This window comes from Benincasa hispida, chromosome 3 (genome assembly GCF_009727055.1).
Source record: "Benincasa hispida cultivar B227 chromosome 3, ASM972705v1, whole genome shotgun sequence".
Lineage (NCBI taxonomy): Eukaryota > Viridiplantae > Streptophyta > Magnoliopsida > Cucurbitales > Cucurbitaceae > Benincasa > Benincasa hispida.
In genome coordinates, this window is record NC_052351.1 from 29,988,825 (window position 1) to 30,060,913 (window position 72,089).

General features: G+C 33.8%; 1 protein-coding gene across 1 annotated transcript; it reads left to right on the top strand.

Moving 5' to 3' along the window:
- Positions 1–8,130: 8,130 nt before the first annotated feature.
- LOC120072742 lies at positions 8,131–34,948 on the top strand. Its single transcript, XM_039025220.1, has 26 exons — positions 8,131–8,320; positions 9,052–9,227; positions 9,619–11,850; positions 13,279–13,354; positions 13,972–14,094; positions 16,360–16,615; positions 16,690–17,163; positions 17,237–17,422; positions 17,546–17,842; positions 18,723–19,373; positions 20,332–20,731; positions 20,879–21,006; positions 21,892–22,062; positions 26,600–26,797; positions 27,426–27,986; positions 28,081–28,140; positions 28,227–28,555; positions 28,782–29,217; positions 29,354–29,821; positions 30,207–30,323; positions 30,439–30,560; positions 30,648–31,380; positions 31,540–31,794; positions 32,029–32,211; positions 32,744–33,085; positions 33,712–34,948. The coding sequence occupies exons 2-26, from the start codon at positions 9,053–9,055 to the stop codon at positions 34,459–34,461; spliced, it is 9,723 nt and encodes a 3,240-aa protein (XP_038881148.1). The 5' UTR covers positions 8,131–8,320; position 9,052; the 3' UTR covers positions 34,462–34,948.
- Positions 34,949–72,089: the final 37,141 nt, after the last annotated feature.

Below are 72,089 nucleotides of genomic sequence, written 5' to 3' on the forward strand. Positions count from 1 at the left end.
TGACCATATCTATTTCTGGAGTTCACCTTGATATATACTGACTGCACAAAACCCATCCGAAGGGGGATGCTTCCAGAGCGCCACGAGGGAGTGCAAAAATGATCTCACGGTGCAAATCAATGAAGGAGACCGTAAGACGGTTGACACACACTCTTCACTCACTTACTATCAATACTCTCTTCGTCCACCTTGATATTGACTAATGGAAACACCATTCGAAGGGGGATGCTTACAGGGCACCACGAGGCCAAGCATGAATCTCACGGCGTGAACATTCAGGGAGAAACGTGAGTGAAATCATTGACATATCATATACATCTCTTCCTCCCACTGAGTATTTTATAACCTAGGGTTTAGTTTACTTAGAAAAAACACGGCTAAGAATTTTAACTAAGTGACTTTTTAGGTTTGTCCAGGAGTAACTTTTACCTTGGATAGTTGAACAACTTATGATCATCATCCATTCAACTCTTTAACGGAGTCTTTCACCAACTGTTCGCATGCTTGCAGAAAATCTATCTATTTCACCTTTCCAAGTAGGTTCCCAGATAGGGGTATCCGTTTCCGTCAGCTTAAGTACCCCAACCTAGATGAACCCGCCTTAGACAAAAGGTCCCTTATAGATAGATTTAATACAATTTTAATCTTTTATGCCAATCAATTTAATCATATTAAACCGATTTAAAAATATTAAACTAGGTTGCCAATCCCATTAGACCTTGAACTTAGGTCTATCTCAATCCAATTTTTTTTTTTTTTTTATCGATTTTAGTTCTAATTTCTATTATAACGCTTATAACATAAACAACCAAAACCATCCACAAAGCAAGGCAAACACATACAAGACATTCATAACGCTTACAAACAGCCTAAGTATCATGTTCTATGCATTGTTCATTCATTGCTACTTTTATATAACACTTATACAATTAAGCAACGAACGAAGCAAACATGTTTCCATTCACCCTTATACTATAATGCTTATAATATAAAGATGATGCATGAATATGCTTATTGCATGTATAAATATAACTCTTATATTTCACGATACATGTATTGGGGTTGATGCCCTAAAGTCTCGTGTCCTGTAGTTTGTAAACAGTTTGTACGAACACTTATGTTGTTAATATATGATATTTACTTCACATATTGTATTTTTGCTTAGTTGCTTGTTTTATTAGCTTTCACATACCAATAAACATAAAATCCTTGGTTATCTGTATGTGACTCAAGTATGTATGTGGTGACATACAATGGATCATGTCTTGAGTGATAACTAAAATGGTTTGTAGTATATGGATATAGGAAGGAAACCTTATCCTGGTAATGCTACAGATGCGGCCCGCTTTGTGGAATGGTCACAAGTGTCGTGACTTGTCACAGATGGTCTGATCCTGATCATTCGTGTTAGGGACATGCGAGCGGGGGCGTCCTATACAAAGAGTTTGTATAAGACCTGACCACGAAGTGTTAACGTCTCGTTATATAATACCGTTCATGACAAACTTCACTTCACTAAGATGACTATAGGTAACATGACCTAAATCCTGAGTGAGTTGGGAACTCCTACCATTGAGGACAGTCCTTTGATTTGTATGAGTGCGAGTGGCCAGGTCGCCGATTCAAACCTACCATTTTGGGATTTATCTGATTTGGGAGCTGGGAACTTAGCTACACAAGATGGAATTCACTCTTTCCCCGAGGCAGGGGTAAGTAGATAAATAGCTCTCTTAAGGGCTGATTCCGGGGCTTGAACGATATGGCGCCACACATCTTCTCTTGGCCCGAGAGGTGTTCACACATAGTTGGACTATGTTGTATTGTTCATTAGAGGAATCAGTGGTACTTAAGGAGCGAGAGGTAACTATAGGGACAAAATGGTAATTTGGTCCAGTTGTACTTTGTACTTATGAGCATTTGTGAAGGGTCATCGTACTCATTATTAGTTATATCCGATGGACACAGAAATATATTTGTGGTAAGAAGAGTTCAGCTGTTGGTCTTTAGTGGAATGCCTGACAGTTAACGGATGGTGGATCTCGTGGCTAAAGAGTTTAGTCAGTTATTCACGGACCATTAGAGCTTCGAGCCACAGGTCCATCAGGTCTCTTGGGTAGCTTGGATAAAGTCGATAACCATTATTTGCGGTTAATTTGAAATGTTTCAAATTGACAAGAGGAAGTTTCGATTATATATGATAATATTGGACTGGTTAATTATATATGATATAATTGGCTAAATGTATGAGATACATTATTTTGGAGGAAATTAGATATAAATATGATTTATATCAAGTAGAGGAGAAAATACTGTAGTAAATATGCGATATCAGGCTATAGGATACAAAAATAATATGATTATATTAATTTAATTAATTAATTGATTAATATATTGATAATTAAGCCAAAATATCACGTTTGGACGTGGGTTAGTGGGAATGAGTCGGTTATTGTAACTGATGAATTAAAAATGAAATTGTTTCATTTTGATCGCCCGGTCTGGAAAAGAAAAGAGAGCGCGCGTTGGTAGAATTCTAAACGATCACTTAAAAGAATCGAGAGCCTATACGATAGTCACTCTTCGTATAGACGATCATCCACCTCGCACCTAAACGATCGCACACTATTTCTTACACCGATCGCATAGCTTTCTTCTAAACAATCATAGTGTGTGCTGATTTTGCTAAACGATCGTATACCTTTTTCTAAATGATCGTTCAGTAAACCTACACGATCGTGTAGTGTCTCCCAAATGATAAGCAGCGTGCTATGCGATAGCGCATTTTTCCCTCCCACTTGCTTATCGCCTACACGATTCGTACATCCTCCTTCCTCTACCAAATTCACCAAAGACCACGCTTTGGGTTCTCACTCCGAGAATACCCGGGGCTCTTTACTGGTGGTGTCGTCCCCATGGCGTTCGTGCTACTTATTGTTGACGCCGTTGCTGGGCGTTGGTAGATCGCTTGGAGGGTTCCGCTGCGTTGAGTTCCAAAGGTGCGAAGATTGTCTTCGACTGGTATGACACTCATTCTCTTGTTATTTTGTTGTTCATAGCATGCCGGTAATTAGTGTTTATTTGCATAACTGTATGTTTTGAATGTATAATGTGTATTTCGGTCACGGTGAGATCGAAGCGATCCGAACGCGCTCATGGAACTCTTCGGTAAGAGATCCTTCAGCATGTGCATGCTTTTTTGTAATTTCATCATGCCATATTATAAAACTTATAATACATGATGCATGAATAATTGCACAACCTAAGGTGGGTTTCAAATCTATATGTCATACATTATGCCATATAAACCATATACATCTCATGTATATAAAACAAAAATTCGATAAACCAAGATAGTTAGCCTCATAAATCCTCAAAACTAAAAGTTAACTATTACAAAAGCAAATAGTCACAGGTTCAAACAGGCAAACCGGGTCTTGAATCATCCAGTCGAAGTCCACGTCTCCACCAATTGGATTTTCTCCATATCTATTGTGCTCCATTGTGCTCCTCAATTTCACAACTTAAGTTATTTTATTATTTGGATTTTTAGCATCCTATTAATACCAATTGGACTCTTAATTATGATTAAAAGTACCTTAATTAACTTAATTTGATATTTTTAAGTTTTAATGACGGACAAAAGATGACAGATAGAAGTCAAACCTTATATGTCAACTCTTTCTTCAACCTACAACCAGAAATTTTCCAGATTTCGACCAACTTTTCTGGCGATCCTCCGACGACCAAATTTTCTTAATTCAGTCATACCCACTCTAATTAATCAATACAATTCCCTTACCCATCATCTAAACTATCTTACCTTAAAGTTTGAACGTCTAATTTGCCCCAAAACGCCTGAAATCGACCAAACTTCCCACAGGTACTTATTTTTCAGTGAGAAATTTTCGAATTTAATTTCTTCAATTATAGCTTAAAATAATCGAACTAAAAGCCACAGAATTCTCAAGGAACACTATAAGTATCTTACCTTTGAATTTGAAGCCTCAAATCACTCTTTAAGTCCACAAATTTACTCAAAAGTTGCACAACACCTTGAACTTCGTGTGACCTCTGACCAGTAGCATTTTCCTCCATTTTCTTGCTCGTTCTGCCACAATTTCTTAACGAAACTCTCCCAATTTATTTCCTACTAACTCCTTAGAGGTTTAACTTACTTTTCCCTTAAGGAATTGCTCCAATTGAGCCTGTTTAAACTAATTTCCCCTTTTCCCCTTTTATAGGCTGAGAACCTCAACTCTTACCATTCCACCTTCAATTTCTAGCTGACAACTCTTAATTTTGATCCGTCCCAACACCTTGCCGATGCATCTCCCACATTTTTCCCCTCAAATCACAATTAACTACCCAATTTCTTGGATTTCTCAAGTTTTATAAAAAACTTAATTTTATTTTATCCTTCTTGAATTTCCGCATTTCCCCCTAATTTCATTTAAATCCCTCAATTTCTAATTTTTTTTTAAAAATAACCGAGTGCTTCCTCGCTCGTGCCTAGCCCTTACTCTATGCACGATGGCCTTTACTCGATGCACGATGGCTTTTACTCAATGTACGATGGCTTTTACTCTTTACTCGATGAATGATGGTAAACTTGACACCTGATCCCTTCCTTGCTTAAGCATACTCAATGCACGATCCTTTCCTCGATCAAGCATACTCGATGCACGATCCTTTCATCAATCATGCATGGCTTTTACTCGATGCTTACCTAGTGTTTACTCGATGTATGNTCCTTTCCTCGATCAAGCATACTCGATGCACGATCCTTTCATCAATCATGCATGGCTTTTACTCGATGCTTACCTAGTGTTTACTCGATGTATGCCTAGTGTTTTCTCGATGTTTAGCCACCCTTTTTACGGCCAATACTTAGCCAAAATTTCTTCTTGCTAGGCTAACTTATAAACATTCGAGAGTCAAGTTTCCAATACTTAAGCCTTTTCCTTCTTCATTTCGTTATCCTTTACCCATTTCCATACAATTGTGCTTTACTTAAATATTAAATCCCTCGTTTTAGTAATCTCAACAATTAAATAGGGCAAGTAGGGTTCGGGTTTCACACCCCTGGTGTGTGTAAGATCTTATGGGCTGACTCTTGACTGGAGCATAATTTCGAACAATAAGAGTTCGAGAATGGTGATTGATGGGTAGATGCTTCCTTAGGTCTGAATTGTTCGCTCACCTGTTATTCCTTCCCAATATCAGCTTTTCCAATGTCTTTGGTCTAGGAACTGCAGATTCACCTACCCCTTCAATAGCAGAACCTTTAACCTTGGTTGGGTCTCGGACAATTGAAGTGGTGCTCTGATTCAATGGAATGTGCTTGGGCTTTCCATCACGCTTATTTTCCTCAGGTGGATCCACCACATTCTATCTGATGGCCTTAATAATTGGGTTTGGGCGTCTGAGCATCTCCATGATCTGGTTCAAGTTTTGATCTAAGTCATCAACTTTGGCAGCTAAAGCCACATACACATCAACGGGCTCATTCACAAGTTGATGGTTCTTACTCACTTGAGTTTCTAGAACATGAGTGGGTTATCGCCTTGGGTGACGTTCACGGTCCAAAACATCCCTATCAGTTGGGTGATTCTTTCTATTCACGTTGTTGCTCGTGGTTCAAATACAAGATATAGTGATAGGGTTAAAAGAGTTTGTTTTTTCTCTCCTCACAGACGGCGCCAACTGTTGATGCCGAAAATCACATCAACGGTGAATTTGTATTTCTCAAGGAAGAGTAACCCGATATCCTGCAAATGAGCAAAGTTAAACACCGGTATGGTGTTGAGCTAATTTCACTCCAATGCTCGAGTTAGAATCAAGTTTGAATATGACTCAGTTGGTAGAAAATTAGTATGAGTTTGAAAGCATACCTTTTTTTGGCTGCAACTTAAAGATTATATAGGTTGACCTTTTGGCAATTGAAGTTGGCATGACCTTTCCGCTTCCAAGCCATTACTGATTTTAGTTCATCCATTACCCATCCGAGGCATCTTATGAGCCGTTACACACCCCGACCTTCAATATGCTCGGCTCTTGGGTAGGACTTTGATGCTTGGTTAACTAATTACTCTTTGCAACACAATTATTGTTGTTATAATTTTGGAGAAGATGAAGAGTTTAAATAGATAAGAAAATTTGTTGAAAACCACATTTAATTTAGACCACTGGATGTTGGTAAAAGAAAAATGAATGGTGGTGATTTAAACTCAACTAGTCGTTAGACACAAATAAAAAATAATATGATAATTTATATCTTTTTAAATCATTTTTTAAATCCCAATAAAAAGTAATTTCCACCGTGTGTCCAAAAATAGCCGTAGACACAAATATAAAATAATATAATTTTTTTTTTTTTGTTTAACAAAATCATTTTTTTACAAAATCAATTTATTTTAATTCTCTTTTCTTTCAATAAAAACTAAAATCCACCAATCGCAAATTTAAAGCCCCATGTGTCACTCACCCTATACCTCTAAGTAGCAATCTATAGTTGGTCTAATTTGATGAGAAAACTTATGCCACGTCATCAGCTCGGGATTTTTTCGTTAAGCTTGTTTCGGTCATATCTTTTTCAATTAAACTCCGATTTGAGTAATTCAATTTTCATTGGAATTATTGTTTCGAGCTCTACGCAATAGATACTTCAAAATACTAAAAAATGTTAATAAATAAAAGTAAGTTTGTTATCATCAAAATATTAATTAATTAATTAATTTTAGATTAAAGACCGAAAATGCAACAATATATATATTCTAGTATGTTATCTAATTAGAGGTTGTTACATTTTGTTATTAAATCATGTATCTTTCTTTCCTCAAAATGTTTATTTTTCTAGATATTTGATTTAATATGCTAGAAACTATAAAATAAAGGTAGTTACGAACGTTTTTGCCTGCATTTAATTATAGAAATGTATTAAAAGGAAAAAAAGAAAAAAAAAAAAAGATTTAGCTGTTTCAACGAAAAAACTAATAGATTTAATTATTTTTTTATCCATCAATATCTAGTATTTTTATTGTTGCGTTTTCTTTTTTCTCACTCTTACCTTTGTTCGCAACTCGCTTTCAACTTATGAAAAATACATTCAATAAGTTAGAAACTCGAAACATGTCTTCATTTACCTATCATACAAATATAAATGCAGCACCCATCTTAGTGCAGACCAATACGCTAAACAAAACTCTCCCATGTGATAAACTTAAAAAAATTGATTTGATTTGATTTTATTTGTTTTACCTTGCATTTGAATGAGCTGCATGTGATTAAATATAGCTTAACCTAGGTTACACCTAATCATTTTCTTATATAATATATACAGATATCATTTTTCCTTGGTTATATATTTGAACACTTACCATAATAATGCTGTACTAAAAGGTTAGAGATTCGAAGGTTCCACCTGCATGTTATGGACTAAAAAACATGATTAAATTAAACTAAAAACATGTCTACCTACTTTCAACCTTTTATCACAAAGGTGATTGGACTTTAGAAACGCATGTCATTTTAACTTACAATTTTGTGCATAATATACCTCAACTTTTAGAAATGTCCAATATCTTCTTCTACTTTCAATTTATGTTAATAGCTAGCTCGACATATTCGAAACATTTAAAGACTCATTGATATATTAGATTTAAAATTGAACTTCATCATCATGTCTAATAGACTTAGAACCATACGTTTCAAATTTTAGGTATATAGTTTTATGAAATTTTAAAAAAAATATAGAATTAGATCAATATCCATATAAAATTCAAAATTCAATAACATAACAAGACAAACTTGAAAATTAAAAATTAAAAATCTATCAGTCATTTTTTAAATTTAGAGAAAAAATAAACATAAATACAAAATTTTAAGTATTTAAATTTGAAATTCAACAGTTGAATATTTTTTCTTAGTTCAAGAATTACATGGATTTCAAAGATAATAATTAATGCTTTATTGTTACGCTTGGCTATCCTTGTTAAAAAGAATGATGTTGAATAGAATTTGATAAAATTACCTCGTATGAGTATTTAAGTGAAAATAACCAAAGAAATTCTTGCATAGGAGTTGCACGGGTCCGGACAACGACGGGAAGAATATGAATGTAAATTGACCAAAAAGCCCATACTATCTGCAATTTTGGTCGGTAAGACAAAGACTGTAACGATTCCCTTGTGAAATCCTGTTGTCTTCTCCGTTGCCATCGATTGCATAATTCCGATAACTCAGCTCAACAGATTGAGAGGCAGAGAATCATGATTGTGAAAATGGCTTCCTCCGTCGATTAGGTTACCCCTTCGAGCTCCAGGTTTCACTTCTGGACAGCTTTTTTTCGATTTTCTTTAATCCTGATTTTGCTGGTTATTGATTGTCTCCCTTCTCTAATCCTTTTGGAATACAATTGTTATGGCTATAGTTTTATTTAATCTACCATGTTGTATAATGATGCCGTTTGATAGGACTTGATTGGTAGCTATTAGAGTGGTGAGTGCTTGCGTTTTTTCTTTTGTTTGGCATGTTTTTATTCAACTTCGTTATGCTAATTTGAAAATAAGGTTTTCTTTAGCTTGAATTTGTGTTAATTCTGTTATGAAACTCGTGTATTCCTTCTAGGAACCGAATGATTCAATTATTTGGTTTGAGCTGGACTTTCTAACCATTGTTTCTGAATATATGAGATTTAACTTTTTGAAAGTATCCTAATCACGATGTCAATTATTTGTGATAGTGAAAATTTCGTGAAATGGAGTTGTTCTAAAACTATAATTGTTCATGCAAATTATGTTTGGAGATTCCACTATTGATGTGAGTTTGTGTGTCGGCCTTTAATTGTCAGTTATTGTTTACCAAGCGTTTGTTGTATAGGGAGAGGTTCAATCTCGTCCGACGGTCTTATAATCATTGTACTGTTGCTCTCTTCCTGTTACTCTCACCATCACCGTGCTGTTTTTCTCTGTCCTCTCTTTATCTCATAGTCAGCATTTGGTTTGTTCACTTTCTAACATTTGGCTGTGCCCTGTTCTCTGTATTGGGAAACAGGATGGACTCGGTTTCAGGTTGTGAAGGTCCTGTCATTCTGCAGCTGCAGAAGTGGAGTCCTTCACAGTCTCAACTTAACCTCTCAGAGTATCGCGAAGCTTTTATTTCTCCTACAAGGCAAAATTTGTTATTACATTCATACAAATATGAAGCTTTGCTTCTTCCTCTAAATACAGGTAAGTCACCTATCCCTTTCTCCTTGCCTCACTCGTTTTGATGTTTAATTCTACACGCACAATTAAAAAGGCATCTTAAAAGTATCATTGAAAGCGTCAATTTTTGTGTTTACTTATGGTATTATCTTATGTGTCTTGACCCCAAATATAACTGTGTTAAACAACCATCTGGTAGGATTGGGGAATGTACAATGGCCTAGACACCTGATATTACTAAATTTCAAACATTATGTCACTGTACAAAGAATCAGGAGGCTTAGTATCCTTCAATGTAATTCTTTCACAGATGCTAGAATTTTAATTCTTCACATATTTAGCTTTCCAACCACATTGTTCTTGTCTTGCTTCTCCACAAGTTTAATATTAAGTTGTTTTCGTTTTGTTTATGCAGGGGACATTCGGTGTAGTAATAACTTCCCAAATGAATATGATATCAACTTAAAAGATTTGGGATCATTAGCTTTCTCAGAAGAAGTGTCAACTGCATCTAGGTCGGAAGATGCAGAAGGTGATGTACAATGCTCTAACAGATCAGTTATTGATATTGATAAGGAGTCTCCTACTGGAAACAAATCTTCTAGGGCTAATTGTAACAACTTCCTTGGTGATGTAAGTTCACTTGCTTGGGGGCTTTGTGGAGATAACTATAAGAAGCACGAAAATTCTTATTTTATGGAAATTTTATTTGTATCGGGAAATCATGGTGTCACTGCTCATGCTTTTTGCCAACCAAAAAACATTGTTGCTGAGGCTAAAAATATGGTCCAGTCTGAGTTCTGGAAAGGAAGGTGGGTGGAATGGGGAGCTGATCCAACATTGCCTCAAATTTTGGAGGTCCAAGAACGTTCTGGTTCTTGTGAAACCTTTGGACATGTCGATGAAAATGGGAGGAATCAGAATGGGGAAATGTTGCGTAGTTCATACTCTGAGTGTGAGAATGATGCATTGTTGTCAGGAAATAGTGCATCTAAGAGATATTTACAATCATTTCTTGCTAAAGTTAAGACTATTGAATATGAAGATGACATTTGGACTATGTACCCGGAAAAAACCTCAGTGCCTTGCTTTACAAAGGTGGTTTCATTTAATATATTTAATTATAACCTGCCGCCACCAATTTCTGTTGATGATTCTTCTGTTAATGAACAGAGCTGGCATGAAATAATCCTTGGAACACCCAGTATTATAAGGTCTACTTCATCTGACACACGTTTTCTATCTGACATTTTATCCAATGTATTTGACATTGGCACGAATAAATCATACAAATGTTCCAGAATATTTGCTAGCAACTCACATATTTTAATTGGATTTGTCTTAAAGATAGTGGAATCAGTGTCTGCTGATAAAGGCGATGAAATTGCAAGCAGAAATGATACTTTAATTCTTGTTGCTAGAGTTGGAAATTTGGGAATTAAGTGGGTTTCTTCTGTTGAATTTGAGAAAAGCCAATATGTTTCACCGACGATGGAGTGGGCAGATTTCTGCTTTTCAAATGACTTTATCGTTTGTTTAAGCGACTCCGGTTTTATTTTCATACACTCTGCCTTGTCTGGCAAGCATGTTACATGTATAGATGTTTTACAGGCTTGTGGACTCGATCCTAAGTACTTACAAGAGAAACAGGATTTGCAAATGAAACAAGTAGATCAAGTCCAGGAAGTTGTATCGTGTAGACGTGGTAGTCTCTACCACACAAGAAAGTTTAGAAGGTTGTTATTGGATTCTCTTTCCTCACGTTTTGCTGTGATCGATACATTTGGTGTAATGTATGTTGTTTCTTCTGTTGACCGTATGTTAGAGCACTGTCATGGATCTGAAAATCTGCTTCCACCTTATCACAATTTTGAACTTGGGAAGGCTCCAGTTAGTTGGGAGGGTGGTGGTTATGACATAGGTTGCCAGAGAAACTATTCAGAATCATTGGGGCCTCATTCATGTGGGAATTGTTCTATGAAAAATGAAGGTGCTTCACTTTGGGGTAATACTAAATCAAATGTGCTTCAGAATATCCAGGACTCAAAGGTTTATACGGGGAAAAGATATAAGTGCTCTTGTTTAACTGCTTCTTCTCCGATTTTACAAGATCAGAAGTCCCAGGGTGGTGAATTACAGTCTTGCATGATGCGGAAGATATTTCTTTCTGGTTGGAAAACTAATGAAAATGATTGCTTCTGCTTCTCTCCTATGGGACTTACTCAATACATTAGAAGATGTAATATAAATGGCCCAAATTGCTATCAAGTTGTCCATTTTGATTTGCATCTGAAGTCTGAAGTCCATGATGATAGCTGCTTGAAATCCCAAATGATTTTTATTGATGGAAGGAAAAAAGATCTTGTTGGAGAGGCAATTGGTTGCACTTCACAGGGATCTCTTTATTTGGTGACCAACAATGGTCTTTCTGTGGTTTTGCCTTCTGTCACTGTTTCATCAAATTCTCTGCCTTATGAGTCTGTTGCCAGGTTGCAACCTGACAGTCTTCTTGGCACTGCTAACCAAGTAAAAGATTTGGACCTCAAAGAATCTGTGTGTCCATGGTCACCCTGGCAAGTTGAAGTTTTGGATAGGATTCTTCTATATGAAAGCATAGATGAGGCAGACCGCCTATGTTCTGAGAATGGTGAGATTAATGAACTATTATGTAGCTTATAGCAATATTTCAGTTCGTTTAATGAGAACCTTGTAGTTGTGAATCTTATGATATTTGAGGAAACAATTTTAAGATATTCTCAAGTTATTTGGGTTTTGTGTCAAATTGCCCTTATGAAAAGTGAGTTTATTTTTTCATTTTTTAGGAATCCAAATAAAAAGACTATGAAACAACGCTCATTGAATGAGTTGACGCTAATCCTACATTTGCTAGTTCTTCATTCTCTTCGTGGTTTAGCAGCCAGCTGGAAACACGGGCAAGGCCTTGTAATTAAATACCATAGCTTAGAATTTAAGTCAAACTGATATCCTGTTATCGATGGAGTGTCTGTCTGAAATATACCACCAATACTGAAGTTAATTATCTTAGTTTTAGCATTTTGATGCATGATTGTGAATAGGATGAATGAGATGTAGATGTGGTTGAGTAGGTGTGTTATTCTATGAAAAAATTTTCTTTTTCCCTCCCCACTTTATCGTTATGTGGTGATGGTCAGAAAGGGGAAGCAAGGTGCAAACACATATATTTTGATTATGACTAGTGATCTTGTCATCTAAGTTTTACAGATACTTACATAGTATGTATAAGGAAATAAATTTTTTCATTGAAATTATAAAACCTCACAAAGAAACTTGCACAACTTCCTTGATGAGCGGGTTCTTGGTGTGCTTTCTCCGAAGACTTCTGCAATTGTTATTCTTGTGATATTTTGTTAATGTCAAGAGTTATTTTTATTTTAGATCGTCAGTTGGTTTTGTCCTTCTACTTAGTGTAGCCTCCATATTGGGCTTTTGTTCTTCATTATCCTTAAGAGAGTCCTTTAAAGTCTTCTGTGTAACTTAAATATCAACGAAAAATTATATTTTTCTTTCTTTTTTTAGAAATATATATATATATTATATAATATATATATATATATATTATAATATATATAGGAGGCTGACGCCCTATTACTTCAGAGTGTGTTGTAGGTCCCTCTCGGTTATATTCCAAGGTTTAGGAAGTTAAATTAGATTTAGAGAAGTATAACTTAGCGATACTATTCAAGTGAGAACTTAAATCTTTGTAGTACTCAGTTTCTTTAGTCGCTTTTGCTGCTGTTATGAAGTTTTAGTCCTTCCGTACAAACCAAAATGGTAGAACCTTCCGGTTTTTTTGGTCTTTCCATTTTCAAACTGTACTCAGAATTTAACTCCCTGTCTATGGATTCCGTTGTCAGGACCATGTATTACAAACAGTTATATAGAGAATACAATTACAATTTAGAAATATAACAACAGTCGTCTTTTGTACTTTCTTTTATAAATTTAAGGCATAATGAATTCCTTATGTAGTTATTAGTGGCAGTGTTAAGACATGGCAAATATTTGTATCAATGTTTATATATTTTTATTTCAGGGTGGGACTTGAAAGTTGTGCGGATGCGTCGGTTTCAAATGACGTTGCATTATTTGAGATTTGATGAACTAGAGCGGTAAGATCCAAAATTTCATGTTTCAATGCCTTTGTTGAATTAGGAAGTGTTTTGAGACAAGAAGTTCGAGTTTTTTAGTTGTGGGATCTATAGCGTAAAGAGCCCATAAGTCATGAAATTGATGTTAGTAAGTTGTAGACCCCATATTGGGTTCAAGAACTCCTTGGGCCAAAGAAGGAGTGAAGTTAGTAGCTCCACTCCAACCTACCTAACTCCTTCCCCAAACACCCATTTAATGATTGTTAAGAATGCTTGTGCAATATCATTTCGTCTGGTAGATTCAGGGGTACTTGATTGGATTATAAAATTAATTTTGAAAATCCCCAATTTATATTGTCAAAGAAGGAAATGTAATCAGGAGTCAGGACCAGGGTCTGTGATGTAATTGAAAAGCATTGAAGATCAAAGATACAAGATATTGCAATCTGTACTACGTTCATTGTTTTACATGTTGATTTAACTTTGTCTGGCTGCACAATTACTTATGGGTTGGGTTTTGAAGTTTGAACCCCAACCAGGAGAGATATTCTGTATAGATATCTGACACATTTATATGATTTGCTTAAGTTTTGTCGTACAAGTTTGATATAATTTTACTTTAATTTTGTGATGAACAGATCTCTAGAAATGCTTGTGGATGTTGATTTGGAAGAAGAAGGAATTCTGAGATTACTCTTTGCTGCCGTACATCTCATGTTCCAAAAAGCTCGTAATGATAATGATATTTCAGCCGCATCAAGGTAGAAATCTGTATACATTTTGTTCCTCTACCTTCCTCCTAAGCACTGTGGCTAATCTATTATTTTCCATGCAATTTTTACGTTAAATAAGAACATTTAAAGAGAAAGTCCTAATCTGAAATCGGCATATCTTCTGCTTGAAATGTGAAACTTATATATTCTGCAGAAGGGAAAGATGGGGTGGGGGTTCGGTTGAAAGTTGGAACAAAAAATGATCAACTGTCTTGAATGCAGCCTCTTTTTTCAAAAAGAACCAGAAATGTGCTGAAGCTTGTTGGGATGGAAGATATTACATAAATGGCCAAACAGGGCGGCGATTAAAAGTTGAAACCAAAATAAGATGCTGAAGCTTGTCCAGATGGAAGACATTATGGAAGTGGCCTAACTTATAGATAAAGGAAATTAGGTGGTGCAAGCAGTGTTTCTTAAAGGGGAAGGGTATTAAAGCGCTAAAAAAGGCCAGACAACTTTTCTATATATGAAAGAATATAGTATCATAAATAGTAATACCACGAAAGAGAATTAATGATGATTCTTTTTAGTCTTGAAATGGAGGAGGCTCCACCCCTTGAGGTATTATTTTCTAGTTTGTATCAACTTGAAAAGCCTAAACTCTCTCTTTGGACAAAAGTTGGTTAGCCTGGAGCATGAGAGGGGACTGACTAAGTTGTTTGGATATGACGTTGGTAGTCTTCCCTCTTCTTGCCTTAGTCTCCCTCTTGGATTGAGTACTCCAAGTTTGTTTCTTAGTGGGATCCCGTGGTGGATAGGTTCGAAGTAGGTTAACTTCCTGGAAAAAAGGCGTTTCTAAAGCTAGATGGCTTACATTGATCAAATTGGTCTTGAGTGGCATTCATGTTTATTTTTTTTTCCCTTTTCAGAGGCCCGTGCGAGGTGTCTAAGAGTTTGGAGGGGTTGATGCGCGATTTTCTCGGGAAAGGTTTGAAGAAGGGAAAGGCAAGGGGTTGTTTTGGATTAGATGGGAGGTTATCGAGAGACTGGTTTCTTAGGGCGCAAAACAAAGCTCGGTTAGCCAAATGGCTGTGCATTTTTCCTCTGAGCCCAATCTTCTTTGGTGTAGGATCATTGCTAGTAAACATTGCACCCATCCTTTTGAGTGGTTGTCTAAGGGGGTTAAAGGTACACATCGGAATTTATGAAGAAAACATTGATTAGGAATCTTCCTTCGCAAAATTTCAGCTGAATTTAGGTTGCAATTGAGCATAAATTACGAGGTCCTTATTTAGCGGGATGGTTAGAAAGTTGGGAGTTATTTGGTCGGATAAATTGACAGTTCCCTATGTTCCACTTGAAGGCACGATGAAAGTTTGGGTTGGAGCTAGTGATAGAAATGCTCAGCCTCTAATATGTTTCACTTATAATCTTTCAGTTTGAGTTACAGTTGTGTACATGGGCAGTGTATTGAGTGGAGGGTATGGAGGTCAGTTGTATTAAAGTCAAGAATATAGTCTGTCCGGGAGACAGAAGTAATTAGGAAAATTGTAGGAGGGGGATTAGATTGTTAGTTGGAAATGAATTCTTGCATGGTCTCTTGGTGGAGAGGGAGAGCACCAAACCTCTTTATATTCCAGGAACATGAAACTATTCTTTTTTTCTTGCAACAGGACTCCAAGTATGCATTTGAAGTTATTTTTGCTTTGTTGCTTGCAAATTAGCTTCTAAATTGGAAGATTCATGTCTATTTTATGCCTGTACATACTTGACATATTCTCATGGAATTTCTACTTTTTGAGTTGCATATTTATTGTGTATTATTTTCTTTGTTTTTAAATGGTGTAAACCATAGTTTCTATTTTGTACAAGCTAATAATAGATGGTCTACTCTACTCAATGAAATGTTTGATTTGATTTTATTTTTTAAAATAAGAAACTAGAGACTATAGTTTGAAAAAGCTAGAGAAAATAACATCCTGATGGCCACAGACTACAAAAGCCTTCTAATCGTTAATAATCGTTCAAAGACTATAATTTTGAAAGAAATTCCTGTGGTAAATGATTGATAATTTATGGCGGTTTTGTTTTCCTATCAAATAGGGATGCTAAAGATTGATTGCCTGCATGGTTGTGAGTTGTAGCTTAGTTTAGTAACCCAATTTGGGTGTAAAATAGCATATTCTCAAATATTTCCTTTATGCTTTCTACGACCATTTAATTTAGAAGGATTCTTGTCTGCTCAAAATTTTATTTTGTTTAAAGAGAAATGTCTTACTTCTGAACTGAACTTGAAATGAATTTCATTTGTAGGCTTCTTGCACTTGGCACACACTTTGCGACAAGAATGATCCATCAATATGGGTTGGCTGAGTTCAAGAGAAATGCTACTACATTCAATGACTTCAGTAGCAGCCAAGAAATTTCCATTCTCCCGCATTTTCCTTTTCGAATGCAAAATGAATTGGAGTATTCAAGAAAACTTCATGAGATGTCTCACTTTTTGGAGATAATAAGAAATCTGCATTGCCATCTTAGTTCAAAATTTAAGAGGCCATGTCAGGAATTGGTATGTTTATATTGGCATTATGTAAATTGATTCATTGAAGTAGTAATAATTTATTTGAACATTGAATTTTATAGGTAGCTGGGGAGGCATCAATATCGGACCAAACCAGTCAGGTGCTGGATGAACCTCAGTTTGTTTCTACAGATATAATTCCATCAGGGAGTACAAGTCAATATGAACTTTCACTTCCTTCAAATGATTTGAACTCTAATGTCATGGATGGTCTTGTCATGATGCCGATGATTTCTGAATCCCAAATGGATTCAGAAGATGTAGATGGAGACTCAGCTGTTGTACCACAAGGAGTCTTTGAAAAGAAAGTCGTCCCGTTGGAGAATCCTAACCAGATGATTGCACGTTGGAAGTCAGATAAGTTACCACTTAAAACTGTTGTTAAAGACGCTCTTCTCTCTGGCCGTCTTCCTTTGGCTGTTCTTCAACTACACATTAATCATGTGAGAGAATTAATTGGAGACGATGAACCTCATGATACGTTTTCTGAAATTCGTGACATTGGAAGAGCTATTGCTTATGATCTCTTCCTAAAGGTAACAGGTCAGTAATTTTTTCTGCTGATCACGTATCCATGTCTTCTGAACAGCATGTCTGTGTGTTGTACAGGGTGAGACTGGGGTTGCCATTGCTACACTGCAGAGACTTGGAGATGACATTGAAGTTAGCCTCAAACAGTTGTTGTATGGTACAATTAACAGAACTTTTCGAGTGGAAATTGCTACGGAGATGAAAAAATATGGTTATCTGGGGCCATTTGACCAAAGGATGATGGATATAATATTACATATTGAGGTATTAGTCACTTTAGTTGCATTCATTTTGAGTCTACTGAAGTTAAAATCTTATTCTTTTTATCCATTTGGAACTAAAATATGTTCTTTTCTGCACTTCTTTAAAAATGGGGAAATGGATTAGAGGCTCTACCCAAGCAGTAATTTCTGGAAAACATTTCTGAGCAGGCAGAAAGCAAATATGGGATTCCCATCACGTTCTAACAGCCCAGGAGAAAATGATTTGAAGACATTACGTTTCCATTTAATCAACAATACTATCATTGATTGTGGTGAGGTTGATGGTGTTATTTTAGGTTCGTGGCCCAATGCAAATGAGAGCTCTCCTGTCCTGGAGATCAATGAAGATAATGTTCATATGGGATATTGGGCTGCAGCTGCGATTTGGACAAACACGTGGGATCAACGAACAACCGATCGTGTAAGTCACCTTTAACTTCTCTGTTCTAAGCACCTGTTTAATGTGAACCTGTTCCTTTGAAACTATGAATCTGCAATAATATTTCCTTTCTTGAAAGCTGGTTGCTAGAATGAATGGAGACACTGATCGGGTACATTGGTGCCTGTCTTTTCTGCGGCTACTGCCCTAATATAAAATTTTCCACATGATTCAGCTCTCAGTTATCGGTCTGGTGTATTAGATGATATGCTGATCATCGGGTACATTGATGCCTATCGTTTTGCTACTTGTACTACCTCTGTCCAGAGGAACCTAGTCCTTCCTGTTTAGTTACAATTCTGAATAACTAGCTTCTGCAAGTTAAATGAGTTGCATTCCGCTTTTTAGCCTCCTAGATTTTGATTTTTTTTTTTAAATAATAATAATAATAATAATAATAATAATAATAATTATAATAATAATGAACCAACATCTTTCATTGAGAACTAATGAAAGGATAAAAAGGCATAGAAAAGAAATCAAGCCCATGAAAGAAGGGAACCCCACCAAAGAAAGGTGCTCAAGCTATTCAAAATTGTTCCTATAGAATAATTACAAAAAATTCTTCGAAATCGAAGCCTAGAGGGAAACATAGAATGTGACAAAGGACCAAACGTCACTAGAATAAACTTTGGCAAGAAACAAGCCTAAATTTACCATTTTCTCCAACCAGTTATTCCAAAGTAAAGCTTAGGTAGTGTTAATTCATGAGATCTAATTTTGGCATGAGAAGGCTGTGCAATATAGTTTAAACTGTTATCCTGCACGCCATTTGCTCCCCCCCCCCCCCAAAAAAAAAAAAAAAAAAAAAATTGATCCACTTTGATAATATTTGGTCAATCTGACATCCTTCTTTGTGCAGATATTACTGGATCAATCTTTGGATATTGGTACCCACGTGACATGGGAATCCCAACTCGATTACCATATATGCCATGATAACTGGGATGGAGTATCGAGACTTCTCGACGTGATTCCTGTTGCTAATTTGTTGGATGGGAGTCTCCAAATAAGCTTAGATGGTCTACAGACAGCTACAGCAGTTGGGTGCAACAGAGAGTCTTCTTTTTACAGCAATTACTTGTACTCTCTTGAAGAGTTGGATGCTATTTGCTTGTATATTCCCAACGCCAAAATTTTCAGATTCTCAACCAATATTATGTGCTCCAAATGGTTGGGTATGCTCTTGGAGGAGAAGCTTGCAACGCATTTTATATTTCTGAAGGAATATTGGGAAGGCACAATGGAGCTGGTACCTCTTCTTGCTCGTTCTGGCTTCATTACACACAGACTTGATGAGATTGCTTCTGTGGATGATCACATCAGCAGTTTAGTTGACCAAAGTTTCTCAAACAAGGGTGGAGCATTTTCTGTTGATTCTGTGCAAGCATTGTATAAAGTTTTCATACATCACTGTTCACAGTATAACTTGCCCTTTCTTCTGGACCTTTATCTGGACCATCATAAACTGGTTATTGATAATAATTCAGTTCGTTCGCTACTGGAAGCTGCAGTAAGTACCCACACATTCAGTCAGTGTGGCTTATTACTTATATATATATCCTGATTTTATTTAATAATTATCATTGATCTTTCTTCTGTTGTTTCTTACATATTTTAAGTAGCTTATTCGAGCATGTGAGTTTGTGAGATAAAGGGATGAGTTAGTAGTAACTTAGCTATGGGTTTTAAGGGAGCTTGGGTTTGCAATTATAATTGGAGGAGAGTCAACGAGGCAAAGGAGGGAAATTTAAGTGGGATTTACATTGATCTTGGCTCAAGCTAACTGGCCCAATATATTTTATTTTTCATTTGCTTCATTTTATATTTTCCCAACAAGTTACTCTTTTTGCTTTAGATGCTTCTGTTTTGAGTTCTTTTTTTACAATAGAACATGGAGTATGGGGAATTGACAAAAGTAGCTGAAAATATAATACGGAATTGACTTACAACCTTTTCTTTAGAAAAAAAGAAACAAGAAGAATAACCTTCCGTTGGTATCACAAATGGGTAATTATTTTAAAATCCTGTATTTTTAATTATTTTTGTTAAAGTACACATTTGAAAGTATTGTAGATAACTATTCTATTCACTCAAATGTCCCTTTTCAATTTCTGCTTTATCTTGGAATGCTGGCATTTGAACCATTTTTGGGAGTCATGCAATGTTCGGTTGCTTCTGAGACAATGTGCCTCATGAACAGAGGCAAACTTATAATTTTTTACAGTTTTCCTTACGACCTTGATTTAACAAACACTCCTTTGGGTATCCCTTTGATATTGCATATTCATACTCGTTAAAAATTAGTTTATATGGTCATTTTTGCCCTCTATTCTTGTATTGTGCTAGGGAGATTGTCAATGGGCAAGATGGCTACTTTGAGTATACCTTTGATATTGCCTACTCATACTGGTTAAAGAATAGTTTATATGCTCATCTTTGCTTCCTATTCTTGTGTTATGCTGATGTAGGGAGATTGTCAATGGGCAAGATGGCTACTTCTGTCGAGGGTCAGGGGCTGTGAATATGATGCATCATTTTCTAATGCTCGCTCAATAATGTCACTGAATTTAGTTCATGATCCTAACCTCAGTGTACGGAATATTGATGAGATTATTTCTACTGTTGCTGACATTGCTGAAGGAGCGGGAGAAATGGCAGCCCTAGCAACTCTAATGTATGCTCCTTCTCCAATCCAAGATTGTTTGAATAGCAGTGGTGTAAACAGACATAGTAGCTCGTCAGCCCAATGTACTCTTGAAAACCTTAGGCCAGTCCTGCAACGATTCCCTACATTGTGCCGTGCCCTAGTTACATCGGCTTTCCAGCAAGATACAACTTGCAATTTCTTGGGTCCAAAATCGAAGAATGGTTAACTCCTCCCCTTGGAACTTCTTATGCAGAAACTTTATTACACTTCCAGCTTTATTATAATATTTGGACTCTCCCTCTGTCTATCATATTGTTCCTGCATTTTAGCTTTTAATCAGTTTGCAATTCATTTTTTCTTCATTTCAGCTTTATCCGAATATCTACATTGGCGTAACATCATCTTTTTTTCTGCTGGACGTGACACTTCACTTTTACATATGCTACCATGCTGGTTTCCAAAGGCAGTTAGGAGATTGCTTCAGCTCTATGTTCAGGTGTCATTTTCTATCCTTTTATCAAAACAACCGATGCATTTTGTCATCAGAATTAACAGACAGTATACTAGAAATGCCTTTTTTTTTTTCCTTTCCTTTTCTTTTTTTGAATTTTTAAATAAATAATTATTGGAGAGTTGGAATGGATGGACATTGCTATCTGACACCATCCACAAAAGGGTCGGACAAGCTTTGAACCATATAGAACAGATCCTGTTCAAGTAAGATCGTCGGACAAGCTTTGAACCATAGAATCTTCATATGTTGATTGACTTTTCTTTTCTATCCATAGAAATTTCTTTCTTTTAGCAGTTAGCACTGAAGCATAGAATCTTCTTTTATTTGAAATCACACATAGGATTAGCCATTTGCTTGAGTTATGTAAGGATTCTTCCTTCCTTACTAATATTCAAGCACGAAAATATACTCAAAACATGGGAAACGAGGTTGATTACTAACAAAATGGGAATACAAGAACACTACAGCCAACTAAGAGGGCTGCTCTCTCCACAGTGAACTATTGTTCATACACAAAACACAAGATACTAACCCTAGCCAAAACAAAGGTATAAATACCAACATTCCCCCTGCCACCAGTACAACGCGGGACCACAGCCAACTACCCTTCTGTCTGGGGTGTAAATCCCTTTTTACCCCTTCTTCTATAAATGTTCTTAATGAGTGGTCTGGCAAGTTAACAAACAGCTTTTCGACGCAGCTATTTAACTGAACTAACAACTAACGATGTGGTTATAACAGTTGAAATGTTACAATTCTTCCAGCATCCCACATCAGAATTATCCCAAGCATAAGTGATGTTACTTTTAAAAGTCAAAGTGCTTGTATTTTTGTATATGCTTGATGTTTGAGCCAATTCTGTCACAGGGTCCTCTTGGATGGCAATCACTCTCAGCTTTGCCAACGGGGCAGACATTATGGGAGAGGGAGGTTTATTTTTTTATGAATGATGATGAGCATTCTGAAATCAGTCCAATCTCTTGGGAAGCAACCATTCAGAAGCACATTGAAGATGAGCTATATGATTCATCTCTCAAGGTATGTGTAACCTCGGGATATATGTATATTTTTATGAATTCTCTCAGCGGCTACACATTGTTCTTCGTTATCATGCAAAATAGAAAGTTCTTCATTGATGGAAGCATTTATATACCATATAAAAGTGTCCCTTATCCCCGCTATATGATAACTTTTGAAAATATTTATCAAAGCAAGTAGATTCCTAATTGAGAACTGCACTGCATCTTATAGTCAGGCAGTTGTGAATTAGGAATCAATATATTTCAAAATTTAACATATGCCAGGAGAGATAAAGGAACACATGCATAAGTTATTGTTTCCTTTCCTACTTATTAGTTGAAAGATGATTATCATTGGTGGTTTATATAAAGATTATTTGTTATGTTATCTGGCAGTTTTTTTTTGTTTTTTTGTTTGTTGTTGTTGTTGTTGTTGTGTGTGTGAAATCTTCAAACACCTATAGGCGAATTTCAACAAAAATCTCTAATTTTCTAGTATACAAGAGGATGCAAGAATTCGAGGGCTCTCTCTCGACCCATCCCCAACCCTAGCTTTTTGGACTAACCCTAACCGCCATTGTCGTCTGTCATTCTTTGCCGTCGTCCATCCGCTAGTCCTTTTTGCCAGTCTTTGTATGCCGGCTCCAATCTCACGTTTTCAGCTTCTTTTCTTCCCTCTTGTCAATTTCCTAGCCCATCCCTACTCGTCGGATCCCAACCCTCTTTTGTCGTCCTTTCTTGTCATTGTTATCTTCCGCTGCTCCTGTTGCCTCAACTGGTGCCATGTAGCTCACCATTCTTTGCCATTTTTTTTACTTCTATTTTCATCTATTTTCGTTGATTATTAGTTTCTCTACAATCTTGTAGTTGTTTCATGAGTCATTTTTCAAATCTCAGCTTTTTCACCAAGAATTTGAAAAGTTGTTGCATTCGAAACATCTCCTATAGTATTTAGGGTGATAAATGTTTTTTTTGTTTGTCTTCTTTCTTTCATTTTTTTTTTTAATGGAAGAGATGGGACATAACAAAGAACTTATTTTAGCTTCTCTTCTTCATTGGTTCATAGGTGGTACTATGGTTGAATTACTTCAACTTTTGATTCATTTTTTCTTTTAGAAGAAATTCAAGGATGATTTTGGTGTCATTCGCTTACATAAATTTAGATTATCTTCTCGCTAGCACGGTTTTTTTGGGAAATGGTTAGAGGATTTCCTCCCATCTCTTGAGAACAAGTTGCATTCGGAGTTTGATTCTCTTCATCAGTTGAAAGTAGAAGAAAATTCTCAAGACAAGATTTCTTCTTTAATGATGTTGATTTGAATTCAGTCACTTTTTGTGGTTTCAAGAATGTTAGCTCGGGATTCCTGGAGGATATTTAAATCTCATTGATGGATATTCAAATCTCCTTAGAAGCTTATTTTCAATCCAAGATCTTACTCAATCCATTCATGGATGATAAAGAATTATTTAAATTGAATGATGACATTTTAGGCTTGGAGTTTGATGGTAACTGGAGACTAGTAGGGAATTTTCATCTTAAAATTGAAATGTGGTCTCAAGAAGAACATTCTCATCTGAAGCTAATTGGGCTTTTACTTATAAATAGAGGGAGGGGCTGGGAGAAAGTTGTGAAGAATTTTGTGGGGTTTCCTTTGGAGAATTTGAGAGAGATTAGCCCTCTCGAAAGGTTAGGTTATCTTGTTACCTTTTTATGATGTTATGACATATTTCCATATATTTCCATATTGGAGTGTTCTTTGTCGTTCTTGAGTGTTTTGATGACGAGGTACCCTAACAAATTGGTATAAGAGCTTGTTCTTTCCCTGAGAAAGTTGGAAAAAAATGGTTCAAAAGACAATAGAAGAGAGGTTGGATGGTATGAATAGAGCCGAGGTTGAGATCGAAGCTGTGATGCAGTATCACATCTTCATACTTCAACGTATCAAACAAGTGATGGTTGAAACCCAGGGGATCATACTTTCAAGCAAATAAAAATAGGAAATGCTTGTAGTGGAAGTTGATTCTGAAACTTCCAGTGAGCTTACAATTGAGATCTCATATGTGGAAGGTCCTTCACAGATCTTGACAAGCATCAAGGAAGAAGGGGAAAGGAGTGTTCCAAAAAGCTCCCATGAAGGTAGGCTGCCAAAAAAGAAGGATAAAATGGGAGACAGCAGTAAGGGAATCGAATGGAACACAAAATTAATTGTTCACACAAATAGCAAGGGGGATCAATCTGGACCGATAAGGAGAAGCAACCATGTCCAAAAGTTTCAAGCATTCATACAAGAGGAAACAAAATACATCGGCTGTCCCATGGTTGGAAAGGTGAAGAGGACGACATCAACGAAGGAAAAGTGGTAAAAATGTGGGACAAGGATGGAATGACAGGAGATCAAAGAGTATAAGGTTGGAGAAGCAAGAAGTGGTGGGCTGAAGAAGGACAGAGGAAAAGGGACACTAGTGAGAAGGTGAGGTGGCAGACGAAGGAAGAAGCGATGGAGGGAAGACTTAATGCTTACCGGCAACCATCGGTGGTGAAAGATTTTTTGCGATTACTTGGGGAATTTGGGAGAGAATAGCCTTCTTGAAAGGCTATGTATATTGTAGTCTCTTAATTGATATTGCTATTTTAGTGTTCTTTGTGTCTGTGCTGTTCTTGAGTTTTCTTGCCTAACAAATTTGTATGAGAGCATACCTTGAGGACAAATTGGTATGAGAGCATACCTTTGAAGCATCTTCCTTTGCCTTATTGGAAAAGATCGTGCTTTGAAGCTATTGGCTAACATTTTGGAGGCTTGGTTCACATTTTTTCCACTACCCTTAATTTCATTGATTGTAATACTGCTAGAATTGAATTTACGAAGAATCTTTGTGGGTTTATTCCAGCTGAAGTTGAGATTTTTAATGCAAAATTTGAAATTTTTTTCCTTCGCTTGGTAATATATCTTCATTAGATCCTCCAGATATTATTCAAGGTGAGTTATGTGCTTTTCTTTTTTCAAATCCTATTGATTTAAAACGGATAAATTAAACCTTGATAGATGAAGGATTCAATTTTCTATCTGAGAAGCTTTATAAGGATGATGTTTGTTAATCTCCTATTTCAACGATTCAGCACAATGATCAGCTGATTAGCCTTGAAGTTTCGAGTTTTTTACAGCTTGCTGATTTGATTTCCAGTGATCCAATTGTACTATTAATGGGTTTGTTGCTTCAAATGAGGTCGTTGTTAATTTACCAAGCAATCGTTGTCAAATAAGCAGTCTCATTCTGTAATTTCATTTGTCCCTCGGCTCCTGAGTTTTTTCGCCTCTTTTTTTATTCACAGAAGACAATTTCCTCTCTAGTTCATGAAAATGCAGAATTTAACGCATATATTGTGGAAGAATCTTGTGTAAGATTGATGACGCCTTCAAATCAGGAGATATTGCCTCGAGACAATGAGTTGTATCAACAGACACATTGTTCCTCTCGGTCCTTCAGTCAGCCAGTTATCTCTCCGTCAGGTTCTAATGTCAACTTAATTAAAGGGGTTATTAGCTCTTCTCCTCCTACAGAACCTATCCTTTCTACACATATTCATGCTTTTGATTCTGATGGAGATTCTGAAATTAGTTTGAGTAGTGTGGAGCTTGAATATTTTTGGAGGAAAAAGTGTTTGAAGATCCTTATCTTGTGGACTCATTTGATGATGCTTTTGAGACGCTATTTAATGATAATGTCCAAGATAACTTTTCTGTTCCTTCTCAACCTTTTCCACTAGTTATAATTCCTTCCTTAGTTCCTTCAAGGTTTTCATCTTTAATTAAGGCTTGTGGTATACAATACAACTCAAAGAAATTCACCCTTTTTCCCCTCTTGTAAATTTCTAAGGAGTTGAGGGAGCTTGTTTGTCCTTTAGAGTTGGATTTTCGCTTCGAACATTAAAGATGGTGGGAGTACTTTCTCTGGGTTGCTCTATAAAGGGTGGTTCATTTCTTGTTCGCTGTTTTTGGAAATTTTATTTCCTAAATATCTTACATTATTGTGTTGTTTCTCTCAAAAAATGTCACTAGTGATTGTAAAAAGCTCAAGAGAGTCCCGAGGATGAAATTTCTAGCATTTTACTCTTATCATTAAAGGGTGAAACAGATTCTGACGCTTGATTTTCTATTTTTTTCCTGTTTACATGAAGCATTTGTCTCTCAAATAAACTCCAAATCTTAAATTTGTGCATGATTACTAGTTAGTAAAAAGCAATTTATGATGTTTATAGGTGCAAATCTCTTGATAAAACCACTATGTATTGCAGGTGTCACATTCTCCAAAGAAATAAACTGCCTAGCTTATCCATCAAAATCACGTTTTGTTTATCTTGACAGAACCTCAATGTCCCCAATCTTTTTTATTTTTATTTTTATATTTCATTCTATGGGTTACTATTTTGATCAACATTTGTTGCCACATTATCTCATGAGGAATTTGTCACTATATTATTACTCTGTCATTATGTGTGGAAACATGTGTGCTTCTGTTAAGCTGTACACTCAGCTCAGCATATCTATCGCCTTTAGGAAACTGGACTTGGGCTTGAGCACAATTTGCATCGTGGACGTGCATTATCAGCTTTTAACCATCTTCTTGCTGCTAGAGTTCAGAAACTAAAATCAGAGATTCAGTCAAGTTCAGCTACTGGACAGTCAAATATACAGTTGGACCTACAGACACTTTTTGCTCCTTTGACACCAAGGGAACAGTCTCTTCTTTCTTCTGTAAGATTTATTTATTATTATCATTTCATTTATAGGAACACAGTAACAAAACACTAAGAGGATACGGTAAATGTCAAAACAACAAAAAAAAACATCATGGAGGACGAGCCATAAAAAAATCTAAATATGAAGGTACAAAATTATTGGATCAACAAATAAGTGAAATATTCAGTTTTTTCTAAGTGACTTTGTGATCGTCAACTTTTTCTGCAAATATTCTCATATTCCTTTTCAATTAATAAGTAACCTAACAATCATGAAAGTTCCACAATTCCAGAATATTTTCTCTTCTTCAGCGTCCTTCCGTATTAAAGTATTCCAACTTAATGATTGGTAGATTTTACATGTTGAAATGATAATTCAAACTACAATTTGTGGAAGTTGGGAAAATGAAACAAAATGGTTCACTGATTTCTACACATGCACAAATAGTATTTTCTTAAAAGCATTTAATTAGTTTCAAATCATTATTATTGATTGGTCTTCCCATCAAAAAAATTATTACTGATTCGTCCATACATCGTGCAATCTTCGAGCAATATGAGCTATCCTGCTTAACTCAATTTATTATTTGAAGTTTAACTGTTTTACTTGAGGGTGTAAAAATTTCTCCCTACTTGATTTTCAGATTATTCCACTTGCCATTACACATTTTGAGAACTCTGTGTTAGTTGCTTCGTGTGCCTTTCTCCTGGAGCTAGGTGGTTTATCTGCCAGTATGCTCCGTGTAGATGTTGCAACTTTAAGAAGAATATCTACATTTTACAAGTCTGGGCAATCCTTTGAGAATTTCAGGCAACTTTCACCAAAGGGTTCTGCTTTTCATCCAGTACCCCTAGAATCTGATAAAATAGAGACTCTTGCTCGAGCTCTAGCTGATGAGTATCTGCACCAGGAAAGTTCAAGTATTAAAAAACCAAAGGGAACTTCTGATTCAGAACCTCCAAAACGTTGTCCACAGGTGCTTTTGGTCGTTCTACAGCATCTGGAAGAGGTTAGTCTTCCCCAAGTGGTCGATGGAAATTCATGTGGATCGTGGCTATTAAGTGGCAAAGGTGATGGAACTGAGCTCAGAAATCAGCAAAAAGCTGCAAGCCATTACTGGAATTTAGTTATAGTCTTTTGTCGGATGCATAGCCTTCCTCTAAGTTCAAAGTATCTTGCTTTGTTAGCAAGGGACAATGACTGGGTATTCTCCTTCAGTCTATCATCTGTGATAATAATGTACCAATTTTCTATTTGTGATGATTCACATCTGATTTTATGTCTCTTGTATTTGGAAGGTTGGATTTTTAACTGAGGCTCATGTTGGCGGGTACCCTTTTGACACAGTTATCCAAGTTGTGAGTCCTATACATTGATTAGTTTGGTCACTTACCTATATCTCTTATCCTTATGTAGTTATTTTACATATTTTCTTCCATTTTAGGCGTCAAAGGAGTTTAGTGATCCACGTCTCAAAATCCATATATTAACCGTATTGAAGGCTGTTCAGTTAAGAAAAAGCCCTGGCCCTTCATCACACTCTGACACTGAAGAGAAAAAAGGCCGAACCACCTTTTTAGATGGAAATATGTATATTCCTGTTGAGCTTTTTACAATTTTAGCTGAATGTGAGAAGAAGAAAAACCCTGGAAAAGCTCTCTTGATAAAGGCAGAGGAGTTGTCCTGGTCTATTCTGGCAATGATTGCTTCTTGCTTCTCGGATGTGTCTCCATTATCCTGTCTTACTGTTTGGCTAGAAATTACTGCAGCAAGGTGATGTCCAATTATTCTTTTTGGAAATGAAATATGTAGATAGTTATTTTCATACTTGGAAGTAGACATTTAATTTTAAGTTCTTAAGTCATTGATTTTATTCAAGTTTTATATTTATATATATTCAGTTTTTATTATCCCTCGCTTTTTATTAACTATATCATACAAAGTAGGATATTTATAAATATTAAACCGAAGATGTTTTCTGATTCTGTGTTATGTACAGGGAAACTACATCCATTAAGGTAAATGATATTGCATCCCAGATTGCAGAAAATGTTGGGGCAGCAGTAGAAGCTACCAATACTTTGCCAGTTGGGTGTAGATCGCCTGCATTTCATTACTGCCGGAAAAATCCCAAACGAAGGCGAACCATGGATTTTATTTCTGAGGAACAATCTGTTGGAGTGATGTCTGATAATATCGGTGCTTCAACAGGTGCATCGACTAATGTTTCAGGTGACTGTATTGTCAAGGAAGAAGGAAAGATGGTTCAGGAATGCAAACGTATTTCTGTTTCATATGATTCAGATGAAGCTGCATCATCTCTGTCCAAGATGGTTTCTGTGCTTTGTGAACAGCAACTATACTTGCCTCTGTTGAGGGCTTTTGAGATGTTCCTTCCTTCATGTTCCCTGCTATCATTCATCCGTGCACTTCAGGTTTTTGAGCTTATCCATAATCCAAATCCAACCTTTTCATCTCATATGATCCCCACTGCTTTCCTTACTTGGTAAAAATTTCTTTTAATTTACTTTAACCAAATCATCTACTGATGTAAAGCTAACTGTTCATTAGGCATTTTCGCAAATGCGTTTAGCTGAAGCTTCAGCCCATTTAGGTTCTTTTTCGGTACGAGTTAAGGATGAAGCAAGCTATTCTCATTCAAATGTTGAGGGAGAAGAAAATATTGGGACATCATGGACTGGGTCCACTGCCATCAAGGCTGCCGATGCTGTACTGTCTGTTTGTCCATCTCCATATGAAAGAAGATGCCTACTGAAACTTCTAGCTGCAACTGATTTTGGAGATGGTGGATTTGCTGCCACATACTATCGACGACTATATTGGAAAATCAATTTAGCAGAGCCTTCATTACGTATTGATGATGGCCTGCACCTCGGAAATGAGGCTCTAGATGATGCATCACTTTTAACAGCGCTAGAAAATAATGGACATTGGGAGCAAGCACGCAATTGGGCAAAGCAACTGGAAGCTAGTGGGGGTTCTTGGAAATCAGCTAGTCATCATGTCACAGAAACTCAGGTGTTTTAGCTAAAATTCCTGGTTGACATTTTGACTACCCAGTTGCAAATTATTCTTCTTATTGGTAGTTTAAATAAATAGAATATTTCTAATTTCTAAATACATTATGATCTACAGTAGATATTCATACTCAGCCAATAGTTTTTGGTTTGAATTATTTGGGGAATCATTTTCTTAAGTGCTAAGACTTGTAATAGATCGGATATATTTTTGCTAGCTGAACTATTTTTTATGTTTTCATGGAACTAACCTGTTAAAGTTTGAAAGACTTACAATAATTGTTGCCTTCATGTTACCCTACAAAGGGGGTTAAAAAAGACAAAAGAAAAGAAAGATTTTATTTTTGACGTATCCAGTTTGGACTGATGGTTCTCTCCTTATTTAGGCCGAATCGATGGTAGCAGAATGGAAGGAATTCTTGTGGGATGTTCAAGAAGAGAGGGTTGCATTGTGGGGTCACTGCCAGGCACTCTTCATCAGATATTCCTTTCCTGCTCTACAGGTAAATTACAGTGATTTTTTATGTGGAACTGGAAAATGTATTTTCTGTTTAATCTTAGGATGACAAATGTTTACTTGTGAATAATCTACTCGTAGTTGATGTCTTATGTTTGTAGGCTGGATTGTTTTTCCTCAAACATGCAGAAGCTGTGGAGAAAGATCTTCCAGCCAAGGAGCTTCATGAACTATTATTACTTTCCTTGCAATGGTTAAGCGGGATGTTTACCATGTCCTATCCGTAAGAAATTTTTCTTAAATTTCAACTTATGCTTCTTATTTTTCATTTAAAACCATTGTCACCGACTTGTATGATTCAATCTATTAGGGTTTATCCATTGCATCTCCTACGAGAAATTGAGACCAAGGTCTGGCTGTTGGCTGTAGAATCAGAAGCTGAACTGAAAAGTGAACGGGAGCTGAACATCAGTGGCTCCAGCCGGGAATGTACAACTAGGAATAGCTCAAGTATTATCGACTCAACTGCTAGTATGATATCAAAAATGGATAAACATATAAGCACAATGAAGAATAAAAATATGGATAAACATGAGGTGAGAGAAAACAGCCAGACTCATCATAAAATTCAAGTTCTAGATGCTGGTCTTTCAACTGCAGGAGGGGGGAATACAAAGGCAAAAAGGAGGACCAAAGGTTCCATGCTACTACGGCGGTCATTAGTGGACTCTACAGACTTGAACACCAACCCTGAAGATGGATATATTTCTTCCAATTTTAAAAATGACTTGCAGTCACAAGATGAGAACTCAAAAATGGACACATCATTTTCAGGCTGGGAAGAAAGGGTTGGACCTGCAGAGGCAGATAGAGCCGTTCTTTCATTGCTAGAGTTTGGACAAATTACGGCTGCCAAGCAGCTTCAACAAAAGCTGTCTCCTGGGCAAGTACCTTCAGAATTCCTTCTTGTGGATGCTTCCTTTAAGCTCGCAGCTCTATCAACCCCCAATCGTGAAGTTTCAATGTCCATGCTTGATGGTGATTTAAGTTCAGTTATTCTTTCATATGATATTCCAGTTGATCGGTATCTCAACCCACTGCAGGTTTTTTTCAATCCTCTCTCTCTCCCCCTCTTTTTTATGTTAAGCTTAGTAGCAATTGTTGAAATGAAAATATCCTCCCCTTTTTACTAGATTCTTTCAGTTCTCTGAATTTGTTGCCATCAAATGACTTCTGTATCTCATGGTTTTACATCTATGTAGGTTTTGGAAACTTTAGCAACAATTTTTGCTGAAGGTAGTGGACGTGGGCTTTGTAGAAGAGTAATTGCAGTTGCAAAAGCTGCAAATGTCTTGGGACTTTCATTTTCAGAGGCATATAACAAACAACCGATTGAACTATTACAGCTGCTTTCTCTCAAGGCACAAGAGTCATTTGAGGAGGCAAATTCCCTCGTGCAGACTCACTCTATGCCTGCTGCTAGTATTGCTCAAATTCTTGCAGAATCCTTTCTCAAGGTTTTATTATTTTTTTCTTTTTTTCTTTTTATTCTATCAAGCGCTCATTAGATCTCCAGAATTATGAATTTTGATTCAGTTAAACTATCTTCAAAGCTTCGGCCTCTCTTCTTTGATCGCTTGGATCTAAAGATATTTTGTATGAATCTGGGTAATTTTCCCTCGGATGAGTGAATCCAGGGTAATTATCAGTACTTAATCTTAACTGACCCCTTAGTACTTTGGAAAAATCAGGGCTTATTGGCTGCACATCGTGGAGGTTATATGGATTCCCAGAAAGATGAAGGACCTGCTCCTTTACTGTGGAGATTCTCTGACTTCTTGAAGTGGTCAGAACTTTGTCCTTCTGAACCAGAGGTTGGGCACGCGTTAATGCGTTTAGTAATTACTGGACAAGAGATACCACATGCCTGTGAGGTACTGCTATGACTACAATATATATCTTGCTATTATGTCACCAAGGTTGTTCATTATGGAAGAATATGTATAGAGTGCAAATAGAAGAGGTTAAGAAGAAAATATCAAAATTTCTTTTTGGAGATTTTGTATTGTTAGTTATTAGTAATATGTGGATCGACTGTGAATTATATTATGTTTATATTATACTTTTATAGACATTGCTGTTGGGGATAAAAGATTTGGTCTTCTTAGTGTGAATTGATTGTGGTAATATTTTGGAAGAAATAAACCTCTGGAAGTGATGGAAGCTGAAAGATTATTTACTTTTAATTTCACTCTTAAACACAGTAGGAGTGCAAATTTTAGTCAGTTTAGTGTGTGATATGGAAATGTTGTTATTTCTCCTTCCATCTCTAGCAAAATGTCTAGATGTTTTTATGTTTATCAAGATATTTTAGAATTGATATTGTTCCATTAGTGAGTTAACTTTTCACTCTTAAAAAAAAATTGACTCAACTTTTTTAAATTTTTAAAAAATGTTCTGTTTTAGGTTGAGCTATTAATTTTGTCTCATCACTTCTACAAATCATCGGCTTGCCTTGATGGGGTGGATGTTCTCGTTGCTCTTGCTGCCACTAGAGTTGAGGCTTACGTAGCTGAGGGTGATTTTGCATGTTTAGCTCGACTGATAACTGGAGTTGGAAACTTCTATGCCCTTAGTTTTATTCTTGGCATTCTTATCGAGAATGGTCAACTAGAGCTTCTTCTTCAAAAGTTTTCAGCTGCTGTGAATACAAGTGCCGGCAGTGCTGAGGCTGTCAGGGGCTTTCGCATTGCAGTTCTTACATCCCTCAAGCATTTTAACCCCAATGATCTTGATGCATTTGCTAAGGTTTGTAGACAGTTTCACAATGTCCAAGGTGTCATATTTTAAACAAACTTTTGTTGGCCTGGTAGGAATTCAGTTATATTGCATAGGTAGCACACGCTTTGCAAATTATCAAGGACATCAACATTTAGGTTGATGAATAGTTGGCTGTTTTATCATTTATTTCATCTTGACATGCCAACGCACCTTTGTTATGTTCTCTTCGTGTTTTATATTATGAATATTTAAATCGATATTCTAATCACAAATCTTCTGAAATTATTTTTGTTAACTCCATATGCTATATTTTTGTTTTCCCTTCTGGATCCAAGTCATTTTTGTTATTGCTTTGGATCGTTATCAGAAATATTGGCATTTTTAGGATTTGAGATCGAATGACCAAAGAGACTTGTCATAATGTTTAACTCAAGATTTACTATACACATTCCTCTGAGCTATGTATTCTCCCGTTTCTCTTTTTTAGCTCCATTCTCTTCTAAGATATGCACGATCTGATTAAACTGTTATACTATTTTTCTGCACATTGCGGAAAGTTTCTGAAGTACTTGGTCTAATATATACTTGGATGCAGCTTAGCCACTGTGAGATGTCGATGGTGTTTAATTTGGGTATTTACATTCTGTGTACAGGTCTACAGCCATTTTGACATGAAACATGAAACGGCTGCTCTTTTGGAGTCGCAGGCAGAGCAATCTTGTGAGATGTGGTTCCGCCGCTACGACAAGGACCAGAACGAAGACCTTTTAGATGCCATGCATTACTACATTAAAGCTGCTGAAGTTTATTCCTCCATTGATGCTGGCAACAAAACTCGCCGATCCTGTGCGCAGGCTTCTCTAGTGTCTCTTCAGATTAGGATGCCCGACTTTAAGTGGCTCTTCCAGACGGAAACCAATGCCAGAAGAGCTCTCGTCGAGCAATCAAGATTCCAAGAGGCACTAATTGTTGCTGAAGCTTATGATCTCGACCAGCCGAGCGAGTGGGCTTTAGTTATTTGGAATCAGATGCTTAAACCAGAGATTCTAGAAGAATTTGTGGCTGAATTTGTGACTGTGCTTCCACTCCATCCTTCAATGTTAGCTGACATTGCAAGATTTTATAGGTCAGAAATTGCCGCCCGTGGGGACCAGTCGCAATTCTCCGTCTGGCTAACTGGGGGAGGGTTGCCTGCAGAGTGGGCAAAATATTTGGGAAGATCATTTAGATGCTTGTTGAAAAGGACTCGGGATTTGCGGCTCCGTTTGCAACTAGCTCAACTTGCTACTGGTTTTTTGGATGTTATTAATGCTTGCACAAAAGCGCTTGATAGGGTACCTGAGAATGCCGGCCCTCTTGTGCTTAAGAAAGGGCACGGGGGTACGTATCTTCCGCTAATGTGAGTTGAAAAATCATGGATGTTTACGACAATGACGATAATGGTGACAACGACATCATGTTCACTTTTGTTGATGCTTGGAAAGAACAACAATGGTGACAATGAGAATGGCGATAACTCCTTGTGAATAATTGGTCATGGAACTTTACTACCTCTGTCCTGATTTATTTGTTGATGGGAGGGGAGGATGAGATGGCCCAAGGAGGATGTATAGAGTAGCAAAATCTGCAAATCAGTTTATTTATTTCGAGATTCCTGATTCCTTTTTGTAGCTTTACTTCACAAGTCAGGTCTTTTGAAGCAACAATCATATTAGGTCCAATCCTAGAGAAGCCTTTTGTATATCAGTTTTGTGGGATCTCTTTTCCATTATGCTTATTGATTGATTTTTTTTCACTGTTATTATTTTCATATCACCTTGATTTGTATAATATTCATATGCAGTTGCAAATTGTTTATTTTAATGGGAATGTATTTGTCTTTGTTTGTTTCGCATGCAGTTCCAAATTGTTTATTTTAGTGGGAATGTATTTGTCTTCATATAAATACATTAAAAAAATAACAATTTTCAAACAAAACCTGAAGTTATTTGATTTAATAAGATGATGTTAAAACTAATCCAAAAAATCACGTGAAAAAACAAAAACCCTAACTTGATAATTGTTTTCATAAACATGACCTAATAAAAATAACAAATAAAAGTAAGGGATTTTTACGTAAAAACGTTTATTACGTTAATGTCTTGAACATTTCATTTTTTTTTAAAAAAAATTTATTGGTCTTCCTAAATTCACCTAGATTTTATATATGTTATTCTCTCTCCCCTATGCACATGTATATATTCTCTTTTCCATGCTTCAAGGCCATTTCTTCCTCCTCCCCCTCTTTTCTCCTCCTTCCCTCTCTTTTCTCCTTTTGGCAGTTTGAGTTACAAGCGGGAGATGGATGATGTAGAGCGATCTAGTGACGGGGCGAGCATAGGATGGCAAGAACGATGATGGCAGACTCATAGCGGAAGAATGACAATGTCGGATTCAGAGCAAATGAACGGCAACGGCGGACTCAGAGCAGACGATGGACCTGATTCAACTTTTAGTTTTATTTTTTCGTATTTTTTTATATATACTGTGATATATATGTACTTTTTATAGCTTTTGTAAGAAATTTGATATATACTATGGTATATATATTCGTTTATTTGATATAAACGAGAATATATTTTTTTTTTATTTAGACTTCATCTATTATGATATATATATTGTGGTGTACATGAAATTTTTGAAGATTTATATACTATTGTAAATTTCATATGTTGGTTTATACTGTGATTTATGTCAAACATCGAGCCAATCTCTAATTTATAAATTGTAATATATTTCATATATTAGTTAGACTATTTTCAAATACCTAATAAAACGTTCTAAGGTATATTTAAAATAACCATGTTTTTAGGTATATTTAAAATAACTATTAATCCGTAAAAAAAGCCAATAAGTTGATACCAACGTAAATAGTAAATAAAATTTCATTAAATGCATTCTTTTTCCAATTTGGAAATTGGAAAAAAATTTACAATAAATGTATTTTCTCTCACCAATTGATAAATGAGAAAAATTATATTAAATACATTTTTTCTCTTTATAATAAGTATATTTTCTTCCCCGTCATTAAAGTAACTTCGAAAATAAGAAAAAATATATAAAATCAGATATAAATAAATGAAAAAGATATAATCATCCAAAATTAACCCTAAAAGTCATCTTTGAAAAAAATTCAAGTTTTAAGAAAATATAGGGTATTTTAGGCCTTCTGAAATCCCTAAAAGTAAATAATAATAATAATAATAATAATAATAATAATAATAATAATAATAATAATAATAATAATAATAATAATAAATGCCAATTTTTTTAATTATGGATATTGATAAAGATTTTTTTAACAAATTTTTGTTATTGAATATTGATATAGATTATTGATGTTGATTACACGTACCAATTATTGATATTGATACTAACTATTGATATAGATTACGATTGTTGATACTGATTATAGATATAGTTACAGTTGATTATTTCTTTTTTGTTCATATTTTATTGTCCTAGTTAAAAGATATGTGCATCGCACGTGTTAAAATTTGTTACAATTTAAATTTCTATTGTAAAATTTGGATATTGAATGGATATATATTTCATTTAATTTGAATAATAAGTATTTGACATAAATTTAGTAATGAAAAAAATAGTGGCTAAAACTCTTGTATTTGCTTAAGGTTAATTTACTATAAAAACAAAATAAATTAGACATAAGTTGAAATTTTTTGGAATATGAGTTTTTCTTTTGGTGAATGTATATACTTTTCATTAAGATAAAATATCAATATATTTGACTTTAAAGTTCAAAAGAGTGAAAGAGAGAGAAATGAAAAAAAAAATGAATAAAATTAAAATAAATATGATATAATTGAAATAAAAGTTATAAACCAAAATTTATAAAGAAATATTACCAATGTTGTTTTCTTATTTTTCTTGTGGTTTTTTTTGGATTAATTGATCTTTGGAAGGGGAAAATGATGATATGTTGAATTAGAGAATTTTAAAATAAAAAGTAGCTTAATTAGACATTAACTTTTTAAATTATTTAAGTATGTATTAGACATGTTCTTTGTATCTTTAATACTAACGGTACAAAATTGTACAAATTTTGGCTGGTTTAAAAAAACTATATTTATTATTATTTTATTTTATGCAAATATAGTCTTTTCTTAAAATGATATTAAGTGTTATTCACAAGTAATAGTAAATAATGATCTATTCTTAAAATTTAAAAAAAAAAAATAATAAAAAAAATAAAAAGAATGATTTAGATGTGGAATTTTGTTTCCACAAGAAAAAATTGAGCATTCATAAAATCTAACATATATCTACTAACCTCTATTTCTAAAAAAAATCCAAATAGTTTTTGAATTATTGTTACATGCATTTCCAAATAAGTTATCCATAAATCGTTTATATTTGGATTCAATACTACAAATAAGAACATTCAATATCAACAAAAAGTTTTGTTTAAATACACAATCTTATTTCTAAGGGAAGAAAAAAGAAAAATTCAAGGTTCATTTAACTAAATCTCTCAAAATTTGTATTCAAGAGTAAAAATGAAACTCTTCGATTTTACGTTGTTCAATCAAATCTTCAAAAATATATTAAAGAAAAGACACACAAAATAATATATAAAAAAACACAAAACATGTATATCAAAATAAAACAATAAACTGAGTCTGTAAAAATTATTGATTGTATTTCAAATCCAAACACATCATAATAAATGAAAAAAGATACTAAAAATGAAAAAACAAGGAGAGAAGAAATGGATGATACCTATTTCATAATACAATTTTCAAATCTTGAAAAAGATTTGGTGATTAAAAACAAATGCTTAATCTCAACTACCTTGTTCCTTTTCAATAATTTCCTCCCTCCTTTTGAACAAAATCTCAATTATCTGTTTTCAAAAAAAAAAAAAAAAAAAAAAAAAAGAAAAGAAAAAAAAGAATTTATCTAACTTGAGCTATATAACCTTCCAATTCTAACTAAAAAATTAAAATTTTAAGCAGATCATATATTTGTTGTCCATTGGAAGTATTGAACAACGAGCTCCTGATATGCAAGTTGGACATGTTTATTTCATTTTCAACCTGAATCGTAATGGAAATTTTGTGTTAGAAAATAATCACAATTTAAATAGAAAAAAGATCAATTTTCCTTCATCATATCTACATTTTTTTTCATGTAACACAAAAAAAATCAATAGAAAAAAAAAATATTTTGCGTATTAATCCCTCAATTTTTTTGGTCTAAAACAAAAGAACAAAGGCATATGGAGAAATAAACAATACGTTTCAAATATTGAAAAAAGGAAAAGAAACAATACTAAAAAAATATACATTTAAATAGAACAATAGATGAGAAACAATGCTAAAAAAGAAAAAGAAAGAAAAAATGGATGACACCTTATTTGATAATACATTTCAAATTTTGAAAAAAAAAATACGTGGATTAATATATATATATAATATATATATATATATTATATATATATATATATTAAATAAAATAAATTTCTCTAATAAATGAATTGTTTAGATATAAGATCTTGCTTTCAAGATTTTGAATATTCATAAATATATAAAAAATATAAACAATTACACACGAAAAAAATCACAAATGAGGTGTTCCAACTTCCACCAAACAAACGAGAAATTAAAAGGATATTGTTCTTTTAGAAACTATTTAGGAAATATTATTGTGTTTTCAAACTATTTGTAAATAAATATATATATATTATATATTATATATATATTTTTCAAAATAAGTTGAGAGTTGAAAATTCGACCTAGATAGGTCGAATTTTGAACTCTCGACCTTTTCTTTCATTTGTACGTTGAACTTTGAACCCTCGACCTTACTCTTCCTAACATTATTATTGAGTCTGTTTAATTATCATTCCGGAGACCTTTCTTCTGTCAAAAATCGTATTTCTAAATTTTCATAAGGTCCCCCTGTAATTCTTTCCAAAAGCTTGTTGAATAATTTTTACGGTTCTGCCATCTCAGCAGACATAATAACGAGCTAATGATCTCTCTTTTTGCACTGAACTTTCCAATCAAATTCGAAGAGCGAGATTATGAGAGAGAGCGAGAGCGAGAGCAAGAATACGTGTACAATTTTTTTTTTTAATTATTACACATTCCACCTTTTTTCTTCTTTTCTCCTTTTTTTTTTTTTTTTTAATTTTTCATTTTATAAAAAAAATTCTAAAATTTTTTTATTATTCTATTTAAATCTAAAAAAAATAAATAAAAATATTAACTCATAAAAAAAAAAATAAAAAGAAATTAAATATTTCATTTATATAAAAATAATTACAAAAATCAATGTTTCCCACAAGCGGACGTCGTCGATTTCGAGCTGGTTGTCGTTGTCGACTTCGAACTTGAGGTTGCTCGGGTTCTTCTTGATGTTGCTTTTGGTACCTCTGCAGGCGCTTCTATAATAAAATATCATTATGCTCTCCACACCCCGACCATGTCATGCACGTATGAAGACCGAAGGACCAGCCTCTGAGTCATAATATCCTGAACCAAATGCTGGCATCATCATCATCGGATTAACATAATCAGTTTGACTATGCGTCTGCATCATAGGGGGCAACTCTTCACATTATGTGCAACCTCATCAAACTCATCCTCTTCCTGAACAGGTCCTCTACGTCTAGGAGTTGGTGGAGGAACAATAGGTATACGTACATATAATGAATTTTCTCCTATATACTTTGGTTGTCACTACATATAACAAGAACTGGTTCGGATCATTCGCAACCTCACGGAGTCTATTTGTTGTTCCGATCTCTGTGAATTATAAAACAATTAGACAATATTTAAAATAAATTTAAATTAAAAATAATTAGATAATATTCAGATTAATATTCATTCATTTACTAGATGACCCACAACTACTCCGACGAGTGACGTAGCGCTTGTGATATATTATACCAAATGAATATATTCTGGATGACATCTGTGTCAAACTTCAGAGAACACACCCATTGTCGCATATAATCATTGCACGATAGTGCCATCGCACTACAACTATGCAACTTTTTCGCGAACAATCCAGTTCCTTTAGCGTAAATATGCATGCAGTACGGGTTCAGTATTACAAGCGACGAGACATCGTGCTGAAAACCGAATTGTCTCATCACCTTATCAGGAAGATGCCACCACCAATATGAAAACATATGAGGGACTTCATCGTCCGCCATATATTGATCATTTGTACAAAAATTAGGCAAAGTATGCGTAATAATTTGTTACGGCTCCAAATACCCTGAAACAAAAATATTATATTAGAGAATTTTAAAGACAAATACAATAAAAATGTGAATAAAATAATCATATTAAGTTATAATGTACCTGTTCAGTTTGAAGCAGATCAAACATGTATCTATACTGGTTGACTACATGTCTGTGTGTCCTAGTCACAAAAAAATTTTTCTTCCCACCTAAATTTAAAATTGATAATTTAAAATTTAAATTAACTAGATCAGTGATATAAAAATTAAATTGAATAAAAACAACGTACGAAACCGTAGGCTCGTCCACTAACTGAGCGTCATTAACATGATGTAGTGTGGCATTGTTGTGGAATCACCTCACAGCCCATAGTTGCAAACCTATGAGAGGCCCAACTATCTCTTGAACTCCAGGTCTTGTTGCTTTGCCATAGTTGTCTATACAACTATGCCAAGCATGCTCCACCCCATGAATACCGCCCGCATCATGGAGGTTAGCTAACAGTGGCAAGGAACATCAAGTGAACAAAAATGACTTGATTTGTCCGGAAATAGACTTCTACTCATCTTTGTAGTATATTATGCTCGCGCAATATTATGACGGTTTTCGTCTACATCATCTGTGAGCTCACGAAATTGTGTTCCTAACCATATTAAACTTAACCTCGATCCTTTAATCTTGTCGGCAAGTGGGGTCACACTGAGGTACAGTTGACAAACTTCTAAACCAGTCATCGTACATCACTCACCGGTGACCGGCTCACCATCAACAGGTAACCCCAACAACACTTCTATGTCTGTAAGAGTGATAGTGCACTCTCCAACAGACAATGAATGTGTGCGTCTTGGGCTTCCATCTCTTGACCAAAGGCTGTGATCAGATGCCAGTCAACTGAATAAATCCTAATCTGGCAACCCGCATAGAATCCAGATGTGCGCAGTAGCGGTAGTATTGAGGTGGAGCGGGATATAGTGCGCTGGAGAACTGCCTCTCGACGTCTGCAAGATATTTTCCTAGTAGTACGATTCGCCCATAACATATGATCGATGAATGGATTGGTCGGTACAAAAATCATGGATCAACAGGTCCGGTTTAAAGCCATGATTCTGAACAAAAATAAAAATAAAAAATAAAAAATATAATTGACTATAATTGAATAGTAGAGAAAAGTGTGAGGGTAAAGAATAATGTAAAAAACTCAATTGCATTTAAAGAATGTTATTTCTTTTCTCGAAAACTCACGCTCCAATGCATCCTTATTCTTCTCTTCTTTTCTCAAATAGTTCACGCATTTTGAAGAATTTATCTGAGCAAAGAGCATTTAAGGCAACATTCGAGCTCCTTTGGGACTCCATTTATGCACTCTGATAGATTTTTCATCATCCACCCAGAATATCTCCCTCATGTGCTTGAGTCATTGCTCTAAACTAATGTTGTCAAAAAAACTCAGACGCTCCGATTATTCCTTTGATATCTTCAATTGCTTTATGAACTTTCAAAATTTGAAATTGACACTCGCGCACGAATAAACATAATTTTGCAATGAATTAAATTTAATACTTTTTATTGAAGTTGCTGACGATATGCTCGTAAGTAGAAATGATGGTTGACATTTCGTCCCGTCCAACCATTTGTTTTGGGTGGTGATGTCAGGTGCTGGAGGGCGGTAACCACGCACGGCGAGGAGAACAAGAAGTAGGGTAAGAGAGGGAGAGGAGGGAGAGAAAAGAGGAGGAGGGAAGGAAAAAGAGAGAAGAAAGGGAGGAGACACAATAAAAAACAGAGTATAGCGTAGCACTGTCGATCTTGAATGGGAGAACGGACAATTTGTGGCGCAGGTTTGGATGGTGGGTGGGGTGGGTGGTGGGGGTAGTGGAGTTGCTAGTTTGACTGAGTGTAGATGGCCTATCTTGTGTTACAATTTCTCTCAAGGGTGTTTCATACTTAGTGATTCTCGATGACGAGCCATCATACGAGCGGGATAACTGTTTCATGTAACGAGTAGCATATGATTCGCATCCATGCTCCGCAGTTTTTATGGCTGTTTGCCCACCATTTTTAACATGAGCTATCGAGATTTTTGTTAGGCTACTAAGAATTTGTCAACGTTATGCTGAATGTTACTCTCCCAATTGCAACCTGTATAGCTGAAGAGATTATTGGATCACGGCCTAATATAGACCCGTTCTTAACATCTTGATCCATGCGTGGTTTAGAAGACCTGGTAGAACCGAAGTGAGGGGGGGGCCGTTATACGAATGATGCGTGGACGACCGCCATCGTACAACGAGGATGCTTGGACAGTGACCTGCCACTCGAGAGCGAACGATGGTTAGGATTTTGTAACCAATGTAGACGAAGGTCCGGAGATGGAAGTGGTCCTTCGTTACTAAAGAACGGGCCTCTAGAAGTTAAGGATTGAATATAAATGAAGTTTTATTTATTATAGTAGTTTCATTTTTCTGGTATGCTCAAGTTTTTAAGTTATGAAATTATGTTATATTCAAATTTTTTGTATAATGCTAGATTATATTCTATGGTTGTTTGTGTTGTAATCAAGTAAAAGATATTACAGTTAAGAAATAATCTAATAATTATTCAATTATAGTATAATAATCTAATATATTCAATTTATTGTCTAATGATTATTCAATTATAGTATAATAATCTAATATATTCAATTTGTTGTCTAATGATTATTCAATTATAGTATAATAATCTAATATATTCAATTATAGTATGATTATTAGCTCTTTTTTCTCTTTTTTTTTTTTTATATATATATATATTTCTATGCAAAGTTCAAGTAAAGTGAAGACTCTCGCTCTCTCCTAAGATCTCGCTCTTTTAGTCTCGCTCTCTCCTAAGATCTCGCTCTCTCCTAAGATCTTGCTCTCTCACTCTCGCTCTCTCCTAAGATCTTGTTCTCTCACTCTCGCTCTCTCCTAAGATCTTGCTCTCTCAGTATCGCTCTCTCCTAAGATCTCGCTCTCTTTCAATATCTGGCTCTCTCTGTTGTTGTTATTTTTCCATTAATGATTACTAGCTTTCATTTCTTCTGGAACAATCACAAATACTTTTTTGATTATGGATCTACTACCAGAAACTCAATGCGTAATCTTAGCATTCAATGTGTATTCCTTAATAATCTCATTTTTCAATTATTCAACCATTTCATTTTACCAAGTTCAATGTTAGTCAGATTAGTCAATATAAACTAAATCTCGCTCTCTCCAACATTCTCGCTTTGAATCTCGCTCTCTCCTTAATCTGCTTCAGCCCACTTATCTCCTTAATCGCTTTGAAGTTTCAACATGTGTGTAACCTTCGACAACCTAATATACAAAATTTTGTTCGTAGACAAAACTAATTCGGAATTGTCTTTCATTCCAAGGCATAACTTGTATCCATGCGCTTCATATTCACATGGAGTTCACTCCCAGAAATATAGCCATCCCCACCCCCCACGTCAATCCCACAAGCCTCCGTCTAATTCAAAATGATAACAAAATGCATAGGTTGTTAGAAGCAGCTCGAGTACACAGATACATATAGTATACCATCTCATTACTTTATTTCCTCTATGAGGGAAAAAGAAAAGTAATAAACCTGCAATCTCGAGGGTGGATGTGTGTCGAAACTTCAACCTTTGATAACCTAAGCGAGATTCGCGAGATTTCCCTTGTCGAGGATTGAAGTTTCGGCCTATGTATTGTTTCCAAGTTTTTCTTTGTTCGTCAAGTTCTCAAGTTCGACCTCCACATTAGTCGAGTTCTCAAGGTTCGATCTCTAGCCTCGAACTCCGAAAACAACAATATTTATCTAATAAGTTTCAAAACAACAATATTTCTCTAAAAAGTTTTGAAAACAACAATATTAATATTAAAGGTTCCAAACAAACTTGTATATCAAAATAAAACAATAAAATGAATTTATAAAATTGTTGATTGTATTTCAAATCTAGACACACCATAAAACTTAAAAGGGGTGCATAGGTTTGGAATCTTAAGCCTAAGAGTGTTAACCCTAAAGGTTAGGCTGAGAGGTTTAAGTAGCTTGGGTTTAAGAAAATTGTGTTTGGAGTGTAGGTTTTTTTTTTTTTTTAAAAAAATGCCTGTGTTTGGAAGGTAGGGTTATGAAGTCAGAGAATGAAGTGCAAATTTATAGATTTTGAGTTTGTGAAATATTTTCTTGTATTTAATTAATAGTTAGATTTTAGATTAGTTCAAGTTTGTCATCTTAATTATTTTAATATAGTTAAATTTAAAATAAACTAAAAAAATTAGAAGAATATTTATTTTTTTTAAAAAACTTTGAAATAGAAACGTGACAAAATTTATAATTTTATTTAATTATTTTTGTTAATTGGATATTTTGATTTTACTAGGATTTCAGATACAACTTCATAAACTTTTATCACTTTAACTAATTTGAAAATGATCGATTTCTAACCATAACATGCTAACTTCAAATTGAAATAAACTAGTATTTAAGTCTTAAATTCAATTATTGAAAAATTATATATATATATATATATATTTATCAAACTACATTTGAAGAAATGGTAATCATAAAGTTTGAGTTCTAGTTTTTACTTGGTGCTAAGTTGTTACCAACATTTAAAAAGATAATCCTAAATCTTTGATTTGTTAAATTGATCAATTAAAAAAATGAAAATATTAAATTAAATTAAGACTTTCTATATGTATAACCTAAATAAATATACACCTAATTATACAATTGCAGTCTAATAAGCTATTACTTTACACAAAAATATGACCCAATTTACTTTTTTAGATCTCAACACAGAAGAGAAGTATCTTGTAGTTCATATGAACTTCCCATAACAGTTTTCTTTTCCGAACTTATATATGTAAGGAAAATATTTCTAAAAACACGAAAATTGTTGCCCTCATAAATGAAAACAAAATTCAGGAGAAGCTTTGAAGGAGAAAACGAGATATATTTGATATAGATAATACTATATATTTGAATCTTCTATAAACAAATCAATGTATATATGATAAGTGCATGAACAATACAATTTATATAATATATCGTGTCTTATATACCGAACAATATATTTGATGTATATTTAAATTTTTTAGTAATACAAAAAAAAAATCATGGTATATGCAGTGTATATTTAAAATTTTCAATATATTACCAATATTTTGACATATACTTAGATCTCAATAAATAGGTGATCGATTTTCAACTAGTAAAAGTGAAAAATAAATTAAATCTCCTAAAATGAAGAAAACACTAGTTTTAAATAAACAAATAAGGGAAGAGAGAGAACTAAAAAAGATAATATAATAATAATTAAAAGAAACTCCAAAAGAAAAAATAATTAGAAGAAAGAGAAAGTGTATTTTAAAAAATATTATTGTAATTAAACTAAGAATCTCTTTGAAATGACTTAAAAAAATGTTCCTCGGAGGGGTCGCCGGAAGTGAGGGATGGAGGCAGTCGCTAGAGTTGGAGGCCGACAGTGATAGTTGGAGGTGGCGGTCGGAGATGGCTAGCAGCGGTCACCATGGTGTCTAGAAGTTGGTTGACAAACTTTCTAGATTAAACTAGAAAATAAAATAAAAATGAAAAAGAAAAAAAAGGTAACCCATGGGTTTGAATACTGGGAAAAAGATGTAGGAAGCCAAGATTTTCTAGATCCTTGCCCCAAACTGTAAAAGTATACAACACACATGCAGAAATAATAAGAAACATAAGCACTCTAATTACATAAACTTTAGAAAACACACATGTATGTCATAATAAGAAAAACAGGGTTGAGATCAACCTTTATAGCAACTCAAACTTGATGCAACTCCTTGGTTAATTCTAATCACGAACACTTTGTGAACCACTGCTAGAGTCTTTCATGCTATTCTTCGACCTTAGAATGGATTGTGGGATCCCCATATTTCGACCCGGACGTTTTCGGGATGCCCCTAATAACCAACGAATGGCAAGTGCTTTTCCTTGTGTGGATCCTATTTCAATGGGAACTTGACTTTTTTTGGAAGGTTTTTTTATTGAATCATCGTGGTTCTAGTCTGAATCTAAGGTTTTAATTGATTCATAGGGTCTTAACAAGAGAATTCCTATCAATATATTAAATATTAAAGGGTTTGTGATATCTGATCGATAGAAATATATTATTGTTATATATATTGCCTCCTTTATTACAGTTCTATTGGGGACATCACATGTCTTACTCTATCAAAATTTTCAATTTTCTATTTAGATGTATTGTTAAGAATGGAGCATGAAATTCATTTTATTCCCCTTGCCAAATTTTTCGGAAGAAATAATTTGCTCTTTTATTTTGTTTAATAGGGGTTTCCTAATTACTAATCTAATCGATTACGATAAATTGGATCGGATTTTGCAATTTTTTCTTCTGCAGTATCTCGACGTGACATGAGCGTGAAAGGGGTTCAAGAATAAGTTTTCTTTGTATAAGGGCTTGAGAAATTTGAAGGGAATTGAGAGTTCAAGAAAGTTTGGTGTGAAGAACATATAGAGAACAATTCTCTTTTAAAATTCAAATTGCATGACTGTTTCTTCAACCAAAATTTCTTCTATTTATAAAAGAAACCATGCAAATAGGATTGCATCTCAAGATGACACCAAATCAACATGCATTGAGTGGGATTAAGGTTCTACATTAGTGGGAAATGTGGGACTTCTGTGGGATTTCCCACTAATCCTAATTCAATTAGAAAACTGAATTTCAAAAATTCAATTTTAAAATGAATTTTAATTAAAAAAATTAATTCAAATTAAATTAAGTTACATAAAGTTAATTTCTTTTAAAACAATTTTAAATAAAATTAATTCTAATAATTAATTTTAAATAAAATTAATTCTAATAAAATTAATTTTAAAAAAATAATTAAACACTTTAATTAAGAATATTAATTTAATATCAAATATTAAATTAATAACCAACACCAATCCCGAACATGTGAATCTCTATTAATCATATTTAAATATTTTTAATTCTAATTTATTTATTTCAACAATCAAACTAGATAATAACGTCAAATATATCGCATATAATTAATGATAATTCCCTAAACTGAAATTGAACATTTCAAATTCTCTCATCACACCGTCTTAAGGTTTAATCCGATTTGAGCTAATTGGAGGATCTAATGGGCCTAAGATCATGAGCTCCAATGATCCGAGATTAATTGGCTAAACTGTTTAACCTAATTAACCAATATTCGTTAACTACTGGGACTCTCCACTAAAACCCAGTAGTTACACTCTCCTCAATGTAGATATATTTCTGTCCACTTGATTTAACCATGATTGGTAAGTTGATCATTCACAGGTTGTTCGTAATTACAATTGGGTCAAAATTACCATTTTACCCCCGTAATTATATCTTGCTTCTTAAGTCCACTGATCTTCTAATGAACAATTGGTTTGTGGTCCAACCACAAAACTAAGTCTCTCTCAAGCCAATGAGAGGGTGTGGTCACTTGTTTAAGACCCGGAGTCAACATTTAAGAGAAAAACCTATCTACTATCCCTATAATTGGGTAGAAGAGTGAGTTTCATCTATGAAGCACAAATACTTCATGTGAGACAAAGAATCAGTATCAGACACATATCAGACTTCCAGATACTTCCCAGATACGTATCTGACACGCGATTTGACGTATCTATTTCTACGCGTACTTTTTTTTTAAAGAAAAAAAGACAAACAACTCATCTAATCTTTTCCAATCTAAAACTAGACAACCTATTTAAAAAGCTCACTACTCGAGTCCACAACTAAAATAAATAAATAAATAAATAACAGACCAAACCCTAGACTAGAATTATCTAATATCCATTTTCATATTTGAGTCCCCACAAAATCTACCAAAATATAAACCATTTGAATATCTTCAACAATTCAATGAAGAAGTTCTCCGTTTATCTTCATACTTCTCCCTCTAATTTTCTTCTTCTTCTTCTTCTTTGCAATATGAGTCACTTTTCTATTGCATTTTATTAATTATTGTACTTCAATATCTTAGATGTTGCTTTTTCTTATATTGTATTTCAGTGTTTGTATTTTATTTTGTGCTATTGTTATTAACTTGTATGCTAAATTTATCTATATCCTAGATTTTTTTTAAAGAAAAAGAAAATGTATCTTCAACGTATCAGTTAGGGGTGATCATCGGTCGGTCGGAGTAGGTTTTTCGACCAGACTGACCCAGAACCGACCACAATCAGTTTGGAATATGCCCAAACCGGTCTCGACTGTCGACTGAACAGAAACACGACCGGTCGACCGATCGGTCGGTCGGTCGGTCGGTCGGTTTTGGTTGGTTTTGTTTTTCCCTTTTTTTTCTTCTTTCTTCCTTTAAAATAAATTATATTTATTTATTAAAATTCTAAGAAAAATTGCTATTAGGTAGAAGTTATATTTAGTTATAAATCATTATCATTATAAATAATAATTTTTAATACAAATAAAAAAATCAACTATTTATTAACTTTTTTATCATTCATGTTTAGTTTTATCTCTTAATTTGTGATTGTGATTCAGAATTCAAGATATTATTTCACATTTTATTATTTTAATACTTATAGAATAGAGCTAGCCTAGAGGTATTAAAAATAAGATATTGATATGATTTGATTTGACAACCCTTAATATTTAATAATTAACATGTCCATTGTTTGAGATTGTGTTACTGTTCGCTTCGCTTAATTGCATAAAGAACCTCTAATACATATTACATATATATTTGAAAACCACTGTATTTGCACTACCGACATTCAAACGTATACAATTCTGAACCACTATAATCTAATAAAAACCATATTCGAAGTGGTGTACAAAGACCCTGAAATTTTCAATGTCACATCATAAAAGACCTTTAAAAACCTAATCAATATCTTAGCATTTGTCCAATCTTCCTTATTTGGTGACAAATTGTGTCTATAAGAAGCATCTTCATCTTCTAATCTATCAAAAGTCTTTTTCAAACTTCACAGCTGCCTCAAGCATAAAATATGTAGAGTTTCATCTAGTGGAAACATCAAGACACACATAACTCTTACAAGAAAATTTTTCAATTTCAATGCACTTTTTAAATTTCAAAAAACGTGCAGTAGAAGATCTTATAAACCGTACAACATATCGAATCCTTTCAATGCAATCATCATGTTCCTTAAAAAGCATTACATACTATGAGCTTTAATATATGAGCACAACAATGAATATGCAGAAATTCTCCACCAAATAATAATCCCTTATTGAATCTTTTCAGAAGATAAGCAATGGCAGTGTCATTCGAACTTGCATTATCAACAATCAAAGTCATTACCCTTTCAATGCCCCAATTCTTCAAATTCTTTTCAATGGTTTTACCAATAGTATCACCTTTATGGTTCTCAATTGGACAAAAACTAAGTATCCTTTTGTGTAATCTCCACTCAGAATCTATGAAATGGACAGTTAGTACCATGTAATTTATATTTTGTTCCGATGTCCAACAATCTGTAGTGAAAGAAACTCTATACTTCTTGTTCACAAGCATGTCTTTTAAACGCTTTTTCTCATTAACATACAATTTAAGCACATCTGTAGCCATAGTAAACCGAGACGGAACAACAAATCTAGGTTGACTTGCACATGTTAATCTATCGACAAATTTCTTAAATCCTTTACCCTCCACAAACTTGAATGGTAATTCGTCAACAATTACCATTTCAATCAACGCTTCCCGACAACTCTCTAAACTATATGACTCACATACAAGTTGTGACGTATTATCCCCAACATTGTCTTTGCCTTTAGTTTTAAAAGCTAATGTCATTTGGGTTGAATCTCTTTTTTTCTCGTAAGGGCATTTTTTACAATTTTTCAAATGATTTTTCATAGTCCCAGTACCATTACATTTGGAATGACATGCATAGACAACTCCATAGTACTTATATAGAGCATGGGGGTCTTTAGGATCACCTTTTAGCCTCTCTAAATGATCCAAAACCATGGTTCTTTTCACTGCCTTCCTTCTTTTTGGTGGATTTGGAACATCTATGTCTCATTTGCTGAATCAACATCAATGATATTTGTTGTATTGACATTCATTTCTTCTGCATCTCGTTCATTTTTTGAAGCATCAGTTGCAGTTCCATCAAACTCCATATCCGTTGAATCCATGTAGCTGAACCACAATATATCGATGCTAGTATCACACAATTCACAAAAACTCAAAGTATTTCAGCTTTACATAAACTCAACAAAACTAATTTCTATTTTTGTTTTCAAACTAATTTCCATTTTTTTGGCCACTGTGTAGTGTGTACAATCTTGAATCTACAATACAATGAATACATTATAATCAATTAATCACTACCCATACATCCATAAATCAAACTAATTTCCATTGAAATGGCTGGAATCTACAATACATTAAAATAGTTGGAATGGAAGATATCAAGATGAAGATATGAACCTGCGAAAGAAAGAAGAAAGTTGGGCTGGAAGTGCCGGCGGCTGGAACGAAGTCTGCCGGCTGTGACTAGCTAGAGTGCTGACGGCTGGAACAAAACTTGTGGCTGCTGGCTGGAATGAAACTTGCGGCTGAAACGAAGAAAAAAAGATCGGGGACAAGACAACCAATGAAGATTGGCATACGGAGCGGATTGTGCGTTTGCGTGTGGAGCGGGCTGCGGCTGCGGCTGCGGAAGAACGAAGAAGACTAAAATAAAACTAAACCCTAAAAGTAAAATCTAATAATTTTTTTAAAAATACATCGGTCGGGTCGGGTCTTTACACACACCGACCACTGATACCTTCGGTTCGAAAAATCGAAAATCGATCCCAATCGGTTTATTTAGAACTCTGACCGACCGACTCCATTTTGGCTGGTTTGGGTTGGTCATGTCGGTTTTTTGGTCTAACATGCTCACCCCTAATATTAGTATCCTAGTTTTTTTTAGACATATATATTAAAAAATATATTAAAAAAATGACGTATCCTTAGACGTATCCGTATCTTAGTTTTTTAGAAATTGAGGAATCGCTGTATCCGATCTATCCATATCATGTAGTCGTATCTGTATCCATGCTTCATAGAGTTTCATCTTGTAGAACTATGTCCCCAACTATCTACCCGGTCTTACCTTTAAAATGGAAGACATATTGAGTCGATGATGTTGAACCACTCTCATTCAAGCAGATTAAAGGATAATCCCGAATAAACAGGAGCTTATAGTTAACTCATAATTAAGATCGAGTTACCTAGGTCATCGAATTGAAATAGTCAGTCTTATCAGTAAACGACATTATAAAGTAAAAGTGACTATTTCATAGTCTGATCTTATGCACTCATTGGTAGAATGCCCCACTCACATGTATCCACATGAATGATTCAGGATCACATCGTTTGTATCAAATATAAAGTGAGTCGCATCCATAGTGTCCCCAAGTTAAGGTACCCAATCTTATCCCTATACTATAGACCGTTTTGGCTATATACTCTAACTTGATCCACTTTTATGTCTCTATATAAAGTTTAAGTATTCAAGCTATAGTAAGAGGTTCTTAGTTTATTGGATTTAGGGTTGGTGCAATTCATATTCAACAACATCTTTACTGAATAATCTCAAAAACAACTTTATTCTAAAATAGAATATGTTTAATGTTTATAAACCACGAGTTTTTTTGACATAAAATCCAACATAAATAATGGTTGGGCTTTGGATGCCTAACCCATCCAATCCCAACCCTTAAAAAAACACCTCCAAAGAGAAGAGAAATAACATTCATAAAAGAAAAAAAGAAAAAAAAAGAGAAAAATAAATAAATGACATACCTTATTTGTGTCAAATCTTAACAAAGAAATCTCTGGTGATTAAGAGAGTGACAGATTAAAACACACACACACACAAAATAAGAGAATAAAATGGGGCATTCTAGTGCAAGATTTTTCATAATATGCTTAAAAGAGATGAAAATCGAAAATAAAAAAAATATAGATGACATACCTTCTACCATAGAATTTCGTTGGAAGGATTGATATGTTTATGGAGCGTTCCAATGCAAGATTCACCATAATATGCTTGAAGAGATGAAAAATTGAAACTATATATAGAGGTTGTTTTTAAATATAGAAAAATAAACCAAAATATTTACAAAGTATAGTAAAAATTTTAGAACTATCAGTGTCTATCGATGTCTATTAGCATCTATCATTGATAGTTCTAAAATTATGTTATATCTTATAAATATTTTCAAACATTTCACCATTTGAAATAATTTTCCCATATATATATATATATATATATATATATAAAACATACCCGAAGGAACTCGTATTGAAGGATATCTTTGAGCGAAAGCGGATTGTCCAAATTCTATTTTTTTTATTGAAAACTAAATTTACAGTAAACATACAAGATATGCATTCAAAATAAATTATAACATGCTAAAACGAGAAATAGAGGGTTCAAGAGATATCACCTTTGAAGAACCTTTCCTCATGTAATTCTCTCGAACAATCATGAGCCTTGAACTCAACAACTTCTTGAAGACCTTCTTCAAGATATTCTCGAACCAAATAGATCGGACACTACCACAGTGAGCCTTTGGTTTTCTCAGGGTGAGAACCCAGGAGTGGTAGGCTCTGACTATTTTGGTTAGGAGGGATTTTTTAAGTTTAGAAGAAGAAGAAGATTGAAGAACACACAAGACACTTTTGCAATTCTCAAATTGTGTTGTCTTAGAGGAAGAAGAAAAAACCATTTTCTTTTATTCCTCTTGCAACAAAAATCAATAACCACCCATTAAGGTGGTTGGAGAGAAAAGAGGGAAGTTATTATTCAAAATAATAATAAAATAATATAAATAAATATGATAACTAAATATATAACTAACTTATCATATTATATTTATATCAAACTATATGTTATATCAAATATAACATATAATCTATAGTTTTAATATTGTATCATATATAATATAAACAATAGTTTCTTTTCTCTATTTTATGACCATTAATATAAATCATATTTATATTAAATTTAACAACTATGAATCACATTCATAGAAAATATATTTGAATCTCATTCAAATATTTATTTTCTCCAATTAAACTATAACGTATCAAATACATTTAACAATTATATCATATATAATTAAATTCTCTCTTATTAATTTGAATAATTCAAATTAACCCAAAAACTGATTCTCAACTAAATCCTTTTGAGCTACCAAGGGGTAGCTTGAAGTTCCAACAATACGTGAATAATTAATTAAATCTTTTAATTACATTATCCACCATCCGTTAACTGTTGAGCACTCTACTAAATACCGACAGCTGCACTCTTCGCATTATAAATATATTTCTTGGATATAACCAATCAATAGTAAGATGACCCTTCACAAATTGCTCGTAAGTACAACTGGACCAAATTACCATTTTTCCCTTGAAGTTACATCTAACTCCTTAAGTACCATTGATCCCTCCACTGAACTATAGATCATAATCCTACCATGACTAAACCCCTTTCGGGTCAGGAGAGGGTGTGGTGCCACATTGTTCAAGACCCAGAATCAACCCTTAAGGGAGCAATTTATCTACTTACCCTTGCTTTAGGGAAGGAGTGAATTTCATCTTGTGTAGCTGTGTTCCCAACTCCCTAATTAGACGAATCCTCAAAATGGTAGACTTGTTGAGTCGGTGATCTTGCCACTCTCACCCATACAAATTAAAGGACCGCCCTCATAGGCAGGAGTTCAAAACTCACTTAGGATTAAGGTCATATTACTTATGGTCATCCTAGTGAAATAAAAGTCTCCATTATGAACGACAATATATAATGAGACTAAACATTTCATGGTCCAGTCTTATACAAACTCCTTTGTATAGAATATTCCCACTCGCATGTCTAGTACATGAATGATGAGGATCAGATCATTTGTAGCACCTTACAACAATTATAACACCTACAAAGCGGGCCATACTCGTAGTGTCACCAGGATAAGGTACACAACCTTATCTATATACTACAGACCATTTAGGTTATCACTTAAACATGATCTATCTGTATATCTCCACAGACACGTTTAAGTTACAACGATAACCTTGGATGTTAGTTTATTGGTTTGTGGTTAATATAACTAAAATATCACATATTTTATAGACAAAGTGAATAAAAATATCAAATATGATTAATCACATAAGAGTTTGTTCATACAAGGTTCACAAACTATAGGACCTTACAAGATTTAGGGCATCAACCCCAACAACTACATCTTACTCCTCAAGTACCACTGATTCCTCTATGAACAAATAATTTAAAGTCCAACTATAAAAATACCTCTTAGGCCAATGAGAAGTTGAAGCCTCATTGTTTAAGACTTGAAATTAGCTGTTAAAGGAGCAATTTATCTATTTTTCCTATGATCGGGAAGGAGTTAATTCCTTCTTGTATAGGTGTGTTTCCAACTCCTTACTCGGACAAATCCCCAAAATGGTAGGCTTGTTGAGTCGGCTAACTTAGCCATTCTCATCCATATAGATAAAAGGATTTCTCTCATAGATAGAAGTTCACAACTCATTCAAGATTAAGGTCAAATCACCTATGGTCATCCTAGTGAAATTTTGGTTTCTTTAATTAACAGAGTTATAAAGAGAAACCAATCATTTCACGGTCTAGTCTTGTATAAACTCTTTATACAGGATACCCCCACTCACATGACTCCACATGTATGACTCATATTGTCTGTAATATTCGATTACAAAGTGAGTCGTATCCGTAGTGTTACAAGGATAAGGCACCCAACCTAATCCATTTATTGCAGACCTTTTATGTTATAACTGAATCACTTGTATGTCTACCACATATTGTTCAAGTGATATCACATAATCTTGGATTTTAGTTTATTGGATTGAATTAATACAATATGAATATCAAATAAAATAACTTTTATTTTATTAGATAAATAATTTGTTCTTTCAAAATACAAACTACAAGATATATGAGATTTAGGACACTAAATTCAACAATTCCAATTTTTTAATAGCACATATCTAAATTGATAGAATCTGACCATCTCATTGAAGTAAATATGCGACGAACCAATTAATTTTCATTAATCAAAACTAGTAAAACGCAATTTCTACAAACAATCAGTATCTACAAATCATACCAAAATTGACATCGTATCACATATCACAAACCTATATACACTAAATTATTGATGCATCATTATAACAAGCATCCATCATATGTAGCATCCTATGAAATCACAATACTCAACTCTCATAGCATCTAATTCCAATTGATTGTAAGTTGTTTGTCTCGTCAACTGCAAATGAACAAGTGTAATTTATTAACAAAATCATAATAAGTATAAACATTATAGTTAAAAAAAATAGTATAAGAAAATGCATACCATGTCTGTAATTGTTTTTCTCTTGTATGTGTTACTATGTCGCATGAACTTCATAATATAGTACCTACACTCCGTATTACCTTACATTCGATAAAGTCACAATATTCAATTCTCATCGTTTCTAATTCCAATTGATCGTAAGGTGTTTGTTTCGTCAACTAAAAAGGGCAAAAGTAAATATAATTGATTAAAAAATTATACTAAATATAAAAATTATAGTAAAATAAGATGGTGTAAGAAAATGGGTATCACGCCCGTAACTATTGTGCTTCTACAAATTATTATATCATGTATAAACTTCATAGTATAGTACCCACATTTCGTACTACCCGATTGTTGAGCACACTATACATACAAATATATTTTAACCATATTATAAGATAATAAATATATTAATCAAATATATAATATCATTAAATCGAAATTAAAATGTTTACCTTAACAAGGATCCAAGGATCCAAGTCATAGGTCAAGCCTACGTACTTGTTTGAGTATAAAACATTTCTATGACTCTAAAAGACAAACACGCGTGATCTCAGTCTATTTAGATAATAAATAAACCTGATGTGAGACAACTATTAAATACTACACATTAACCATAGTTTATGCAATCGTGTTAATTTTAAATACTTTGATATATATTATAGGTCAAAAGCCATGAACCAATATCTTGATAAAATATGAAGAAAGTTATGAGTTCAAAGATTGGTAGTCACCTATGTAGAATATTAGGAGTTTTTTATTGTATGATTAAGTAGATTGTCGCATGAAATTTGTCGAAGTGTACATAAACTAACCCAAACACTCATAAATATATATAAAAAAATTATTAAATATATTTTGATAACTATAAAATTGCTTAAAAACAATGTTTCAATTGAAAACATCTTTGTTTCTTTTAATTAAAAAAAAAAATAGTAAATACATCAATCCATTCACGAACCTTTTTTCAAAGAGACTAGATAAACACATCTTACTTAGGCTTTGCCATTATTGCTGGTTGAGTAATATTACTACACACAAACCACTATATATAAGCAGTCATTATATAAGCTGGTTGCCTACTTTTGAACCATAATATACTCTTAAAATCACTCAGCTATCATTTATTGCTGGTTGAGTTTCAAGATTCCTTTTTTCCCCTCCCTTCCTGTTTTAAGGTATTCTTGGCATAAGCATATGAATATATCAATTAGACCTTACTTTCTAAGAAACAATCAGATATGATCCAAATGATGGGAGCCTTTGTACTTTTATGCGTACTACTATAATACACTGCCTAGAAAATGAAAAAAGTTCAAGAAAAGTATGCAATACTTATGCACAAGATTCAAATCTCTATCCACTTCGGATTGGTGTCCTAAATCTCTTTATTTTCGTAGTTTGTAAACTTGTATAAACAAATTGTTATTAGTAAAATAAATGCTATTTTATATGTACATTAACTTAATCCAATAAACTAAGATCCTAGGTTATTTTATGTAACTTAAACATGTATGTGGTGACATATAGGTGAATCATGTTTAAGTAATAACCTAAATGGTCTGTAGTATATGGATAAGATTAGGTACCTTATCCTGATGATATTACGGATATGGCTCGCTTTGTAATTGTTACAGTTGTTGTAAAGTGTTACACATGATTTGATCCTGATCATTCATGTGGAGACATATGAGTGGAGGTATCCTATACAAATAGTTTGTATAAAGCCAGACCACGAAATGATTAGTCTCTCTTTATAACGTCATTTCTTGAAGAGACCTACATTTCATTAGGATGACCATAGGTGACTTGACATTAATCCTGAGTAAGTTGTGAACTCTTGCTTATAAGGATGGTCCTTTGATCTGCATGGGTGAGAGTTGTCAGTTTCATTTGACTCAATATGCTACCATTTTGGGGATTCGTCCAAGTGAGGAGCTGAGAACTCAACTACACAAGATGAAATTCATTTCTTCCCATTGTTAAGGTAAGTAGATGAAGTACTCCCTTAAGGGTTGATTCCGAATCTTGAACAATGAGGGCCCTCACCCTCTCATTGGCTAGAGAGGGGCCTAGTTATAGTGAGACTATGACTAATTATTCATTAAATGGATTAGTGGGATTTAAGGAGTTAGATACAACTACAGGGATAAAACGATAATTTTGACCCAGCTATAATTACGAGCAATTTGTGAAGGGTCAACACACCGTTGATTAGTTATATCCAATGAACATAGAAATATATCTATAGTACGAAGAGTGCAATTGTTGGTCTTTAGTGGAGTGAATGACAATTAATGAATATTGATTAATTTAATTAAAGAGTTTAATTAATTAATCTCATATCATTAGAGCTTCAATCTGTAGGTCCAAAAGATCCCCTTGTTAGCGATTAATGAGAATCAAATTAATTTTAGATTAATTTAAATTGTTCAAATTAATTATAGAAAATTAATTGTATAAGATACAATTAATATAATATATGTGATACATTATAATATAAAGTTTAATGAGAGAAATAAATATTTGAATATGATTCAAATATTAGTTATATGAATATGATTCATATAAAACTATAGATTAAAATTAATATGAATATTATTCATATTAATACTATAAGTTATATTATATGTGATAAATTTAAACTATAAGTTATATTATATGTGATAAATTTAAACTATAAGTTATATTATATGTGATATAATATAAACTATAGGTTATATATTATATGGGATATAATATATAGTTTAAATTTAATTATATTAAATTATTTAATATAATTATAATTTAGTTTTTTAAATTTTGAATTCAAAATTACTAACTCCTTTGGAGTTATTGATTAAATGATGGAGGGAGTTATTCCATAACTCATTCATTCACATTCTCTCATATGGTAATTTTGGACAGAGGGGGAATGGTCATTCAATTATGTGAAATTGATTTTGGCCAAAACTCTCTCAAGATCTTCATTTCCTTCCTCTGTATTTCTCTCAAGAACACCAATCCTTCCTTTCACCAAAATTGAATAGAAAGCCTACACATTCTCCTTGATTCTCACCTTGAGAATAACAAGGTAATCATTGTAGTGGTATCCTATTGTTACTGGTGTTCGAGGTTTCTGCATTCGGGAGAAGATCTGTATTCGAGGGAGTAGATCTCACTATTCGTGATCATACACCGGAAGGAAAATCGAGAAGAACGATTCTTCAAGGGTTAGCGTACCATTTCCTTTTTCTCTATGTAATTTACAGTAGAAAAGCATGCTTAGATTTATATATGTTTATCTTGTTTCCATCTCCTCTGTTTTCTTACGTTCGTAAAATGAAATTCGAGACACCCGACGTTTGTATGCTTCCATTGTGGGAATTCCAATCCCTTTAATAGGTATTAGAGTCAGACCATGTCTTTGAATTTCGTTTTGTAACTTAAATTCAAAGTTTTTGGTGGGTTTTAATTCTACATTTCGAATGTTTCGTTTGCACTTGGATGTTTCCATAATTGGCATTAGTTTTACTACTTTAAAGAGTTTAAAGTTGTAAGAGCCAGGTATCTTGGGCATTTAATTTTCACTGTCGAGTTTGTAAGTTCGTGTCGCTCATTGTGCAGGTATTGCTGATCAATTTGGTGCCATTTGAAGTAAGAACGAAGCAAGACAACCAAAGGAATTAAAGCAGAGGTTGCATTCTGCTTTGGAGCGCAAGGCGCAACGTAATTACGTTGTGCGTTACGTTGTAAGGCAGAATGACCAACGTAGTTAAATTTAGCCTCAGCTGCGACGTTGAGGCATATCATAACTATGCTGTGAGAAGCATAGTGTTACACTATGACAAGCTCCATATCAGTGTAACTATGCTTCTTCCCAGCGTCATTACGTTCCGATGGTGTCTGTGTGTGCGCCCAGGCAGCTGAAGGTCGTGGGTTTGAAGCACTTGTGGCAGTTTAAATGCAGTTTTTTTTTTTTTTGAATTATTTTGTAATTTAATTGCTTTTTTCATTAATTAAATTAATATATGAGTTACATTAATTTAATTAATTGCTTAGGATGCCAATTTTTTGTCCAAAGTTGCTATTTATTATTTTATACATGTGATGTATGATTTATTTTACCATATTGCATAATGACATATAGTTTAAAATCCCACCATAGGATAAACATATGATCATGTATCATTCTTTAATATAAGTATTATATTATATGATTGCGTGATAAATTAAGCATGCTCATGCATCATATTAAATATAGATGTTATATTATATGATTGCATGCATTAATAACATGTCCATGCATCATACTATATTATAATTGTTATATTATATAGTTTGGATGATAGATATGTATTTATTTTCATTACTTTATATATAAGAGTTATGTTATGTAATGAAAATGGGAATGCATGAAGCATGACACTACACAGAAATTATAATTGTATATTTCATGTATGTCATTAGATGCATGTTTATAGGTTTTAATTGTTTCATTATTTTTTATAAGTGTTATAAGTATAATCAAATTAGAATTAAAATCTATAATCCTGAGTTGCATGCAAACATAGGTTAAAATTATAGTTTAAAATTGATTTCACATAGACTTATGTTAAAATATTTCTAATGTGATTAGAAATTAGGTTAATCTTCTATTTTCTTTTTAATAGGATTAAATTGAAAATAATAAAAGACTAAATTTATAAAATAATTGTCTAAAAGAGACCTTTGTCTAAGCTGAAGGAAACAGAACATCTCTACCTGAGAACCGACCTGGAAGGTGAATTAAACAAATATTTTATAAGCATGCAGTACATGACTAGGTTTATTAAAGTGCTTAATAAACAAGAATTATTTATGATTAAAATATCCAATATAAGTGTTATATTGAGCCAATTTAATAATACATTTAGATAAATTTTTTAGCCGGATATACCTAAGTAATAAACCTTAATTTTAAAATACTCAGTGAAAGAAAAATGATGTATATGATATGTCGATTTTTTCACTCATGTTCTCCATTTAAGTTCACATCGTGAGACTCATGCTTAACTTTAAGGCCCCTTAGGGCATCCTTCTTCACATGGTTTGTGCATTAGGTCAATATCAGAGCGAACTTCATAAATGGATAAAATCGTTTTAGTTTTTGCCCCAATCGGTTGTTTTCTTTATTTGGTCCATTGGGTGGAACTCTAGGGCCTAAAATGGAGGGTTATACTTATAGGAAATTATTATACAAGTTAATAATTTCTTGACCAAATCAATGGTAACTAATTATTATAGGAATAAAAGTTATTATGGTGTAATGATTGGTTGAGAATGTCTCAGTTCAATAAAGGGGTGACTGACCATCCTTTAGTGGCTTTTATCCTAACTCAATAAAACATCATTGCAAAATTAGATGTAAAATGAGGTTCATTAAAATTTTACTAAACTTGATTGGATTTATAAGAATTGTGCTAAAATCTTATATAAATCATTTTATTTTTTTCAGCAATATGTCAAGTACAGTTCTTTCAATGTTGGCCTCTATAAATTTGACCAAAGCTAATTATACAACATGGAAAAATTTACTTGAAACTATTTTCTTGGTCGACGACCTAAATTTCATCTTGACTGAGGAGTGTCCTCCAGTCTCATTCCCTTGCGCCACACGAAATTTTCGTGATACATATAAAAGGTGGACAAAGGCCAATACTAAGGCTAGAATTTACATTTTGGCAAGTATGCATGATGTCTTAGCCAAAAGATATGAGAGTTTGGTCACTGCACTTTAGATCATGCAATCATTGCAAGAATTGTTTGAGCGAGATTCATCACAATTCAAGTAGCATGGGGTTGATTTTAGCGAAACCAGTAATGTCAGCTTCCTAAATGAACTCCAGTCCATATTGAATGTCAAGAGACTAGTAGAAGAGACAAATGTTGCCAACTCTAATGAAGTTTATCAAAATGGTTCGACCTCTGGGATAAAACTTAGAGTTTATGATAAAGGGTTTGAAGTTGATCCAACTACTCTCCATAAAAGGAAGAAATCCAATGACAGTAAATCGATTTGCTTGTCTTGGAAACATGTTTAATGAAGAATTATGATTTTGTCTGGATAATTGATTTAGAGGCCTCTAACCACGTTTGTTCTTCCTCTTAGGAAATTAATTCTTGGAGAAAATTGGAAGCTAAAGAGATGACTCTTTGAATTGGTACTGGAGCGATCGTTTTAGCTGTTGTCGTAGGTAGACTCAAGTTAATTTTGAACAAGAAATAATATATTTTATTAGATAACATATATATATGTTGTTCCTTATATTAAGAGAAATTTAATTTCCATTTCTTGTTTGATTGAATAAACGTGTTCTCTTTTCTTCTTTGAAAATAAAATGTTTATTTTAAAGAATGGAGATAGGCTATGCTTTAATGGAAAGTAACTTGTATGTACTAAGGTTGTTAGTTACAAGGCTGTCCTAAATATTAAAATGTTCAGAATGGCAACAACAAAGAGATAAAGAATTTCTCCTAAAGAAAATGTCCATATTTGGTATCTAAGGTTAGGTTACATTAATCTCAATAGGATTGATAAATTGTTAAAAGTGGATTTCTAAATGATTTAGAAGAAAACTCTTGACCTGTATGTAAGTCATACCTTGAAGGAAAAATGTCAGAAAGACCTTTTATTGAAAAAGGCTATAGAGCCAAAGAAACCTTGGAGATTGTACATTTAGACTTTTGCAGTCTGATAAATGTAAAAGCAAGATAAAGGTATGAATATTTCATCTCTTTCATAGATGATTATTCAAGATATGGGTATCTTTACCTAATGCAACACGAGTCTGAAACTTTTGAAAAGCTCAAAGAGTATAAGATTAAGGTTGAAAATTTGTTAGGTAAAAAGATAAAAACATTTCGATCTGATTATGGTATAGAGTATATGGACCGAAGGTTCCAGGACTATATGATAGAACACGGAATAATGTCCCAACCCTCAACAAAATGGTAGATCGAAAAGGAGAAATAGAACCTTGTTGGACATGGTTCGGTCTATGATGAACTATGCTCAACTTCCTGACTTGTTTTGGGGATATACAGTAGAGACTGCAATTTATATTTTGAACAACGTTCACCAAAAAGTGTTTTTGAAACATCTTTTGAGCTTTAGAGATGTCGTAAATGTAGTTTACGCTACTTCAAGATTTGGGGATGTCCGATACATGTGCTAATGAAAAATCCCAAAAAGTTGGAATCTTGTTCGAGAGTATGCCTATTTGTAGGCTACCCCAAGGAAATGAGATGCAGGTACTTCTTTGATCCTAAAGATAATAAAGTGTTTGTATTGACAATTGCTATTTTTTGGAAAAGACCACATGAGGGACCATAAACCATGAAGTAAAATAGTATTAAGTGAAATTTCCAATGAAACTATTAAGACTTCGACAAGGATTGTTGAAGAGGCTAGTACATCAATAAGAGTTGTTGATGTTGGTTCATCTAGACAAGCACATCCATCTCAAGAGTTGAGATTGCCTCGATATAATGGGAGGGTTATGAACCCACCTTTTCTCTACATGGGTTTAACAGAAGCCCAAGACATCATATCTAATGATGAGGTTGAGAATTTATTTTCTTACAAGAAAGCAATGGAAGATGTTGAAGAGATGAATGGAATAAAGTCATAAATCAAGAAATGAAGTCTATGTACTTCAATTCTATCTGAGAGCTTGTAGATTAACCCGATGGATAAAATCTATAGGTTGCAAATGAATCTACAAGAGAAAAAAGGGTGTAGATGGAAAGATACAAATCTTTAAAGCTAGACTAAGGCAAAGGGTTATACCTAAGTTGGGGGACTGAACTATGAAGAAACGTTCTCACCTGTTTTCATGTTGAAGTCTAATCGAATTCTCTTGTCCATAGCCACAAATTATGACTACGAGATATGAAAAATGGACGTTAAGACTGTCTTTTTGAATGGTAATCTTGAAGAGACCATCTATATGAAACAACCAGAGGGATTCATTGAGCAGGTCAAGAACAAAAGGTTTGCAAGCTTAATCGGTCCATATATGGATTGAAACATATCTTGGAATATAAGATTTGATACTGTGATCAAATCTTATGTACTTGATCAGAATATTGATGAACTTTGTGTATACAAGAAAATCATCAACAGTTCAGTAGCTTTTCTTGTGTTGTATATGGATGATATCCTACTTATTCGGAATGATGTAGATTTACTGACAGATGTAAAGAAATGGCTAGCTACACAGTTCCAAATAAAAGATTTTGGTGAGATGCAACTTATTCTAAGGACCCAGATCATTAAGAATCGTAGGAACAAAACGCTGGTCTTGTCTCAGCCATCATATATTGACAAAATGTTTGTCAATATTTGATGCACAATTCTAAGAAGGGTTTAATGCTCTTTAGGCATGGAATTATCTTGTCTAAAGAACAATATCCTAAGACTCATCAAGAGGTTGAGAAAACGAGACGAATTCCCTATGCATCGGCTATTGGCAGCCTTATGTATGCAATGTTATGTACTAGACCTGACATTTGCTATGTAGTAGGGATTGTTAGTAGATATCAATCCAATCTAGGATTAAATCATTGGACAGTGGTCAAAACAATAGTATCTATGGATAAGGAGAGACCATATACCTGTGTATGGAGCTAAGAATTTGATCCTTATAGGTTACAGGGACTCTGATTTTCAGGCTAATAGAGATTCTAGGAAATCCACATTAGGATTAGTATTCACTCTTAACGGAAGAGCTATAGCCTGACGAAACATCAAGCAAGGATGCATCGCAGACTGCACATTGGAAGCTGAATATGTAGTTGGTTGTGAAGCTACTAAGGAAGCTTTTTAGGCTGACAAAGTTCCTTACGGATTTGGAAGTCATTCCAAATATATCTTTGCCCATTGCACTTTATTGTAATAATAGTGATATTGTGGCAAATTCAAATGAACCTAGGAGTCATAAAAGAAGCAAACACATTGAGAGAAAATATCACTTGATCCAGGAGATTGTACAACTTGTGGTGACGTGATAGTCATGAAGATAGCTTCGAAGCATAATGTTGTTGATCCATTTACGAAGGCTCTCACAACTAAAGTGTTCAAGGGTCATCTAGAAAGTTTAGGTCTACAGGATATACAACACATTCTCTAGGGCAAGTGGTAGATGTTACTGGATATAGTGTATGCCCTAGTTTATTGTATTATGTACTCTATTTGTATTGTAAACTCCACTCCACTAGCTTTAGGACAAGGGAGAGATTGTTGGGATTGGTGTCCTAAATCTCTTTATTCTCGTTGTTTGTAAACTTGTATAAACAAACTGTTATTAGTAAAATAAATGTTATTTATATGTGCATTAACACAATCCAATAAACTAAGATCCTAGGTTATTTTATGTACCTTAAACATGTATGTGGTGACATATAGGTGGATCATGTTTAAGTAATAACTTAAATGGTCTGTAGTATACGAATAAGGTTGGGTACCTTATCCTCTACGAAGCACAGACACAGATACGGCTACACGATACAAATACAATTGGATACGCCGACTTGTCAATTTCTAAAAAATTAAGATACAGATATGTCTAAGGATGCATCATTTTTTATATATTTTTTTAATATATATATATTTATAAAAAAACGAGGATATTGATATGTTGAAGATATATTTTTTTCTTTAAAAAAATCTAGGATATAGATAAATTTAGCATACAAGTTAATAACAATAGCACAAAATAGAATACAAACATTGAAACACAATACAAAAAAAGCAACATCTAAGATGTTGAAGTACAATAGTTAATAAAATGTAATAGAAAAGTGACTCATATTGGAAAGAAGAAGAAGAAGAAGTTTAGAGAGAGAAGTATGAAGATAAATAAAGAACTTATTGTTGAAAATATCCAAATGGTTTATATTTTGGTAGACTTTGTGGAGACTCAAATATGAAGATGGAGATTAGATGATTCTAGTCTAGGATTTGACTCATTATTTATTTTTTTCTTTTAGTTTTGGACTCGAGTAGTGAGCTTTTTAAATAGATTGCCTAATTTTAGATTGGGAAAGATTAAATGAGTTACTTGTCTGTTTTCTTTTTTTTTTAAAAAAAGGATGCATAGAAATAGATACGTCAAATCGCATGTCAGATATGTATCTGGAAAGTATCTGAAAGTATAGATACATCAAATCGCGTGTCAGATACGTATCTGGGAAGTATTTAGAAGTATCGGTATCCGATACGTATCTGATACTGATTCTTTGTCTCACATGAAGTATCTATGCTTCATAGGTTATCCTAGTAACACTATGGATATGACTCACTTTGTAATTGTTACAATTATTGTAAAGTGTTACAAATGATCTGATCCTGATCATTTATGTGGAGACATGTGAGTAGGGGTATCCTAGGCAAAGATTTTGTATAAGACCAAACCACGAAATGATAAGTGTCTATTTATAACACCATTACTTGAAGAGACTTACAATTCACTAGGATGACCATAGGTGACTTGACATAATCCTAAGAGTTGTGAACTCCTACCTATGAGGGCGGTCCTTTGATCTGCTTAGGTGAGAGTGGCCAGTTTCGTTGACTTAATAAACCTACCATTTTGGGGATTCGTCTAAGTGAGGAGCTCGAAACTCAACTAGACAAGATGAATTCACTCCTTTCCATTGTTAGGGTAAGTAGATGAATTGTTCTCTTGAGGGCTGATTTTAGGTCTTGAACAATGAGAGCCCTCACCCTCTTATTGGTGAGAAAAGGGTCTAGTTATAGTGGGACTATGACTAATTGTTCATTAGAGGGATCAGTGGAACTTAAGAAGTTAGATGTAATTATAGGGGTAAAATGGTAATTTTGACCTAGTTGTATTTACGTGCAATTTGTGAAGAGTCAATGCACCATTGATTGGTTTTATATCTAATGGACACAGAAATATATCAACAGTGTGAAGATTGCAACTTTCAGTCTTTAATGGAGCGAACGACAGTTAATGAATGTTGATTAATTTGATTAAAGAGTTTTATTAATTAATCTTGTATCATTAGAGCTTCAATTTGTAGTCTATAAGGTCCTCTTGTTAGCTCAATAAGAATTAATGAGAATTAAATTAATTTTGGATTAATTTGAATTGTTCAAATTAATTATAGGAAGTTAATTGTATGAGATACAATTAATATAATATATAGTGTATGTGATACATTATAATATAAAATTTAGTGAGAGAAATAAATATTTGAATATGATTCAAATATTAATTATATGAATATGATTTATATATAAACCATAGGTTAAATTTAATGTGAATATGATTCATATTAATACTACAGGTTATGTGAGAGAACATAAACTATAGATTATATTATATGTGATATAATATAAACTATATGTTATATATTAAATGGGATATAATATAGTTTAGATTTAATTATATTAAATTAGTTAATATAGTTATATATATATATATATATATTTTAAATTTTGAATTCAAAAATTACTTCCTTTGGAGTTATTGATTAAAGGGTGGAGGGAGTTATGTTCACATTCTCTTATATGGTAATTTTGGACAGAGGGAGAATGATCATTCAATTACGTGAAATTGATTTTGCCCAAAACTCTCTCAATATCTTTATCTCCATCCTATGTGCTTCTCTCAAAAACACCAATCCTTCCCTTCACCAAAATTGAATATGAAGCCCATACACTCTCCTTAGTTCTCACCTTGAGAATAACAAGGTAATTATTATGGTGGTGTCCTGTTGTTACCGGTGTTTGAGGTTGCTGCATTTGAGAGAAGATCTGTGTTCGAGGGAGTAGATCTCATTGTTCGTGATCATACACCGGAAGAAAAATTGAGAAGAATGGTTCTTCAACGGTTAGTGTACCATTTTCTTTTTCTCTATGTAATTTACAATAGAAAAACATGCTTAAATTTATATATGTTTATCTTGTTTCCGTCTCCTCTATTTTTTTAAGTTCGTAAAATGACATTCGAGAGACTCACCGTGGGATTTCCAATCTCTTCATATCTAACCTTTGAAGCTATTCCACCAAGAGCAAGATTGCTAGTAAGCCTAGTTGAAGACATGAAGGCCTTATGGATAGCTAAACATCAGTTATATGATATAAAAATGTTTTATTCTTTCCATCAATTTTCTTCTCCATCATATAAAAAAAATTTATGAAATCTTATCTAGATTTCAAGAAATCTTGAAAATGGGTACGTGTTATTTATAAAATGAGCTTATGAAATAACGGAAGAAATAAGCAAGTTTAATCATTACCAAATAGATCTTAAATTATCTACTTTAGGTTTCTTATTTGAAAATTGAATCGAATATCTAGAAATAATTTTTAAGAACTTATTTTTTTTAGAATTTGACAAAGAATATAATTTTTATAGCAAATCATCCTAAGAAATTAGGAGGAAATAGACTTAATTTTCAAAAATCAAAAACGAAATTACCAAATGGGACATAAATGCTTTTCAAACTGCCTAAATAAATGTAAGTATAATTATTTAAGAGAGAAATTCTGATAAATAGAAAAATTCCAAAAATATTTACAATTTATAGCAAAAAATTTTAAAAATGTTGATGCTTGTAGAACTTTTTATTATGATACTTGTAGAACTTTTTGTTATAAAGTGTAAATATTTTAAAATATTTTTTTTATATTTAAAAAGAGGATGTATAAGCGGAAAAAAATACATAATATCCCAAAAAAAGAAAAAAGAAAAATTATCCTTGAAATAGCTAGTTACCTCTGAGTTCTTTATAGAGATTCAAACCTAGCCTTTAGCTTCAAGTATTCTCTATAGTTTCTCTGCAAAACTAAACCAAAAATAAATAAATAAATAAATAAGAATTCAAATTTAGATCTAAAATTAAAAATTGAAAATGAAATGAATTAATATATCTAAAATTCACCTTAGTTCTATGGCGGTTTTGTAACCTCCAACTTATATCTAGCTTCTATTCTTAAATAATTAAAGAAATAAAGAAATAAACCTTGTGATTGGAATTATGATCTGATGCAGGGGGAAGGTCAAATCTATTTAATTACATGCGAGCCCTTACATAAAGCAGTTGATTCTAAAAGAGTTTATGAATCTCACAGAATAAAGTGAACCAATAAGAATTTTACATTCCCGAAGGGCACACCAGAAAAATACTTAACACAAGATTGTATTCTTCTTGCAGATCCAAACCAAATAAAACAAGATAAATACCTGAAAATACAATGCCTAACAAAAAGCTAGGATAATACTTAATCACAACATGGCTAAAGAAATAAATAATTCCACAACTGCAAGGGCAGTGACGGCAAGAGCGCTTTACGGCTGCGGCAAGAGGGGTTAACTAGGGCTTCATGGCAGCGGCAGCAGGAGGGCTTCACGTTGGCAAGGCAGTGGGGCTTCAAGGCAGAGACAACATTCGTTTACAGGGAGGTTAGGGCTCACAATTGCATGAGGAATGGAGGGATTTTCGCGGCAGCAGCAGTCGATATTTGTGGCGGCAACAGTCGATCTTTACGGCGGTAGGTCACTCGCGGCAGCAGTTGATCTTCACGCAGCAGTAGTGGATTGACAGTAGGGTGGTAGTTCACGGCAAGATTAGGCTTCGTGCGCTTTCTTGAAGATTTAGGGGAGAAGATACCTAAACAAAATTAGTTTTAAGGGAGAGGGCCCAAAACGATGCCGTTTTTTGTCTTTTCCTTGATGGGCAAAGGCCATCAATGAATCTTTTTCTTGATGGCAATGCCTGTCAAGAGAGCTCCACATCCGCACGCCAAAAAATTCAAATGGCAGCAAATTAAATATTTGTTTTTGTAGGTAGATTTGTTGATGGTTCATGCCTATTAAGTAATACGTCTTTTTTTATGGCATTATCCATCAAGAAAGAGGTTTTCTTAACTGCTTTTGACCATCAACAAATCCAAAAAATCGAGAATTCACCATTTTGATGAAACTTACGTATATTTGTATCAAGAAATATATTTTTCTTGATGGTCTTCTGTCATGACCATCAAGAAAACAAAAATTTTGTGTGTCAAGAAAGACCAAAATTGTGGTTGTGTCTAAGAAGACTAGAAGCACTATAGGAGAAGATTGTTGTATTTACAAATTTCTTACTTGCTTCAATGTTGAGTTTGATGAGATTAGAGGTAGGGATAGCTCAGAAAACTTTAATGATGTTTTTTTCTAAGAAGTTCCCAGGAAAGAAAGTAGTAAAAAAATTGATTCAGTTGAAAGTTCTGTGTTAGTAATTGAAAATACTATATTGAAGACTTCTTATCAATCTAACAAGACACATGAGAAGTCTCATGTCTGGTGCAACTATTCCAATAAACCTCGACATATGCGTGAAATTTGTTGGAAACTTCATGGAAAACCTGCGAATTGGAAAAGTTTCTAAGCAAGATAAGATAAATTCTCATTAGCATGCCTTTCATGCTACTATTGTTGCTCCAACTCGTTTAATAAAGAGAAAATTGATCAAATTTTGAAGCATCTAAAGACTAATTCTTCATCTGGTATTCTTAGTGTTTTTTTGGCACAATCAAGTAACTGTCCTCAAGCTCTCTCTTGCCTTACTTCATCTCCATGGATCATAAATTCTAGAGCCTCTAATCATATAACTAGTTTCTCTTATTTATTTGAATCATACTCTCTTGTGTATGGTAATGAAAAATTCGCATTATCGATGGTAGTTCACCTCTATTGCAGGAAAAACAACTATTCCTTTGACTACAAAACTTACATTACGTTCTATCCTTCATGTTCCAAAATTAGCTTGCAATTTATTATATATTAGTAAAATCTTTAAGGATGCTAATCGTCATATTATCTTTTGTGAATCTCATTGTACCTTTTAGGATCAGGACTCAGGGGAGATGATTAGATGTGCTAGGACGATTGACAATCTCTATTACTTTGATGAAATTTCAATTAATCATAAAAAAGTTCAAGACTTGAGTAGTGTCAGTTCTCCTTCTGTTAAAGAAACTATAACTCTTTGGTATTGTAAATTAGAGCATCCAAGTTTCTTTTATTTAAAGTATTTGTTTCTAGAATTATTTAAAGGACTTGATTCTTCAATTTTTCAATGTGAAAGCTGCATTTTTGCCAAACATCATCGATTCACTTATTTGCCCAAACCTTACAAGGCTTCTTCACCTTTTTATTTAATTCATGCTGATGTTTGGGATCGGTCTAAATTTTTTACTCATAGTAACCGTTGGTTTCTTACCTTTATAGACGATGATACTCGTTTAATTTGACTTTATTTGTTAACTAAAAAGTCAGAGATAAAATAGGTTTTTGTTCGATTTTACAATATGATTGAGACTCAGTTTCAAACTAAAATTCACATTCTTCATTCCGATAATGACAATGACTATTTCAACAAACAATTAATCACTTTTTTGCAAGACAAGGTTATTTTTCATCAAGCTATGAGTCATGACACCCCTCAGCAAAATGACATTGCTAAGTGAAAAATAGATATTTACTTGAAGTTGCTTGTGCCCTTATGTTTTCTATGCATGTTCCAAAATTTTTGTGGGGTGATGCAATCCTTAATCAATTGAATGTGGTCTAAGGTTTTGAATTTTAAAACTACTCTAAATCACTTTTAAAAAAATCCTACTGTTTATTTGCTGATTTACCAATCAAATTATTAACTTGATCCTCGAGCTATTAATACATTTTTGTAGGCTATATCTCCCATAAGAAGGCTTACAAATGTATTTTGAGAGTATGGATGTGTCTTTTTTGGAAAATCAATATTTTTTAGTCCAAATTCTCTTCAACCTTAAAGAAAAATTTTGGAATATTTCACCTCTCCTAAATATCATTGATTCTGAAATTATGAATCTAGTTCTTTGATGCCAAGTTTGGAAAGTTCTTCCTCAGGAAGAGAAACACTACAAACTGATTTTACAAGTCAAGAACCTGAACTTTAGATTTATACTAAAAGAAACTTGACTCAAAGGGATCGAGAACAGACAATCGACTTATCACATGATCCCAATTTAATACTCCAATGAATGATTCTAAAGATCCAGGTAATAGACAATCTACTCCTATTCTTCCACTTCTTCTATAATACTTTACTTGATGTCTCTGATTTTGATATTCCAATTGCTCAAAGGAAAGGTACCAGTAAATGTACTAAATATCCTATTGCAAACTATTTTTATTTTTTATTTTTTTTTATCATAGATTGCTGATTGTCATAAAGCCTTCACATCCAAAATAATCAACCCATTTGTTTCAAGGAATATACAGGTGATAGAGTGAACTAACATGCAACGGAAAAAATCAGAATCAATAAGCACTCTAATTACACTTAATTTGAGTTTAAAAACATG

Excerpts from the sequence above, each read along its gene's own strand:
- LOC120072742 (XM_039025220.1), top strand. The coding sequence starts at position 9,053 with ATGGACTCGGTTTCAGGTTGTGAAGGTCCTGTCATTCTGCAGCTGCAG. Across the intron at positions 22,063-26,599 it reads TATATGATTCATCTCTCAAG|GAAACTGGACTTGGGCTTGA; the intron begins GTATGTGTAACC and ends TATCGCCTTTAG. Across the intron at positions 30,324-30,438 it reads ATTCCTTTCCTGCTCTACAG|GCTGGATTGTTTTTCCTCAA; the intron begins GTAAATTACAGT and ends TTATGTTTGTAG.